Below are 72,089 nucleotides of genomic sequence, written 5' to 3' on the forward strand. Positions count from 1 at the left end.
CCAAGTCTCAGGCTTAAATCAAACAGTGTCCGCCCAGTCCAAGAAGCTCTGTCATTTTACAATCAGATCTCCAAGTAGGCCCGCTCTGCAGTTAGAGACGTCAGCCTATGTCCTTCCTCAACTGGCAGGGAATCTGCCTTCCTACCCAATTCCGCAAGACTTTCTTCGAAATCTTCCCGATTTACCATTGGCGGATCCGAAGTTTTATGAGAGCGCACAGATAGATGTTCTGATAGGAGCCGACATTCTGCCTTCGGTTCTCCTAAATGGGGCAAAAACCAACATCTGTGGCTCCCTCCTTGGACAAGAAACAATTTTCGGGTGGGTGCTCACTGGGCCAGTATCCGCTTCCACCAAGAGTCAGATTGCCACCTTCTCTACGCAAATTTCCCAAGCGTACGACAATAGCTTAGATAAAATCCTCACCAAATTCTGGGAGGTGGAGGATCTACAAATAAAGTTGGTAAAAGAATCCGATTCCGTCTGCGAAGATAATTTTCTCCGAACGACCACGAGAGATGCGAACGGCAGATACGTCGTAACCCTACCTTGTCGCGACCCGGAACATCCAGGGTCAGGGTTAGGGTACTCCAGGTCGTTTGCGTTAACTCAATTTTTGAGAAACGAGCAACGCTTAAAAAGAGACATTCCGCTAAAGATACGATACGACTCAGTGATTCAAGAATATCTGGATCTGAACCATATGAGAGAGGTCTTTCCTACCCACGATTTCGCCAGCTACTACCTTCCACATCATGCCGTACTTAAGCCTGAGAGCACTACTACAAAGCTGCGCGTAGTATTCAACGCATCCAGTCCTTCTGCGAATGGGGCCAGTTTAAATGATATCCTTCATGCTGGCCCAGTCTTACAGTCCGACCTTACCATTCAAATCCTAAAGTGGCGGTACTTTCAATACGTGTTTAGTGCCGATATTGAAAAGATGTATCGGCAGATCTGGGTAGATCCGAAGCACACGCCTTTCCAGCGGATATTGTTCCGTAATCCTGATGGGGACATCCGAGAGTTCGAGTTGAAAACGGTCACCTTTGGAGTCAATTGCGCTCCGTACCTGGCCATTCGCGTGCTTCAACAACTGGCAACTGACGTACAACACAGCCATCCTAAAGCGAGTGATGTCATTCGTTATTTTATGTATGTAGATGATATCCTAGCTGGCGCCGACTCTAAAGAAGACGCTCGGCTCTCGATTCAAGAGCTACAAAGTGCCCTCAACTCCGCTGGGTTTCCATTGAGAAAATGGACGTCCAATCATAAGGATATTTTGGCTCACATTCCGAGTGACCATCTCCTGCGCTCCGATTTTCTGGAGATCGATGCCGAAAGCACGGCAAAAACGCTCGGTGTCCGTTGGAAAGCCACATCTGATGAATATTTCTTTGTTCCGCCCGAATTATCCGATGAATCGTCCCTTACAAAACGCCAGGTTCTGTCACAAATTGCCAAATTGTTTGACCCTGCAGGGTGGCTCGCGCCCTTCGTAGTGCGTGCGAAAATCTTCATGCAGGAGATTTGGCTGCAGGACCTGGGGTGGGACGACGAACTTCCAAGTGATCTGTGTCTGAGATGGCAGAGCTTTCTACAAAGCTATTCTGCCTTAAATCGAATCCGCATTCCAAGGTGGGTCTCCTTCCGACCAGAATTCAGAGTCGAGCATCACGGTTTTTGTGACGCGTCTCAAACGGCATACGGTGCTGCGATCTATGTACGAGTGGAAGTGGGGCATACGACTATGGTGCACCTTCTCACTGCAAAGACGCGAGTTGCGCCGGTAAAAACGGTATCGCTTCCCAGATTAGAGCTTTGCGGGGCCTTGTTACTGGCTGAAATGGCAGCAAGTGTTCTTCCGAGTATGCCAATACTCAAATCCGAACTCTTCTGCTGGACAGACTCCACCATTGTGCTCGCATGGTTAAACAAGCCAGCTTGCCAGTGGACTACTTTTGTTGCCAATAGGGTGACCAAGATTACCCAGTCTACAAAGGCCGAGAAGTGGTCGCATGTTCAATCCGAACACAATCCCGCAGACCTGGCCAGTAGAGGGGTAGCACTTCAGGAATTGGTCGACAATCCTCTTTGGTGGCATGGTCCCGCATGGTTGCAAAAGCCACGCAGCCAATGGCCAAGTCAGGGCGACAATTCCCCAGCGACCGAGCTAGAGAAACGTCCCCTTAAGTCCCACGTCGCAACTATTCCGTCTGAAGATTTCCTTGACCGTTTTTCCAAGTTCGACAAAGCACTGCGGGGTCTCGCTTATGTCAATCGTTTCATCCAGCGATGCAAAAAACAAGCAACACCCTCTGATAAGCACCTGCTAGCGGCGGAAATTTCCGCCGCGGAACGACTACTTATTCTGAATACTCAGCGCAGAGACTTCTCCCATGATTATCACTGCTTAAGTGAAAAGCGCTCTGTGCCTTCTTCAAGTTCTATCCTGAGCATGAACCCGTTCATAGATCAACATGGTCTGATAAGAGCGTTCGGTCGCGTGACGGCCTCCGACAGCCTTCAATATGATGAACGGCATCCAGTTATCCTTCCATATAGCTGCCCACTTTCTCGCCTACTTGTCCAGTTCACTCATCGCATAACCCTCCATGGCGGCAACCAGTTAATGGTACGCCTCATTCGGTCAAGATACTGGATACCAAAACTAAAGAACTTAGTAAAGGCAATAGTAAACTCCTGCAAGGTATGCGTGATCTACAAGAAAAGGCTACAAACACAGTTGATGGGCACCTTGCCGAAAAACCGTGCGTCGTTCTCCCGACCATTTACGTACACGGGAATGGACTTCGCCGGCCCATTCGAAATAAAAAATTATACCGGAAGAGCGTGTCTCATAACAAAAGGATATGTGTTAGTGTTCGTTTGTTTTTCCACCAAGGCCATCCACTTAGAGCCTACCTCTGATCTCACGACCGCGAAGTTTCTCGCCGCTTTCGCTCGCTTCGTTTCCCGGAGAGGGTGTCCTCGACAAGTCCAGTCTGACAACGGAAAAACCTTCGTTGGCGCTGCCGCCTTGCTTTCTCGCGACTTCCTTCAGGCTGTAAAAGAGTCTGTGACAGATGCCTATCGTCATCAGCAGCTCACCTGGCAATTTATACCTCCGGGAGCCCCTCACATGGGAGGCCTATGGGAAGCTGGTGTTTAAAGCTTTAAAACACTGTTCTATAAGTCCACAGCCACTCGAAAATATACTTTCGAAGAGCTTTCGACGCTTCTGGCAAAAATTGAAGCTTGCCTAAATTCCAGGCCACTCTCCCCTATGTCCGAAGACCCTACCGATCTCTTGGCCCTGACACCAGGTCATTTTCTTGTTGGAGGACCTCTCCTGTCTACCGTGGAACCAGAAGTCAAAGGGGACACCAGGTCTATGATCAACCGCTGGCAGCATCTAAAGGCTCTCCATCAGCAGTTTCGTACGCGATGGAAGGAAGAATACCTTAAAGAACTTCACAAGCGCAATAAGTGGCAGGCCCCCGCGAAGAATCTTCACGTCGGCGACATGGTTATCATAAAGGACGAGAATTTGCCTTCCAACGAGTGGCGGCTCGGCAGAATTGACTCTGTCTTCCCAGGAGCCGATGGCAATGTCCGTGTAGTGGACATCCGCACGGCACGCGGGGTTGTCAAACGTCCAATCACCAAAGTCGTACTTCTGCCTGTGGAGCCTTCAAAACTTCCACAATAAATTGGCCCACATTTTTTTAGTCCTAAGTTGTATCCATAATTCCTAATACGATTTCCCTTTATTCACCTTCATTCATCCATGATCTAGATCAGAAAAATGGCTCCCCGAACACGCACCGAAGAACCCCTGGACGGCAGACGTACTCGAGGTATTAAATCCTACCGTTGCCGAGTCTGCAAGGGAGTCCATCCTCTACGGTAGTGTAGCAGATTTCTGAAGCTGAGCGCTGAGAAGCGGCTTCGTGCAGTCTTGCTAAACAAGTATTGCTCGAACTGTCTTGCCCACGACCACTCGAAAGCTGACTGTCGCAGTGGAAAATGCAAGAAGTGCCAACGGAACCACCACACGCTGCTGCATATGCATGAGCGGTCTAATTCTGGGCAGCGTTCGCGCCGGCAAAATCCGCCAAATCGCCCGACGCCTACGTCAAGGCAGCGCTCAGCCTCCCCTACACCAGCTCCGTCGCTTTCATCGCTGCTACAACGTCACAGCGTCAACGTCCTTCCGACTGCTTCGGTGATGGTGAAAACCGGAAGCAAGACTTTCGAGACCGCAGCTTTAATCGACCCTTGCACACCAGTGAGCTGCATCGACGCTTCTCGGGCCGCCGCATTTCGGTTGCCAACGACCAGTGTTGGTGACGACAAGGTGTGCAACGCGACGATACAGTCCAAATGCGGGACGACCAAGATGGAGGTGGTGTTCAAAGTCGAGCCCAAGGTGGGCATTCGCACACCGACTCGGACACTCAACGACGCCGTCCGTACCAAATTTAAGGGCATACAGCTCGCGGATGAGCGGTTCTATCTTCCCGCCACAATTTCTGTCATTCTTGAGGCGGACGTGTACCCCAAGGTGATCCAGTCGGGGTTCCTGATGGTCGACGAAGGACTGCCGGTCGCCCAGAAGACGGTTTTTGGGTGGATCATTTCCGGCGCCTGCCACCAACCTTAGAAGCCAGCTTCTTTTGCAACGCTAGCGATTGCAAGGGGGGCGGAATGTTCAGGCCACGAAGGAGCACCCGGTATTCCCGGCTTTCCGCTCTCCCCATCTGCTCTCCGCTCTCACCCAGCTTCCCTTTTCCCCACCACGAAGTCTCCATGAAGTCTTCACTGCGCTCTCAATAGCATTAGAATAAGTTAGAATAGTTAGTTCGATTTTCATAGTGAATAAAAGTGGTTGCGCCCACACCCCTACCAAACACCGAAACACCAACGACTCGTCATTCAACTACAGGACACCTTCCAGGACCCTCCAGAGGACTCGGCCATCCCCCTCTACGTTCAATATATAATGTATGTATGTGGGATATATAAGTTTAGTGGTGCATAAATAATTCAATAAATTAACATATAAACTTAGATTAAGGTGGACGAACGACTTTTATTTAAATTATTGGGACGAAATTTTAAATAATATTAAGAGGGAATGTTTTATTTAATTTTCTTAAAAACTATTTTAAGTCTTTCATCAATGCTGCGTTCATATTTTAACTTTTTGTAGAGCAATAATGTTTTATAGTCGACAAGAAAAATTTCAACAAAAAAAATCCCGTGCCAGTGTGGTGCGGCTACTTCAAAAGGTTTTTGGTATGTATATGATTAAAGGAATAATTCTTCCTGTCGTGGTCTGGCCCGGAGCCGGTGGCTCGTGGTCCAGATATCGCACAATTTATCTTTATTTCTTTTATTTATTTATTTACTTCGCCAACGGTGACCTTAACCGGAAAATTTTAAGTTTACTTTCCCTTTTTTTTCTTTTTATATTAAATTTTTTCTTTGGAACGGACTTACTTCTTCGTTGACGGTGCCTTCTTTTCCCGGTCCCGGTTGCCTGTCCTGTTTTGTCGTCCAAACTCGTCCCGTTTCCTTTTCTGAAGATGTACATTATATTATCTTGATACTACACTTTAGATTGATGGCCACTACCCCATCATCTAACTCACTTTTAATATTATATATATTAATTTTCACTACAAATTTCCCGAACCATTTGCTGCTGTAAAAATTTTTGGGAACTCGTGGTGGCCTGACCCCTTTCAGCCCTATTTATACCCTCTGCCCAGCACCAGCATCACCCGATTTTTTCCCTGATCCCTTTCTCGGTTTTTCGCCAACGGCAGAAACCTCTTTCATTTGCATCACGTAGCCGCTCGGCTCTCATTCAGCTATCGGTGTGGGTGCAGTTCCTCATGGTTTGGTGTGGGTGGAGATACTTCTGTCCCAGGGGAGGTGGTGGAATCTAAGAGCGGATTAAGGTTCTCTTTCCTGACCGTCCACCAGAGTGCCTCTTACTTCCCCTCCCTTTCTTGGCCCTGCCAACCTTTGAAAAACTGGTCACACTGCCATCTCCAAGGGCGATATTCCCCTGTCGATAGCTTTCAATTGCAACACCACACAAAAATTCGCGAGAATGTTGGCCGAAGCGAATTATTTGTAAACATTGAAAGATTGACTTGCCGTGAAATTGTGTCTATAGTGTTTTTAATAATCAAAACAACAACTTTGCTATCCTGCCTTGCCCCCGATTTGCCTTTTGTGCCCAACGTAGGCCTACACCCACTAGACTCTTGTTTTGCTACCCAGGTATATATAATTAAATGTTTGCAACTCCGATTAAATAAAAAAATATAATTTTATTTTATTCAACTGATGGTTTACAGAGTTTAAACTTATTAGTGAAGAACACCGACCTATTACTTTGAGGTCTCAAACTGAACTTAACTTGCTGATCTGATTCTGTTGATGATCAAGCCTCGGTCTCGAGCTTTTCGGGATTTGAGTGAGTTGTGAAATTGTTCTGAGGAACTTAAAGTTTCTTTTGAGTGAAACTTTAATTACTCTTGGATTCAAGTGTCTTGACTCTTGGATACAAGTGCGCTCTTAGATTTTACGACTTTGAAATGTCTTTGGATTGAAATAGGAGTTTATGTGTCTGCGAGCCGAACTTTGATTATCTTTGAACGTGTGAACGTGACAATTGGGGTGAGTTGTTTAGTCTACAGTTTTGGGTGATAACATATTTGGGGATTTTCCGTTGGCCTTCGATTTTGGGATCTTGTTACAAGGGTGAATAATTCTAGGGTAGTATAGGGTATATCGTAGATACGTAAAGTAATGGGTAATCCAGGGTAATATGGGACTGTGTATGTGTTGCTTAAATATGTGCAGAGTCTCATAGGAATATGGGCATGTCACTCCCCCAACCTTTGAATTTGGCCTGTCCTCAGGGCGATAACGTAGGGTATAACATAATATTTTCTGCTACAATATTTTCCTCAGTAGTTTTTACATTCTTATTTGCTATGATTGGTTGTTCTTCACGTTTAGAATATTTTACAATAAGTTTCTTAGGAATATTTTTAAATTTGTAAATTAAATATAATGTCAAACTTATTATAGTGATTACAAATATGTTTATTATCTGAAATGTATTGTAATATTTTATATGTGATTCGACTATTTCTTTAGTTTGGATATATGACAATGGTTCGATTTTTGTGATATTGTTGTTAACATAAATTGATTGTGTATAATCTGCTATATTTTGCTGGATATTATGAACTCATCTAACTGTATAGTACAATTTTTTATTTTAACAATATTATTACCAACGATCGAAACTTCTGTGCTTATACAATTTTGATTTATAGTTGATTTTTGTATATTCCATGTTAACAAAATATTTGGTTCAATGTAATTCATTTGGAAATTTTTATGGGTCTTTACATATTTGCATTTTGCTGGTTCTTGTTTTAGAATTCCAATTATGCATTTGTCGAAAATAATTTGACCTGTGTTTTCATTGAATACTTTATCTTCGTATATGTAATATTTATCAAATGTGTTTTCTGTTAGGATATTGTCAAATTCATCTGGATATGGAATTATTTCATATACAGGAGTTTTCGTTATTTCATTAGGAATTTGGGAAATTATCAGGATTTTGTTCGTGTCTGTTTTGAGCCAAGTTGATGTTTTTACTTTTAACAACTTTTCTGAATTAACCTGTTTTAAATAATCGTGTTTAAATAATTTTGGGTTAATTATACCTAACCTAGTTAGTTGCATTCCTAATTCTATGTCCTCTATGTATTCTGTGAATTGCTGGAGATTAAAAATCAGAACTGCAGCTTGTTCTTGTTTATTTTTAGATTCTTCAAATTTGCTTATTAGGTCAAGTCCGTTATTAACAACGTCAATAATCATATTCAAATCATGATTTTGGATGGAATTATCTGCTAGATTATTAATTTTCATTTCGAGTTCTTCCTTATCTTCTTCATCTAGTGTGCCAAACAAATATTTATAAACTGAACCTACCACGTTTAAAAGCCCGCGTTTACTTCTTCTGACTATTCTTAACCCATTCATTTCTCTTTTTAATTTTTCAACTAAATATTGGATTTGGACAATGTGTTGGAATTCTTTGGCTTCGTCCAGTAGGTTGTCGAATGTTATTTCGGTCTTTGTTAAATTTATACTTAAATGGTGGTATTCAAAATTCGTTGGGATTTCCATTGATCCAGTTTTAAATATCAGATATCCGTTTTTTGCGTTTATTGGACTTATTTCGATACTTTGTGCCTTGGTTGTACTTATAAGCGAGATTGATATCAGGGATAATATAGGGATGACTTGGTTATGTTTCATCTTCCTCGGCTTGTCTGGAATTATCATATTTACTCTTGTTAATCTTCTTTTGTTTTTTGAATTTTGACTTATAATGTGTGATTTTCCTGCCTATATTTGTTTCTTCAAAGTGTTTGTTGTCAACCTGTCTTATTAAACCTGTTTTCTTGAAAGGATTGGTAATCTTAGTTTTAACTAATGGTGCTTGTCTATATTTCGTATTAACTTCAAAATCGTGTCTATTTTCATTTAGCCTGTCTATTTTATTGATTTTATTTTGTTGAGTGTTAATATCTGGAGTACCTGCGTATAGGAAAATATCTGCGGGAGTTCTATTAGTCGTGTTGTGTACTTCGAATTTTGTACACCGGTCCTCTATATTGTTTTCGTTACTAATAATTCTCAATTTTTCATTTACTGTCTTATGAAATCTTTCTACATCAGATACACCATTTTTGCTAGTTGTTACTGATATATCTACTCCTTCAGATTTTAACCAGTTTTGCAAGGCTATACACATAAATGCTGAATCTTTGTCTGCTTTGATTTCTTGTGGTTTTCCCATGTCGTTAAATACCTTCATTATGGCTATTTTTGCTTCTAGCCAATCTCTACTTTTCACTTCAATTAAAGTAGCGAATTTCGAATAAATGTCGATACAAGATAAAAATTGTTGGTTACCGACCATATAGAAATCAATGACATATCGTTCTCTTGCGTTAAGTATTTCTGGAGTTATTTCAAATGATAGTTTTGTATTTCTGTGTTCTGTTTTTGCAATGTTGCAGATTTCACATTCATTAATTATATTTTGTATTAACTTTTGGCTATCTGGATAGTAATGTTCTTCTTTAAACCCGTTGATAGTTTTTTCGATTCCCGGGTGTAGAAGTTCTTTATGCATTTTTAATATCATATTTTTGAATTCGGCATAAGTCAAAATATCTTTTAATATAAGCGTGCATTTTACCAGTTTCGTCAAATTGTTGGGACTTATTATTTGTACGTATGCCCTTTGGAATGTTAAGAAATCATCATCATTATGGAAATAAATTGCGCTTTTCTTAGTGCATACATATTCTTTAATGATGTTTTTAGCAAAGTCATCTGTCATTTCTTTGTAAGTTATTTTGATTTTTAATTTGTGAAAATAAGGCTTTACCTCAGTTTCATCGTTATCTCCTTTCTCTAATTCTATTTGTCTAGAGAAATAATTGAATGGTCGTTCGGTGATGGATATATAATTAAGATTATCTTCAGAAGCGCTATGTATGGTTGCATCTACACTATTGGCAACTTCGCCAAGCATTAGTTCTTCTATTTTGGTACGCGATAATGCATCTGCTACATAATTTTCTTTTCCGGGAAGATACTTAATCTTATAATCAAATTCGTTTAATTTAATTTTCCATCTTTGAAGTTTCATATTTGGTTCTTTAATATTATTAAGCCAGACAGGGGGTTTATGATCACTAAGTATTTCAAAAGATCTCCCAAATAGGTATGATCTGAAATATTTTGTCGCCCAAACTATAGCTAGAAGTTCTTTTTCTATAGTGGCATAGTTTATTTCATGCTCATTCAATGTCCTACTAGCATAACAAACGGGTTTATGATTTTGAGACAAGACTGCACCGATGGCAATATTACTAGCGTCAGTAGTTAAGGAAAAAGTTTTACTAAAATCAGGGTAGATTAAAATCGGATCTGATGTAATAAGTACTTTTAACCTTTCAAATGCTGCTATGTAATCTTTGTTTTCTGTGTCTATTGTTGTTCCTTTTTTCAATTTAATGGTCATGGGTTTAACTATGTTAGCGAAGTTTGGAATGAACTTACGATAGAATCCACATAATATTAAAAATGATTTTATTTGTTTTGGAGTCTTTGGTAGTGGGAAATTTGTGATAGCATTGGTTTTATTTGGATTGGGTTTGATACCATTAGTGGTTACAACATGACCTAGGAATTCTGTTTCTCTTTTCATGAATTCACATTTATCCAATTGTAACTTTAAGTTTGCATCCCTTAGTTTTTTAAAAACTTTCTTTAGAGATAAGATGTGTTCTTCCAATGAAGTGAAAAAATTATTATATCGTCTAAATAAACTAAACAATCTTTGTAGATTAAATCTTCCAAAAGGTTGTTCATACATCTTTGAAAAGTTGCGGGGGCATTCTTAAGGCCGAATGGCATTCGAGTGTACTCGTAATGACCATGTTTCGTAGAAAATGCGGTTTTTGCGATTGACTTGTTGTCCATTTGGATTTGATGAAATCCTTTAGCTAAATCTATGGTTGTGAAATACTGGCATTTTCCTAATTTGTCAAGGATCTCGTCCATTCTAGGAATTGGAAATTTATCATTGATAGTGATTTCGTTTAAATTCCTATAATCTACAACCAACCTAAATTTTTTCTTGCCAGACGCGTCTGTCTTTTTTGGAACGACCCAAATAGGTGAACAGTAAGGAGATTTCGACTTACGAATTATTCCCTGCTCTATCATTTCTTCGATTTGCCTATTTACTTCCTCATCAACGCTCTGGGGGTATTTATATGGCTTACGATAAACTGGATCTTCATGCTGAGTTTGGATTGTAAGTTTAATAGTACTTGTGAAAGTCAAATTTTCACCTTCTCTGTACTGAATGTCACCATATTCAAATAGAACTTTCTTTAAACTTTCAATCTCCTCGCTATTCAGATGTTCTAGCCTAAATTCATTGTTTTCGCGTAAATCATTATGGATCGCGAAGTTTACCGATTGATCTTCTGTAGAAGGTAGATTAAGGCACTCCTGTGCGGTCTTATCTTCTTCCATGTCCTCATCGTTGTATCGGAAATTATATGTTTTTGGGCCTAATTTAATTGTTTTGTTTTCATAATCAATTTTTGGTTTAGCAGCTTCTAGGTAATTTCGACCTAACAGGATATCATACTTATCAGAGAATTTATGTAAATAAAATTTTTGTTCTGATGGACATGTTACGCTTGGTTTTACTATGATACTTTTATGTATTTTTACCGGACCTCTAATAGTATACACTTTTAAATCTTCTTTTGTCTCTTTTAATTTAGCAAAATTTTTATTCATTATGTTGATTGATGATCCTGTGTCTATCATTCCCTTATAAAATTTATTCTGAAAGGCAATTTTTACATATGGATTGTGTCTTCGGTCTCCGAGGCAGTTTGATGAAAATTTACATCCATCCTATTTTGGCCACTTTGACTTTCCCTCTGTCTTTTTACTGGGGCACCACTAAATCTATTTGTATTAGCCTGATCATTTGAATTTTGATGGTTATTCGGATTTTGTAATCTGGCTTGATTCAAACTGTTTCTAAATGTTTGGTAATTGCCGTGCAAATGTGGGGAATGGGACGTTGTTGATATTGATTTTGGTTATTCTGGGAAGTTGTTGCATTAGAATTAGAATTTGAATTTGAATTGTAGTACGAACTTAAATTTCTTTGATTATCGTAATATCTTTGATTATTACTCTGATATTTTCCTTTATTCCTATGATTTTTATTGTTGTTTCTATTTTGTGTATATTCTTCTTCTGGATTTGCATCATAAAATCCTAACTCCATAGATGCTTGTTTTAATTTTGGAATACTGGTTATATCTTTTCTTGCTAGTGACATATACATGCGATCGGGAAGTTTTCGATCAATGGTAATATGAACTGTTCTATCCAACATTCTTGTGTAATTGATTTTATCTGATGGATCAGATTCTAATTCTAATTTATCGAACACATTCCTATACTGTTTTTCTAATTCGCTTATAAACTTACTAAGACTCCCTTTGAATTGTGTTTCCGCCAGCTTCTTGATGATTGTTTCGTAGGGCCTATGATCTTTGAAGGCGGTGATTAAAGCTGTCTTCGTTGTTAGCCAGTTATTGGCTCCAGATTGTGCGACGGTTTCTGCTGCTGTGTCGACTATCACTCTTCTTATTGCTCCGAAAATGACATGTGCCTGTCTTGGTTCTTGGGTTGGGTACAGTTGTAACAAATATTTGACTTCGTTGATGAATCCTGAGAGTTTTCCTGGTGTTCCATCGAAGTACTGTAGCTCCTTGATCTGACCCAATAACTGGTTCAGATGGATCTCTGATAATTGTTGGACTGCCATCTTTTCTTGGGTTTGTGTTTTGGGCTTCTTAAAATGTTTATATCTGACCGAATTGGATTTTTGGATGTTTTATGACTACTCGTAGGTTTTATGTCACGTAATTTTATTTTCAGAATGTTTTTATTTCTGACCGAATTGGATTTTTTGGATGTCTTATGACCACTCGTAGGTTTTACGTCACGTAGATTCTTTTGCGGATCTTTTTTTAAGTGCACTTTATTCAATTCGCTGATCAAGATAACTAGTTGTGTAGTATATCTTTTTGTTGATCAGTACCGTATTTAAAAGGACTTTATTTTTAGATCCTACCGACTGCGCCAATTAAATGTTTGCAACTCCGATTAAATAAAAAAATATAATTTTATTTTATTCAACTGATGGTTTACAGAGTTTAAACTTATTAGTGAAGAACACCGACCTATTACTTTGAGGTCTCAAACTGAACTTAACTTGCTGATCTGATTCTGTTGATGATCAAGCCTCGGTCTCGAGCTTTTCGGGATTTGAGTGAGTTGTGAAATTGTTCTGAGGAACTTAAAGTTTCTTTTGAGTGAAACTTTAATTACTCTTGGATTCAAGTGTCTTGACTCTTGGATACAAGTGCGCTCTTAGATTTTACGACTTTGAAATGTCTTTGGATTGAAATAGGAGTTTATGTGTCTGCGAGCCGAACTTTGATTATCTTTGAACGTGTGAACGTGACAATTGGGGTGAGTTGTTTAGTCTACAGTTTTGGGGGATTTTCCGTTGGCCTTCGATTTTGGGATCTTGTTACAAGGGTGAATAATTCTAGGGTAGTATAGGGTATATCGTAGATACGAAAAGTAATGGGTATATTCAGGGTGTTATGGGACTGTGTATGTGTTGCTTAAATATGTGCAGAGTCTCATAGGAATATGGGCATGTCACTATATGTAAGTATGCGTGTGTACGTGTACAGCTACATCCACTATTTATATTTACATTTTTAGGTCTTTTGCTTGGAAAATCCCAACAGGCTTCCCCCCCAGATCCTCCAATTCGTAGGCATTGTTCCCTATAGGGCGTACGACTCGGCATTTCACATATTTTCGAGCAAACTTGGCATTGTACATTTTTCCAAAATTGCTCTGAGTGAAATTGCGTCTGTAGATTTCTTGGCCAGGCTTGGCCTGGAAAACTCGAGCCCGTTTGTTATAGCGCTGACTGCTGCGTTCATATGCCTGATGAAGATTCTTCCGAATGTGATCGGGGATAAGTTGGCGCTTATCTACTGGATCCAGCGTCGTTATTTGATGTTCTGTCAAAGACTGCAGTTTTCTTGCCAGTTTGTAGCAGTTTCCATTTAGGAATATCTGTTGTCCAAATACTGCAAATAACGGTGTAACACCCGTGGCCTCATGCACGGAATCACGGATCGACACTTCAATTTCCGGTAAGTATAGGTCCCAGTCTCGATGATCATTTCCTAAATACGTTCTATTTGCAGCTAGAATGGTCCGATTTACCCTCTCGGCTGCGTTGCTCTGTGGTGAATATACAGCGGTACGCATGTGGTGAATGCCTAATGCCGTGATCATGTCTTGGAATATTTTTGACACGAACTGTTTCCCATTTTCGGAGTGAATTACCTCAGGTACGCCAAATTTGTTCGCTTTTAAAAAGGTAATTTTCGAAAAATGATCTACAACAACAAATATATATGCTTGTCCCTTTTTGGACCTGGGATACTTTCCCAGAAAATCTATATAGATCTTCTGAAACGGCCGTTCCGTGACTACTTCTTGACCAATTCCAACTTGACAACGATAATTTGGTGGTTTTGATTCCTTGCATTTGGTGCAATTCCGGACATACTCCCGCACTTGTGTCGTCATAGCCGACCAGTAGAAATGACGTTTCAGACGATGAAGTGTCTTCTTCATCCCCCCGTGTGCAGCTTTGTGATCCTCGTGCGCGTTCACTATTAGTGTAGATGTTATTCCTGCCGGGATCCACAGCTTCCAAATTGAGCCTTCTACTTGGTCGTCAAGTTGTTCGAATGTCGTTCTTTTGAAGACCTCCATCCTCCATCTACGCGTAAATCAGGCAATTTTGCTATATTTCGACTAATTTCTTCTCTCAATTCTTGGTATTCCGCGGACTCGAATTCTGTCGTCTGAAATACAATGGCATCAGATAAATCGAAACTCAGCTCCGCTATGCAGCGTGACAGGGTGTCAGCAACCACGTTTTCAGTTCCCTTGCGATGCTCAATTTTAAAGTTGAAACTCTGAAGCCTTAAAGACCACCTTGCCAAACGTCCGTTTTGATCCTTGAGGGACATTAGCCATTTTAGGCTTGCGTGGTCCGTGATCACAGTAAACGGCATCAGCTCCACGTAAGGCCTAAACTTTTCAACTGCTTATACCGCTCCCAGACATTCTTTTTCAGTGACGGAATACAAAATCTGATGTTTATTCAGCTTGGAAGAGAAGAAAGCTACGGGACGTTCTGAATTTTCGTCGTCCAACTGGGACAATACTGCTCCCACTCCATAGTTAGAGGCGTCGCATTGGATAAAGAATGGACGTTTAAAATCAGCATGGACTAATACTGGGGCTGTAGTTAGCGCCATCTTTAAGTGCTTTATGGCCTCGACAGCCTCCGGAGTCAAGGAAAACTTTCCCCTTGGATGTTTCTTGAGGGCGTCAGTTAGCGGTGCTGCAATTGATGCAAAGTTTTTTATGAATCGTCTGTACCACCCTGCTGTACCTAGGAAGCTTCGTAACTCCTTTACGTTCTTCGGATCAGGAATCTTCTATATGGCCAAGACTCTTTCTGGATCCATTTGCAGCTTTCCACCCCCAATGATAAACCCAAGGTGTTTTAAAGATTTGAAACAAAATTTAGACTTCTTTAACCCTATCGTCAAATTTGCTCGTTTCAGGCATTGTGCTACCAAACGAAGATATTGCAGATGCGTCTGGAAGTCAGGAGCTATCACCAGAAGATCGTCCAGATAGACAAATACGTTTGATCGTCCATCAGTCGACATAATCTTTGGGCAGCATTGCAGAGGCCGAAAGGCATCATCACGAATTGGTAAAGTGGACGTCCGGCTACTGTGAAAGCGGTATACTTCCGACTTTCCGGTTCCAATTTTATTTGCCAGAACGCAAATTTAAGATCGACGCTAGATATATAATATGTCTGGTCGATCCTAGACAATATGCCTTCGATACTCGGGAGAGGGTAGGCGTCCTTTACGGTGAGCTGGTTAAGTTTCCGCGCGTCCAAGCAGAATCTGCTTTTTATCTGGCTTTCGCACGACCGTTGTTCGATTGCTCCACGGACTGTCACTAACCTCTATAACCCCTAGTTCTAGCATTTTGTCTACTTCATTCCAGACCACTTCCTGCATCGCTGGTGATAGCGGGTAACAACGATCCTTAAACGGTACTGCGCCCTCCACCAGCTGGATCTGGTGCTGTTCTGCTCCAGTCGTTCCTAGCCCGGCTTCTTCGTAAGTCAAAAATTCCTTCTTCACGCTTTCCAACTCCTCAGCTTCATTCTTTCCCAGGTCCCAAGCTTCTACCTCCGTTTCTTGTCTTCTATCTTCCGCATAGTGGCTGATCTGGGACATCTTGACTTCAGCTACTTGAGCGTGACTGGATTCGCTGTTTTCGTCGCCTAGAACTGCTGGAGCCAACTCAAAAGATCTCCAGAAATCGATCCCCAAGTACATCGATTGTTCCAGGTACGGGCATATGTAGAAGAGAATGTCCTTTACAATCCCCTTATATCCGACAGGAAGCTTTATTTTTCCGATTATGGATCTGTCTTCGCCGGCAGCTGTTTTAACGACAGACACATATCTGTCCATCTCTACCCCGAGTTTGGCCATCAGCTCCCTACTGTCTTTGCCCAGTAGACTTACGGAGGCTCCTGTATCCAGCAGTCCCGCAATCTTCCGGCCGTGTATGGTCACCTCAGCGAAAACCCTTGGATCCGTTCTCGTTCCACGTTGGATTGCTTCAGCCACCTCCTGGCGCGTTTGTCGCCTCTTCTTAAAGCGGGAACGAGTCTTTAGAAGCCTGCGGCTGACTCCCCGCATACCCTCAAGCTCTCTGGCGTCAAAAATCCTGTTTCGTACTTCAATATATCTTTTCATTCTTTCCTCTGCTGGTAGAAATCTCAATTTATTAATCCCTATTCTATTTTGTTTATTAATAATATATTGATAATTTTCTTCTTTCTTATCATCTACTTCCACGCAGGTTTCTGACCCAAGCGTTGCTCGCCTGCTTTCGTCATGCTTGGTCGGCCGTTTTCCGAACAATTCGGACATGTCGGAGTAAAGTGTTCCGGTTTCCCGCAGCGGTAGCAAAAGATTCTGCGTTCCTTGGCCACACAAACGCGGAACCCGTGATCAATTTGTCCGCAGTTCCAACAACATATCCTCTGCTTGGTCAACAGGTGAGCCTCCTCTATAATCACCTCTTCTTCCTTGTCCTGCGATTCCGGTTCCGGTACGATTTCTTCGACTCTCTTTCCAGAGGACGAAAACTTCTGCGACGGGCGGTATGCTGGCCTGGGCTCTCGTCTGACAAAAGTGTCTTCCACTTCCAAGCATTCCTCGCGAAGCTGCTCCACGCTTCGTACCCTAACTGCGTAAACATACCGAGCGATATCCTCAGCGAGTCCTTTCTTAATCACCCGGATCATTTCGGACTCCGACATGGGTTGGGTAAGTCTGGTAGAAAATCGCCGCATGGCTCCGAAATAATCCTCGACTGATTCCCCAGGTCTTTGTCGCCGTTCATGGAGAGGGCGTAGCCGCTCAAACTCACCACCGACACCTCGAAATCTGGCCACAATTTCGTCCTTTAGATCTTCCCAAACCACGGGCGGTCGCTCACGAACAAATTGCCAATACCACTCGGCCGCTTTGCCCCTGACCAGGTGATGAAAACTGTCGAGGACCTCATCCCAGGAACACCGACTTTGCCTTCGAAGAAACTCGACCCGGAAAACAAAATCTTCCACCATCATTTTGTTTGGGTCTCCATCGAAGTATATCTCCCACTTTTCAACTCGTCCCCACCTCGTAAATCTACCCTCGGATTCCCTTTCCGCTTGCTGACGCAAGGCTCGCCCATCCTCGAACCTAGGAGATCTCTGGATGGGTTCGTTCTGCGCGTAATACTGTTTTGTATCTAGGGATTGCGGACGTTGTGCATGCGGCGAAGCTTTGAGGTACGCCTGTGGAATATTTCGGCTTAGTTCCAGTGCTCTTCCTGTCCTTCTCGTCCTGCCTGCTGCTATGCCTGCTATCACTTCCGTCCTTCGCTACTTCCTGCACCTGTAGCAACTCTACTTGCTGCTTCAATGGTCCCATTGGCTCGGTAACGGCAATCATCATTTCCATAAACCCGCGCCGGATCTCCTCTTGCAAAGATCGGCTTATGGACTCCATCATTCCTCCTCGTTGCGTCTCCTGAGCCTGGGCTAAGGCCACATTGACAGCCGATGTGATTTCTGATGGCAGGACCTTCGATGCTACTGGCAAATTCCAGCTGTCATCGTCTCCTTCTTGATGCTCCTTCCGAGGATTCCCTGGCGGAGGAGTCCTGTCTACCATTTTCCCCTTTGACCTTAAAAAATACTTGCTCATCAACTTTTCCTAATCTATCTCTACTTAGATGCTTTACTAATATTTATCTTTTAATTTTTTTTTTTATAGTTTTAAACCGGCTGCGCATCCACAACACACAATGACAACTCAAACAAAATTCACAACTACAACAAGGAGGAAAAAACTCAACATTCACCGGAGCCAACTTCACCCCGGATTTCAGTGTCTTCAATTTCCAGCACAAGTTTCTCGGTGAGCGCTGTTGACCATCCCATCTTCAACAGAAGACTAGATGTCAAGGGCGCTCGCCATTCTATTATCTATACTTCCCCTTACTTACATCACTAAATGATTGCTCTAGGTGTGAAGAGCCGCCATAAGTGCAACGCGTGGCCGACTTCTCTGGTCCCCACGGGCCACTCACAGTCGATATTCCACATCCTGATCTCATCACGGGTAAGTAAGGGAAGTTTTCCCTATTTGGACTATATCTGATTCCGGTTATTATTCTGCTTTATTTTCCAGGCACTCGAATAGCACACCAGGCATCGGGATAGTCGCTAACTAGCCGAAGAAATATATCCTGCTAGTGCCGAACCACCCTTACCGAGCACCCTCTTCCGTTCGTCAGATACGTACCAATCTCTTTCAACAAAAAAAATTTTACATTTACTTTGGGGCATCTTTGCTTCCAGATCCCCCCGGCACCGCGCTACTATGAACCGACCATCAGGTCCTTCATAGGCCATCAGTCACCGAGGTACCCGAATCACCAAGTCCCTTCCGAGATCCTACCTCTCGGCTGATTATTTATAACTCCCACCGGTGTGCAATTCGCATCCTTTTCAACCCTTTGGATGATAGGATCAGCGAATCCACTCCTGCCTTTAACTTGGGCGCCATCTATTGTTACGGACCTTCGATGGGGCAAGGCCGGCTAGCCAGTCCATCTCGTGGTGGGGTTCTTCCCAGCCCTCAGTCCGCACAATAGCCCAGCTGATCGGCCATCTCAGTCCGACGACATCAATAAGATCAAACGTAATCAAAAATAAAATGCAAACAAAAATAGGATAAATAATGATAAACATTGGACGTTACTGGAAACTTTACTTGCACTGGACAATTTGGAGTTTAGGTGATGTACTCCGACACCCCCACCCTACCTGAGATCCGGCATGCATCCTTCGCCAAATCTCCCTTCCGATGGCTATCATCAGCCTACTCCAGGGTCAGTCTCATTTCCCCCTCCCCATAGACGAACACTTAGCACAACATCCTCACGTTACAATTTTATTATTAACCATAAACGTTCATCTTCAATTTATGCTTTATATCTTCAGTTAACTTATCTCATATATTTGCATCCCCTTGCTACAGCTGCGATGTCAAATTCATACGGCAACACTTCCTTTGAAATTGATTTAAATTTTCATTACACCATTGTTGACCCATATACGAATATATAAATATTGATCAATTCATAATTATACATTTAAATTACCCTACCTATTTGGAGCTCCAACCAGGGGTTTAATATTGAGATCATTTTTATCTCGGGGTTTCTAAACTTATTAACATGAGACTTTTCCTTTTTCTACATTCGCATATAGTTGTGTAGGTTATTTACTTTAATTGTTAATTTACATCCCAACTGCTGCGAGACATACATATGTAATTTCATGCAAATGTATATTCTTTTCCTTGTTTCACGAAATTCTGATTATATCAAATTCTTTTTACTTACAAATACTACTTATATTATTTAGAAATGTTCTATATAGACATATGTTAATAAACAATATATGATGTATGTATGTGGGATATATAAGTTTAGTGGTGCATAAATAATTCAATAAATTAACATATAAACTTAGATTAAGGTGGACGAACGACTTTTATTTAAATTATTGGGACGAAATTTTAAATAATATTAAGAGGGAATGTTTTATTTAATTTACTTTAAAACTATTTTAAGTCTTTCATCAATGCTGCGTTCATATTTTAACTTTTTGTAGAGCAATAATGTTTTATAGTCGACAAGAAAAATTTCAACAAAAAAAATCTCGTGCCAGTGTGGTGCGGCTACTTCAAAAGGGTTTAGGTATGTATATGATTAAAAGAATAATTCTTCCTGTCGTGGTCTGGCCCGGAGCCGGTGGCGCGTGGTCCAGATATCGTACAATTTATATTTATTTCTTTTATTTATTTATTTACTTCGCCAACGGTGACCTTAACCGGAAAATTTTAGATTTACTTTCCCTTTTTTTTTCTTTTTATATTAAATTTTTTCTTTGGAACGGACTTACTTCTTCGTTGACGGTGCCTTCTTTTCCCGGTCCCGGTTGTCGTCCAAACTCGTCCCGTTTCCTTTTCTGAAGATGTACATTATATTATCTTGATACTACACTTTAGATTGATGGCCACTACCCCATCATCTAACTCACTTTTAATATTATATATATTAATTTTCACTACAAATTTCCCGAACCACTTGCTGCTGTAAAAATTTTTGGGAACTCGTGGTGGCCTGACCCCTTTCAGCCCTATTTATACCCTCTGCCCAGCACCAGCATCACCCGATTTTTTCCTCTTCCCGATTTACCTCTTCCATTTGCATCACGTAGCCGCTCGGCTCTCATTCAGCTATCGGTGTGGGTGCAGTTCCTCATGGTTTGGTGTGGGTGGAGATACTTCTGGGCCAGGGGAGGTGGTGGAATCTAAGAGCGGATTAAGGTTTTCTTTCCTGACCATCCACCAGAGCGCCTCTTACTCTCCACACTTCCCCTCCCTTTCTTGGCCCTGCCAACCTTTATCGCCAAGGGCGATATTCCCCTGTCGATAGCTTTCAATTGCAACAAAGTAGGCAACCTTACCTATAAGAATAAAAGAGAGAGAATACCGGAGGAGAGCAAGAGTAAAACTAATGAGTAAACGCTGGGGCGCCAATGAGACTCAAGAGCGCAGCCGTTCAAACCGACAGCAGCACCACAAGTGAGAGCTTCGGCAGCAGCGGAGCAGGAGAGCGAGGAGTAGCTTACGGGAGAGCCACCAGCGTCAAAGATTAGAAGCAAGGAGTGCAAGACGAACAGGCCATGCAGGGCTTCGAGAAACATGAGTAGAGAACTAGGAGTCACATGTGCCTGAACCCGCGGTTAAGGACTGATTATGTTCACTCGTTGCATACTCGAAACTCCGTTTCTCGATTTTCTGTTGAGTATTTAACTAATCAGGCTTTAAAGTAGCTAATTTTAAAGATAAATAAATTGTTTTCTGGAAAACAATATGTTCAATATATTTATATTTTAAAGATAATTAAATTGTTTTCTGGAAAAAAAAATGTTCCATGTATTTTAAAGACAATTGTGCAAAAAATCAATCTGTTATTTAAAAAAAAAATAATATCACATCAAAGGTATTAACCTAAAGTCCTTGATTTAGAAAATCAATAAGGAGATCAACCACCACTAGTCTTTTAGAGTTCAGCTCATTTGTGATAAATGGCCTTAAATTAATCTTCCTGAAGAAGTCATGTACACTAACTTTTGTAAAATATTTGACTCTGTAAACCACTTACTTAATTAAGTTTATCGGGTCATTCCAAAATATGAGACAAATACGCTATGTGACTGCCCTAGCCACTTGCCCGAAAAACCACGTAGTTCCCTAGCAAAATAATAACTTAAACGACTTTTACGTAAGCCCGAAAACTTTCATTTATTAGTCGGCTTACTTTTTAGAAAATTTCCGAACATCAATTTTGTGTAAACGACCTAGCCGGACTGAAACATACACCAGCCAGGAAACCGACTCCATAGCCCGTTTTTTGTTGCTATGTAAATGGTTTATTTTTATTTATAAGCGACAAAGATTTATTCACTTAAAAGAATTTAAGTTCTTTTCACATGTTCTATATGCGACGCCGATTCCAAATCCAGCCCCAATCCATGCAGGCCACGCTCCTCTTTTTAAAAATAGTAGAGATACGGCAGATCCAATGACGAGGCCCCCACCTGAAAAATAACAAAATAAGGGCATTAGGTTTTTGTAAACGTACAAAATACGTAAAAATGTAAGTGGAGTTCTGACATAAATTTTCTGTAAAATAATGTCTGTATTTAAAAATTTAATAAATAATCCGATAAAACAAACTGTCAAGAAAGGTGCCAATTGAAGCTTAAGAATGTTTGAGTAATTTTTGTTTCTACACTTTTAATGTTAAATTAAATAAATCTTTGCTATTGTATTATTCAGCAACAAAAATCAATCAATACTTCTGAAATACATTGTATAAATTACGTCTTGAAACATTTCTAATGATTTGTTTTTATTATTTTAAACCAAATATTTTATTTTATCGTAAAACATATTTTACAGCGGCACAAAAATTTGCCTAAGGGGATTTCGACTTTGACCGCCATAGATAGAAGTGTTTTCAATATGCCCAATTTTTAATTTCATTTAATTTCTAGAACCTAAAAAAAATAAACAAGGTCGCAGGATGAATTTTAAAATACCAATCTCTCTACAAGTATGAAACGATATTTAGGGCATGTCGAAATAGTAAAATATAGGTTTATCAAATATCTCTCTTCCGCTTTTTTGCACTTTATTCAATGCTTTATGAAAAGTGTTACAGTGATCGGATTTACATCAAATATGCCCCGTTTTGTTCGATAACCTTTTTCCATGTAGACGGCAACTTCATAATACACATTCGCAGAAGCAACTCTCCTTATTTGCGAAGAACTCGGACAGCCACTTTTCACAAGACTCTTTTGAGTTCATCTTTACACCACCAAGGGCGTTCGCCATGGAAAGAAAGAGTAGTAATCTATACGGTGGTCGCATCCATAAAAGCTCCAGTAGCTTCTGACGTGTGAGGTCTGGCGTTGGCCAATTCCTGTTGGCCAATTCTGGACGCTTCTGGCCTGCTTCAAGCGGTCCAGCTGTTCGCATTAGATGGTAGAACAAAGAGTCTGGCCATTTGGGAGCAGCTCATGGTGGATGACTCTTTTCCAATCCCACCAGACACACAGAAAATTGTTCCCGGCCGTCAATCCCGGCCACTGTGTGGGACGATTCACCGGCCTTCGAGCACGACCGTTTTTTTTTAATGTCAGTCACCATCCGTTTCGAGAATGGCTCCATTTCGTTCCGTTTCAGCAGCTTATCGCAGGCGACCAGAAGGATTTTTTGCGTCAAATCATACGGCACCCAAACATCAAGCTTTTTGGTGTATCCAGCCTTCTGCAGATAATTTAAAATGGTTAAGTGAGTAACTCTCACGAGATGCCGCATGCCTGTCTAACTCGATGTATTCGTCGCCACAGATCTTCCGCCGGTTGGCTGATCCATGGTGTCGTTTTACCCGGCTCTGAATCATCGAACCCTTTCTCCATTTTGTACAAAGCCGCAAAACTTAACAGACAAAAATGCAGAAGGGAGATATTAAGGCCTTTAATATCTCTTAATATTAATATTGAATAATATTTATTAAATTTTTATATATATTTGAATGACTGCGGGGGATAGGTTCTGTAAATAACATCTCCTTGTCCTGGGCAACTCGGGTAAGCCAAGACTTGTACCGTGCTGCGTGCAGAGCTAAATGTTATTTTCCTTACAGCAGCGCCGACCTCACCGCAGCAGTATGTGAGCGCAAAAACGGGCCGCGCCTCAGCATTCCTGCTATATGAAAAACAAAATCTACCATCGGAGAACATCAGAGCTTTTATCCAGCAAGTGCAATGGCAGGTCGCCGAAGTAGTTCGCAATTTTTTTCGTTCGAACGCAGCTATACATACTTAACTACTTATATCCTCTCCCTCAACAATCATCTCAATTGTGCTGGAATAAGGTCTCTCTCAAATCGTGCCAAAAGTTAGTCTGGTTGAGTCCCAAGAAAACAAGTGGAACTTTTGTTATTGATTTTTTTTATAAACATTTAAAAATTAGGTTTGTTTAAAATTGTTAAACCCGTTACTCGAAGAATAAGAGCCTAGTTACACTTGGGTTGCTTCATTGCGTCATTGCGTCTGTGGCCAGACGCATTTTTTTTTACATAGGTTTTGTATAGGCAGATAGATATGGGGTAAAATGCGTCAAGGTACATCAGTCTACAAAATTTGGATTTTTACTGATGTTTACTAGATATTTACTCGATATTTGAGCTTTGGTATATTATCTTTCACCACTAACGACCAAAAACAAAAACATAAATGGCCGATAAATAAGGCGGGAGAAATTTCCTTGTCAAATCAAAACAAAGAACATCTATTTAGAAACAACTAAGCACGTCTAACGTGTAACAGCCGCTGTTCGGAGAGAGAACAAAAGAACTGTTAGCGGGGGGCGGCTTCTAAACTCTGATTGTTTTGTGGGGGAATATTTATCTAATAGTTGGGGAATTTGACTATAGCTTTCTTTCATGTTATAACAAAAATTGTTGAGTGCTCAATTCGTCATTGATTTGAGAGCAACAATATGTTTTCGATTTAGTGAGCGCCAGCACTGCCGCCGAAAATAAGGAACGCTATAGTCGAGTTTCAGGTCTATTGGATACTTGTTACTCAACTAACAATTTTTAAAATAAATATTCCTTAAGACATTCCGTTTCCTTTTCTGAAGATGTACATTATATTATCTTGATACTACACTTTAGATTGATGGCCACTACCCCATCATCTAACTCACTTTTAATATTATATATATTAATTTTCACTACAAATTTCCCGAACCACTTGCTGCTGTAAAAATTTTTGGGAACTCGTGGTGGCCTGACCCCTTTCAGCCCTATTTATACCCTCTGCCCAGCACCAGCATCACCTGATTTTTTCCTCTTCCCGATTTACCTCTTCCATTTGCATCACGTAGCCGCTCGGCTCTCATTCAGCTATCGGTGTGGGTGCAGTTCCTCATGGTTTGGTGTGGGTGGAGATACTTCTGGGCCAGGGGAGGTGGTGGAATCTATGAGCGGATTAAGGTTTTCTTTCCTGACCATCCACCAGAGCGCCTCTTACTCTCCACACTTCCCCTCCCTTTCTTGGCCCTGCCAACCTTTATCGCCAAGGGCGATATTCCCCTGTCGATAGCTTTCAATTGCAACAAAGTAGGCAACCTTACCTATAAGAATAAAAGAGAGAGAATACCGGAGGAGAGCAAGAGTAAAACTAATGAGTAAACGCTGGGGCGCCAATGAGACTCAAGAGCGCAGCCGTTCAAACCGACAGCAGCACCACGAGTAAGAGCTTCGGCAGCAGCGGAGCAGGAGAGCGAGGAGTAGCTTACGGGAGAGCCACCAGCGTCAAAGATTAGAAGCAAGGAGTGCAAGACGAACAGGCCATGCAGGGCTTCGAGAAACATGAGTAGAGAACTAGGAGTCACATGTGCCTGAACCCGCGGTTAAGGACTGATTATGTTCACTCGTTGCATACTCGAAACTCCGTTTCTCGATTTTCTGTTGAGTATTTAACTAATCAGGCTTTAAAGTAGCTAATTTTAAAGATAAATAAATTGTTTTCTGGAAAACAATATGTTCAATATATTTATATTTTAAAGATAATTAAATTGTTTTCTGGAAAAAAAAATGTTCCATGTATTTTAAAGACAATTGTGCAAAAAATCAATCTGTTATTTAAAAAAAAAATAATATCACATCAAAGGTATTAACCTAAAGTCCTTGATTTAGAAAATCAATAAGGAGATCAACCACCACTAGTCTTTTAGAGTTCAGCTCATTTGTGATAAATGGCCTTAAATTAATCTTCCTGAAGAAGTCATGTACACTAACTTTTGTAAAATATTTGACTCTGTAAACCACTTACTTAATTAAGTTTATCGGGTCATTCCAAAATATGAGACAAATACGCTATGTGACTGCCCTAGCCACTTGCCCGAAAAACCACGTAGTTCCCTAGCAAAATAATAACTTAAACGACTTTTACGTAAGCCCGAAAACTTTCATTTATTAGTCGGCTTACTTTTTAGAAAATTTCCGAACATCAATTTTGTGTAAACGACCTAGCCGGACTGAAACATACACCAGCCAGGAAACCGACTCCATAGCCCGTTTTTTGTTGCTATGTAAATGGTTTATTTTTATTTATAAGCGACAAAGATTTATTCACTTAAAAGAATTTAAGTTCTTTTCACATGTTCTATATGCGACGCCGATTCCAAATCCAGCCCCAATCCATGCAGGCCACGCTCCTCTTTTTAAAAATAGTAGAGATACGGCAGATCCAATGACGAGGCCCCCACCTGAAAAATAACAAAATAAGGGCATTAGGTTTTTGTAAACGTACAAAATACGTAAAAATGTAAGTGGAGTTCTGACATAAATTTTCTGTAAAATAATGTCTGTATTTAAAAATTTAATAAATAATCCGATAAAACAAACTGTCAAGAAAGGTGCCAATTGAAGCTTAAGAATGTTTGAGTAATTTTTGTTTCTACACTTTTAATGTTAAATTAAATAAATCTTTGCTATTGTATTATTCAGCAACAAAAATCAATCAATACTTCTGAAATACATTGTATAAATTACGTCTTGAAACATTTCTAATGATTTGTTTTTATTATTTTAAACCAAATATTTTATTTTATCGTAAAACATATTTTACAGCGGCACAAAAATTTGCCTAAGGGGATTTCGACTTTGACCGCCATAGATAGAAGTGTTTTCAATATGCCCAATTTTTAATTTCATTTAATTTCTAGAACCTAAAAAAAATAAACAAGGTCGCAGGATGAATTTTAAAATACCGATCTCTCTACAAGTATGAAACGATATTTAGGGCATGTCGAAATAGTAAAATATAGGTTTATCAAATATCTCTCTTCCGCTTTTTTGCTCTTTATTCAATGCTTTATGAAAAGTGTTAAAGTGATCGGATTTACATCAAATATGCCCCGTTTTGTTCGATAACCTTTTTCCATGTAGACGGCAACTTCATAATACACATTCGCAGAAGCAACTCTCCTTATTTGCGAAGAACTCGGACAGCCACTTTTCACAAGACTCTTTTGAGTTCATCTCTACACCACCAAGGGCGTTCGCCATGGAAAGAAAGAGTAGTAATCACTTGGCGCTGTCCGGGCTATACGGTGGTCGCATCCATAAAAGCTCCAGTAGCTTCTGACGTGTGAGGTCTGGCGTTGGCCAATTCCTGTTGGCCAATTCTGGACGCTTCTGGCCTGCTTCAAGCGGTCCAGCTGTTCGCATTAGATGGTAGAACAAAGAGTCTGGCCATTTGGGAGCAGCTCATGGTGGATGACTCTTTTCCAATCCCACCAGACACACAGAAAATTGTTCCCGGCCGTCAATCCCGGCCACTGTGTGGGACGATTCACCGGCCTTCGAGCACGACCGTTTTTTTTTAATGTCAGTCACCATCCGTTTCGAGAATGGCTCCAGTTCGTTCCGTTTCAGCAGCTTATCGCAGGCGACCAGAAGGATTTTTTGCGTCAAATCATACGGCACCCAAACATCAAGCTTTTTGGTGTATCCAGCCTTCTGCAGATAATTTAAAATGGTTAAGTGAGTAACTCTCACGAGATGCCGCATGCCTGTCTAACTCGATGTATTCGTCGCCACAGATCTTCCGCCGGTTGGCTGATCCATGGTGTCGTTTTACCCGGCTCTGAATCATCGAACCCTTTCTCCATTTTGTACAAAGCCGCAAAACTTAACAGACAAAAATGCAGAAGGGAGATATTAAGGCCTTTAATATCTCTTAATATTAATATTGAATAATATTTATTAAATTTTTATATATATTTGAATGACTGCGGGGGATAGGTTCTGTAAATAACATCTCCTTGTCCTGGGCAACTCGGGTAAGCCAAGACTTGTACCGTGCTGCGTGCAGAGCTAAATGTTATTTTCCTTACAGCAGCGCCGACCTCACCGCAGCAGTATGTGAGCGCAAAAACGGGCCGCGCCTCAGCATTCCTGCTATATGAAAAACAAAATCTACCATCGGAGAACATCAGAGCTTTTATCCAGCAAGTGCAATGGCAGGTCGCCGAAGTAGTTCGCAATTTTTTTCGTTCGAACGCAGCTATACATACTTAACTACTTATATCCTCTCCCTCAACAATCATCTCAATTGTGCTGGAATAAGGTCTCTCTCAAATCGTGCCAAAAGTTAGTCTGGTTGAGTCCCAAGAAAACAAGTGGAACTTTTGTTATTGATTTTTTTTATAAACATTTAAAAATTAGGTTTGTTTAAAATTGTTAAACCCGTTACTCGAAGAATAAGAGCCTAGTTACACTTGGGTTGCTTCATTGCGTCATTGCGTCTGTGGCCAGACGCATTTTTTTTACATAGGTTTTGTATAGGCAGATAGATATGGGGTAAAATGCGTCAAGGTACATCAGTCTACAAAATTTGGATTTTTACTGATGTTTACTAGATATTTACTCGATATTTGAGCTTTGGTATATTATCTTTCACCACTAACGACCAAAAACAAAAACATAAATGGCCGATAAATAAGGCGGAAGAAATTTCCTTGTCAAATCAAAACAAAGAACATCTATTTAGAAACAACTAAGCACGTCTAACGTGTAACAGCCGCTGTTCGGAGAGAGAACAAAAGAACTGTTAGCGGGGGGCGGCTTCTAAACTCTGATTGTTTTGTGGGGGAGTATTTATCTAATAGTTGGGGAATTTGACTATAGCTTTCTTTCATGTTATAACAAAAATTGTTGAGTGCTCAATTCGTCATTGATTTGAGAGCAACAATATGTTTTCGATTTAGTGAGCGCCAGCACTGCCGCCGAAAATAAGGAACGCTATAGTCGAGTTTCAGGTCTATTGGATACTTGTTACTCAACTAACAAATTTTAAAATAAATATTCCTTAAGAAAACAATAGGTTTTTTGGTGGCGCACTCTGCCGAACTACATTTTCAACACTACTAGCTAAGAGCCACACCCTTGCTAACAGAAGCCCTATAAAGTGCGACCATGTCATAGTATGCCGTTTTTCGGATATGCAGTAACATTTTAAAACAACATAATTGCCAATAACTTCTTAAATAATATAGACAGAATAAATATATGGCCCAAAAAGAGGTATGCAATATCTCAAAACTGGGGATAATTTTTAAGGTTAAAGTTTTTTTTCGTTTAATGAAGAAATAAATCTTTCTAATTACCCCTCACCGAAATAGATCAAAATAAACAAGAAAGGAAGCAAACTTCGGCAATACGAAGTTTATATACTGTTGCAGCTATTGCAAAAATAAAATATTCTTTAAAGCATCTCAATATTGATTTAAGTATGTTTAAAAAAATTTAAGGTAAGATGATATTTAGCTCAATTTATGGATTGTTCTAATGGCAGCTATATGTCGTTTTCCAATTTCAATACAAACCAAAACATAAATCTTAATTTAAAAAAAAATAAAAAAATATAGAAGTAACATTTTTTTTCAATTGCTTTTATTGGAGATATATGATTTAACTGACTGATTTTAATTAAATTTAAGCCATAATTTAAAAATAATAAACCATTATTAAATATCGAAGACATTAAAATAATATTAAACAGCAAAAGTTATAATTTTTTTATTTTTTCCCCAGAGGTGCTAAATTATATAGTCGTCCCATCCGACTAGTTCCGACTTATACTCTACCTGCAACAGAAAGAAAACTTTTGGGAAAGTTTCATGCAGATAGCCTTAAAACTGTGAGACTAGTTTGCGTCCGTTACTACGCAAATGGTGATGGTGATCAAGAATATATATACTTTATAGGGTCGGATATGTCTTCTTGCAAACTTCTGACTGAAATTATAAAACTCTCTGCAAGGTTATAAAAACGGAGTTCGTCCATAAGAGAAGCGGAGTGCACACATACCATATTACCACAGTTATTTGCACGAGGAAACTTGTCAATGTGTGTACCGACAGCGGTTTTAAGATAGGGCAGCTATTCGAGGATGATCGGTGTGAAGGCCACGATCTCCCACTGAATGAAACACTTTATATCAACTAATAATTATATCCTTAATTGGCTATCCGCTCTGGCCGGTGACTCTGGAACTAATAATAAGGCGTTGCCAACCGATTGGAAAAGTACCAGCCAAACCTACGGTGGAGATAGGGAGAGAACATTACCGTTCCCCTTAGCGCTGCTCTCTGCTGGTACAGATTTCCACACCCCTTCCTTTTTCTTTAGACGGAGTCTCAGGTCCTCGTTTGGTATATGCTGCTTACTAGACATCGAATCCTCCTTTCTTATAGAATTTCGAGAGATCCTGACCTCCACCGGATTTGTCGACATAGGCGATTTAGTATCTACTATCTTTTTTAAATGACCTACGTTTCAGGTGTACGTCTTACCACCCCGAGTATCTGGACAACATTTCCTTCTCGCTTAGTAACCTCATAGGTGGTCGTATCAAATGTAGGCGTCAATTTGTGTGGGAATACTACGTTCTTTAGAAGTACTTTGTCCCCAATTCGATGATTCAAGTTGCCCGCGCTCCTGCATTTGTCTGCATACTGTTTCCCTTTTTCTTTTTCCAGCAGATCCCTGTCTTTTTCCTCTGAGTCTGCCATCTCGCCAACATGATCCTGGATGCTTGGGATTTTATCCCTAATCACCCTGTTAGCTCCGTCGGTGGAGCGCCTGTGGTACATCAATAAGAATCTCTGGATTTCTTTCTTGTAGCTGTCGTTATTCGCGTGAGCTATCTTCAAACGTTTCACAAGAGATCGGTTCATGTTCTCTACTTCGCCGTTTGCCTGGGGCCAGTAGGGAGGTGTAGACATTAACCTAACTCCGTTTGTGTGACAAAAACTTTTGAACTTAGCGCTTACAAATTGCCTACCATTATCAGTCGTTATCGTCTCTAAAAATCCTAGCCGTGAAAATATCTCCTCCATCTCATCAATAATTGTTTTTGATGATATAGATCTGATTTATTTGAATTCTATATACCTTGAGTAATAATCTATGAGAACTAATATATTTTCACCGTTAGGTAATGGTCCCAAAAGATCAGTTGCTAGACACTTCTAGGGTCCATTCGGAAACCGGTGTCGTTGCATCGGAGCAGGCCTTGATGGCATTGACACTATAAGACAATCTCGGCACGTCTTAACGCATTGTTCAGCATCTTTGTCCAAACATGGCCACCAAACCTTTGAACGCAATCTTCGTTTCATGGCACTTATTCCTGAATGCCCTTCGTGAGCAAGGTTAAGGATTACTACTCGTAGTTTTCGTGGAATTACTAACCGGGTGCCTCGAAGTTGGATATCACCGACTATAGACAGTTCCAGCCGAAACGGGTAATACGGACTTGACAAATTCGCCTTCCATGAGTCTTGATTAATACACGTTATTGCATCCAACATCTCCTCATCTAGGACACTCATCTCGCTGACTTCAGATATGGAGATAAATTTAGGTATGGATGTTGACAGTACGCGAAAAATATGCTTCTCTTTAGCCCAGTCATAAGGTTCTGCATCAGTATGTTGGCACAGTCTTGACAACGAATCAGCAATATTTTCTTTTCCCGTTTATAAATAACATGAAAACGGTAAGATTGTAACCTCAGCAACCACTTTTAAATTCTAGCCGGCGGTCGTGATGTTGGTTTAAAGATCGTCTCTAACGGCTTGTGATCGGTTATTAAGTCAAATTTCAAACCAGCCAAATAAAAATACAATTTTTCTACACCCCACACGAACGCCAGGCTTTCCTTTTCGGTTTGCGAATATCTCTTTTCTACCGGTGAAAGGCTGTTACTGGCAAATGATATTATTCGTGGGCTGTTAGATTTGTCAAACTGTACTAATACAGAACCAAGAGCCACCGGACTAGCATCCGCAATTAAACACGTTTTGTCTTTAGGGTTAAAGTATGAGAGTTTTGGTACTGCCGCAATTTTTTCTTTTAATACTTTAAATGCTTCATCCTGCTCTTTACCCCAAAAATTGGTTCATGACTCTTTAGTAATTTCCTTACTGACTCAGTACTGTCTGCCAAGTCAACCACAAATTTAGCCACGTATGTAGCTAGACCAAGGAAACTGCGTATTTCTCCTTTACTTTTGGGAGCTCTGAATAATCACCTTAACTTTTTCTGGGTCAACTTCGATCCGTTGATCGGACAAAAATTGGCCTAAAAATTTTAATTTCTGGGTTTTTATGTGTACATTTCTTTTCGTTCAGCAAAACATTATTATTTTTCAAAATAGTCCTTACCATTTTTAGGGCTGCGTCATGATCTTCCATATTGCTCCCAAAGACTATTATGTCGTCAATGTAAGTTTAGGGCATTTTGACAAGGAGATACGAGTTTTCCCATCAACCTTTGGAATATTTCAGTCGCCAAGTTCACCCCAAACATTAAACGTTTGTATCGAAATAAGCCACGGTGCGTAATAAATGTTGTAATTCCTCTGCTGGATTCGGCCAAATCCAATTGATAACGCTTCCAACGCTGTCGATACACGCCTAATGGGTTGTTGGATGGGAGTAATGGAGTAATCGAAAGTTTGAATGTCTGAAACATCACGCCATTTGGGAAACGGTTCAACATTTTCAACTCTATGTACGCATAGTCCCAGTCTTAAGACGTTGAGTTTTATAGCTGTGTCACGTCCGAAATAAGATTGTTTACTATTTTCAATAACGTAAAAAGTAACAATCAGTTCAGAATCGTTCCGTACCGAAATCGGTGCTTCGAAAATTTGTAATACCTTGAGTAGACGGTCTGAGGAATAAGCTCTAAATTGGTTTACTGATTCTGTGCGAGCGTTAAACATGACTGTTTTTCACTCGCGCAATTTTTGCCAATCCCAATGATCGATTAGGTTATACTTTGAGCCCGAGTCAATAACCATGGCGACCGTGTGACCACTTATTTTACACAAAATCTCTTCCTCGCCGGATTGCTCATTTGCTACTGTAAACAGATTGTCGTCGTATGGTATTAGGGCGCCGGGAATGATAAACACAACCGCCTGAAGCTGGGGTCCACCCAAGTGAAGTAGTTTATTCCTCTTTTTATACACATTTGTGATCTCCTCCGTGTCCACATATATAGTAAATGCGCGCAGCCACATTTCCCACTCCGTACGCCATAGCGCCTTGTCCATCGCCTGGCGTAGAAAAGGCTTCAGCTACGTCATAATTTTTCCTGAATTTAAAACATAAATCCCAAAATAGTCCCTCAACATCGGGCTTTTCTGTATTCTCTTTCTTTTGCTCTTATTCCATTAGGAACAGATTACTTAAGGCTTTTCCTTCCTTTTCTTGATCTCATTCCATTTGGAATAGACTCTTTTATTTTTTTTTAGCTTAGGCTCATTCAATTTGGAAAAGACTCTTTATTTTTATACCCTTGCAGAGGGTATTATAATTTCAGTCAGAAGTTTGCAACGCAGTGAAGGAGACGTTTCCGACCCTATAAAGTATATATATTCTTGATCAGCATCACTAGTAGAGTCGATCTAGCCATGTCCGTCTGTCCGTCCGTCTGTCTGTCCGTCCGTTTATATGCAAACTAGTCTCTCAGTTTTAAAGCTATCTGCATGAAACTTTCCCAAAAGTTGTCTTTCTATAGCAGGTAGTATATAAGTCGGAACGAGCCGGATCGGACGACTATAACATATAGCTCCCATAAGAACAATCGGAAAAATAAATGAAAAAAAATTTTAACTTTGCTGTTTTTTAATTTTTTTTTTAGTTCTTCGACATTTAGTAATGGTTTAATATTTCAGAATTATGGTTGAAATTTTATCAAAATCGGACGACTATAGTATATAGCTCCCATAGGAACAATCGGAAAAATAAATGAAAAAAAATTATAACTTTGCCGTTTTTTAATTTTTTGTTTAGTTCTTCGACATTTAGTAATGGTTTAATATTTCAGAATATCGGTTTAAATTTCATCAAAATCGGACGACTATATCATATAGCTCCCATAGGAACAATCGGAAAAAAATAAAAAAAAACTTATAACTTTGCTGTTTTTCAATTTTTATACCCTTGCAGAGGGAATTATAATTTCAGTCAGAAGTTTGCAACGCAGTGAAGGAGACGTTTCCGACCCTATAAAGTATATATATTCTTGATCAGCATCACTAGTAGAGTCGATCTAGCCATGTCCGTTTGTCCGTCCGTCTGTCCGTCTGTCCGTCCGTTTATATGCAAACTAGTCTCTCAGTTTTAAAGCTATCTGCATGAAACTTTCCCAAAAGTTGTCTTTCTATTGCAGGTAGTATATAAGTCGGAACGAGCCGGATCGGACGACTATAGCATATAGCTTCCATAGGAACAATCGGAAAAATAAATGAAAAAAAATTATAACTTTGCTGTTTTTTAATTTTTTTTTAGTTCTTCGACATTTAGTAATGGTTTAATATTTCAGAATTATGGTTGAAATTTTATCAAAATCGGACGACTATAGTATATAGCTCCCATAGGAACAATCGGAAAAATAAATGAAAAAAAATTATAACTTTGCTGTTTTTTAATTTTTTGTTTAGTTCTTCGACATTTAGTAATGGTTTAATATTTCAGAATATCGGTTTAAATTTCATCAAAATCGGACGACTATATCATATAGCTCTCATAGGAACAATCGGAAAAAAATAAAAAAAACTTATAACTTTGCTTTTTTTCAATTTTTATACCCTTGCAGAGGGTATTATAATTTCAGTCAGAAGTTTGCAACGCAGTGAAGGAGACGTTTCCGACCCTATAAAGTATATATATTCTTGATCAGCATCACTAGTAGAGTCGATCTAGCCATGTCCGTCTGTCCGTCTGTCCGTCCGTTTATATGCAAACTAGTCTCTCAGTTTTAAAGCTATCTGCATGAAACTTTCCCAAAAGTTGTCTTTCTATTGCAGGTAGTATATAAGTCGGAACGAGCCGGATCGGACGACTATAGCATATAGCTCCCATAGGAACAATCGGAAAAATAAATGAAAAAAAATTATAACTTTGCTGTTTTTTAATTTTTTGTTTAGTTCTTCGACATATAGTAATGGTAAAATATTTCCGATTTACGGTTTAAATTTCATCAAAATCGGACGACTATAGCATATAGCTCCCATAGGAACAATCGGAAAAATAAATGAAAAAAAATTATAACTTTGCTGTTTTTTAATTTTTTGTTTAGTTCTTCGAGATATAGTAATGGTTTAATATTTCAGAATTACGGTTTTAATTTCATCAAAATCGGACGACTATAGCATATAGCTCCCATAGGAACAATCGGAAAAATAAATGAAAAAAAATTATAACTTTTCTGTTTTTTAATTTTTTGTTTAGTTCTTCGACATATAGCAATGTTTAATTATTTCAGAATTATGGTATAAATTTTATCAAAATCGGACGTCTATAGCATATAGCTCCCATAGAAATAATAAAAATATATAAAATAACTATCTAATAATTGAGCTGCAAATCATCATTGTTTCAATGTTTTTTTTTAGCACATACTCAAGTAAATCATAATTTAAATGTTTTCAAAAGTATTTAATTAATGCTGCAAGGGTATATGAACTTCGGCTTGCCGAAGTTTGCTTTCCTTCTTGTTTTATTTGGATCTCATTCCATTTGGTATAGACTCTCTCTTTTTTTCATTTCTTTAATCCTTCCATTTGCCAAAGGTTTTTCTACTGCTGTGTGCCTGTGTCTTCTTCTTTTTTTTCTACTTACATTTCCTTTGCACACATAAAGTTTGCTGGTTTAATCGATTCGATTATCTTTTTCTTGCAAAAAGTTTAGCACAAACTTAATCTCCGGTTTTATCCTCGTCTCCAGTGTAAAGACCACGATCGCCCACTGAATGAAACACTTTACATCAACTAATAATTATATCCTTTATTGGCCATCCACTCTGGTCGGTGACCCTGGAACTATAATAAGGCGTTGCCAACCAATTGGCAAAGTACCAGCCAAACCTACTGTGGAGATAGGGAGAGAACATTACTCTTCTCCTTAACGCCGCTCTCTGCTGGTACAGATCTCCACAGTCGGGATGCTACTCGCTCTTTGCTTGTAGTGTTGTCAGTCCAGTTAAGCAGATAACTCCACCTAAAACCCGATCGTTCTCTGGTGTAATATTTATTTTGAAATGGTTTAGATTACAGTCGGAAAAATCGACTATAGCGTTCTCTCTTGTTTTAAAGATAAATAGCCCAAATAGCAATTTTTAAGCTGGGGGTGTGAAACCAAAATAAAAACGCATTTCTTATTTATTAAGGCCTCACTATAAATTATTAATAATAATTCATATTCATATATAAACCTTGGTTAAAATACAAATGTAACTTTAAATGATTACATTTTTGAATTTTTTTATTACGCACTTAGAGTTTCAGGGCGTGGATTACAACTATCTCCCAAAAAATATTGTTGATGTTTGTGAATTGCAAGAAGTATTACATATTGTAGAAAGTGTATCATATGATATTACAATTAATATTAGAAATGTTTTTTTAATAAATAACGTAAAAATCACATAAGCCACCGCTTGTTTCAACCATGTAAACGGTTTAGGTATTCAATGTCATTACCCTTCTATTTAACAACAATCTTGATTAATTTTAAAATTAATTAAACCAGTTTGTTTGGTTGTTTTTGTTATATGGTACCATACTCCTTTATTAAATCCCTTTTTGTGTTATGTTATATTATACTTTATCAGGAAGGCTGTCCTGGCAAAATCATCACATTGGGGCAACGTTAGATCTGTGGTCAGCTAAGACCAATCTCTCTTTTCAATAGTCATGTCATAGGGATTTATCAGTTAAGCAAACCATCAGAAAAAAAGGCTGTCCTGGCAAAATCATCACATTGGGGCAGCTTTAGATCAGTTGTCGGCTAAGACCAATCTCTCTTTTCAATGGTCTTGTCATAGGGATTTATCAGTAAAGCAAACCATCAGCAATAAAGCACCTTAAATCATCAGCAAATATCTGAGACTGAGAGGCTGGGAGGTCGGCTCTGCCGGCATTATGCCGACGCCGCGGATGGCATACTAATGATATACAAATGATTTTGCAATTAGTATTTATAATTCGGAACGAGCCGGATTAGACAACTATATAATATAGCATTAATGAAGTTTGCAATGCAGTGAAGGAGACTTTTCCGACCCTTATAAGTATATATATTCTTGATCAGCATCCATGTCCGTCTGTTCGTCTGTCCGTCCGTTTCTACGCAAACTAGTCTCTCATAGGAACAAAAGGAAAAATAAATGAAAAAAAATTATAACTGCTGTTTTTTAATTTTTGTTTTAGTTATAGTAATGGTTAAATATTTCAGAATTACGGTTTAAATTTCATCAAAAATCAAACTATAACTTAAAGCTTCCATAAGAACAATAGAAATATAAAAAATTTTTATTTTGAAATATATAACTTTTTAATTTGTAATTTTTTTTTCTAATTCTTTTGACTTATTAATAATTTAACAGTTCAGAATTACTAAAAAATTATTAAAACCGGAAAACGATATCATATATCTGTCATTGGAACTATCAAATAATTGAGCTGCAAATCATCATAGCTTCAATGTTTTTGAGTTAATCATAATTTTAATGTTTTCAAGAATATTAAATTTTTGCAATAGCTACAAGGGTATATGGACTTCGGATTTCCGAAGTTTGCTTCCGTCTGGTTTTATTTTATTTTCAAAAACTTCAAAATATATTAATTGTTAATAATTTCAGAATTACGATTTAAATTTCATCAAAATGAAACGACTATATCATTAGCTCCCATAAAAATAATCAAAATGTAAAAAACAAAAAAATAAAAAAAAATGTAGCTCCTCTAATTTTTAATTTTTTTTAAATACTTTTTGACATAGTTATAATTTGAAAGTTTAGATTTACGCGATTAATTTTATTCAAACCGGAAAACAATATAATATAGCTGAAAATTATCAAAGCGTCTATGTTTTCAAACATCTTGCGAAATAAATAACAAAGGAGGAAGATGAGGTAAATTATAATCTTTTCGAATTAAAGGGATATTCAACTGGGATATGAGCATTATGAACAATAGGTCTGCAACACAAACATAATAAGCCGAAGTTTAAAATTTCTACACTACCGATTTTTTGTACACTTTTTTTAACACTATTTTTTGCATTTGTTGAAAAAAAAATAACTTTGATTTCTTTAAAATAAAGGTAGAAGCACTCTCAATTTTTTTAAGGTGTATTATTTTATCATTATCTTTACAATAAAAAATATTAACAAAAAAACCTTTTTAAATTTTATTGTTATTAATTATTACCACAAAAAGTGGACGTTGGCCTTCTGAATTTCTTTACTGCATTTTTTGGCGATGAATCATCAGTTAAAAGTTTGTAAACAGTAGTGCAGGGCGGAAATCTCAAAATTTGGCAAAAGCCTAATGCCAATCCCAAAACAGGAAATATCAGGGCCACCGTAAAGCATATTGATCTATAAGTTGACTTTGTTACTTGGTTAAAACAAGCTTTCGAGCTTTATATTCCTTTTTCGTTGTTAACAATAAAACGATACCTTTTAAATCTTAAAATTGTTTCAGCACAAAATTTATTCTAAGTTTACTTCATATTTTTTGTAACTTTCGTAATTTTACCAACATTTTTGTACGTATCATGGAAACAGTCATGTTCCTAAAGAGCAAAAAAATGTTACCCTTTTTTATTACCCTCAAAAATATTTAAAGAAAAGCGAAAAAAGTGCTTAAAATGCACGTACGTTTCTCATTTATATTGTTATTTTTCTGAATGTAACGGTAATCGGCAAATTTTTTTTGTACTTTACTTGGAAGTTCTTCGAAGTTGGTTTTCTTGGGCTTTTTTTGTTTTTTTTTCTGATAGTTTCAATGCTTGAATTTTTAGACAAAATGGGACGGGGTCAAGATTTGTCACTAGATTTGCGAAAATCCATGTTAAATTCAATTCGAAATCACCTTCCACAATTAATAGAGTGATCAAAAAATACCTAAACACAGGTGATGTGGCTGCAATTCACGGGAAAGCTGGAAATCCTAAGATTCTGACACCTGGAGAGGAATGGAAAGTTGTGTCTATAGTCCAGAAAAATCCAAGAACATCTGCAACAATTCGGAAAAATGTAGAGGAAACAACACAAAACTACCTGCACAAGGCCGGCAGGTGGCGTTGCCCGTTAAAAACTATTTATTTCTGCTATCAACAAAGAAAAACGATTGGAGAACTCAAAACTGCATGTTAACAAACGGGATACGTTTTTTTATTTAGTGATTCATCATAATCAAACATACTCGCACATGATGGCCCCTCTAAAGTTTGGAGAAAAGCAAATGAAGCCATCAGGGAGAAGAATTTGGGTGGAGTTGGCTAGATTTTCTTCATCAACGATAAAATGAATAAGACCATGTACAAGAATATTTTGAGCGAAAATTTGATTCCCAGCGTTTGAAATCTTGGGCTAGATCCGATGACTTTCTTGTTTCAACAATACAACGATCCGAAGCATCTTCGTGTTTAGTACAAGAGTGGCTGATATATCAGTGCAAGCAGCTTAAAAACCTCCCCAATCACCATATTTAAATACCATAGAACATGTATAGGATATCCTGAAGAAAAAGGATTAGGAAGCACATCATTTTTTCGTAGGAATCCTTGAAAGCGTCGTTGCAAAATGATTGGGATCAAAATAGCGCTAATGAAACGAGCAACCTAATAAAATGCATGGTTCGACGTTTAGAAGATGTGATTGATGCAAAGGGAGGACCCACTAAATATTAAAAAAAATTTCAAAGATTTTTAAGCAATTCTTAAAAGTGTTCAAATAATTTTTGTGCGAAAAAAAAAACTACTTTTCAGTTTAACATAGCTTTTCTTCACTTAAAACTAAGATATTTTTAATCAAAACTAGTTTTATTCATATATATCGATAAAGTTACAACAAAACCAATTTAAGTTCATTCTTTTGTCACTTTTCTAGTAATTATAAAAAGTAAAATTACAGAAAAACACCTGATTTTTTTTGATAAAAATTATTGGCACACTAAACCAAAAATGATAAAAATAAAAAGGAAAAAATAAAATAATCGTTTTAAAACAAAAATAATATTTTGTGGCTAAGCCCTTATGCTTAATGACTGCCTCCGAGCGCCTGGGCATTGAATAAACTAAGTTTTGTCTAGTTTCTTAACCAATAATGTTCCACTCTTCCACCAATGCCACCTACAGCTGGGCCTTTGTGGATATAGCTCGTTTTTTTACACGTCGATCCAATTCTTCCCACAAATGTTTGATAGGGTTTAGATCTGAAGATTGGAGCGGATGCGGCAAAGTATGTTTTACATGATGTGCGAGCCACATACGCACATCTTAAGCCGTATGTTTTGGGTCATTGACGTATTGAAAAGTGAATGTGGCTGGTAAGTTCAACCTTTCGGCTTTTTTTTTTTAAATTCTGTTAAGCAGGCTCCATTAAAACGCTGGGCAATGCTTCGAATGGTAAAACGGCTTCTAACCAAATCTTCCCCAATATCAGCATATGATTAGCCTTGATCATGCAAATATAAAATTATTTTCCGTTTCAGTGGATTCCTTTTGTTTGCCGCTAATTTTGTTAAAATCTTATAAATTTTGCTTGGTTTTTAGCTTTAAAATATATATGTAGCCACGCAATTCGGAAAATAAAGACGGGGCTTTTCAAGAAAAATGTAGCCAGATCAATGAAATTTCGACAAAATAGTTTTACCTACATAAGTGTGCCAATAATTTTGTTCACAGAAAATCAGGTGTTTTTTATAATTACTAAAAATAATACAAGTAGGTTTTTTTGTCAATTTATCGATATATGTATGTATATATATAAAAAAATTGATATCTTAGTTTTTAGTAGAAAAAAGCTATATGCGTTTAAGTCAAACATGCCGACAGTGCCAATAACTAAGTTCGTCACTGTATGTCAAAGCAAAAACTTGCTTATCTTTTTTGTTAATGTTAATCTTCACAATAAAATATTACATTTTTGTTTAAGTTCCGTTTTGGTTGTATTATTAATGAATTTAGTCAGAATTCTCGGGTGTCCGAAAAAATGTTGTGTTCACTGTATACAAAAAATAAATGAAATTGAAAAGGTTTTATAGGAATATAGAATATGTAAGCCACTGTAAATTCAAAGCAACTTTTTTTATCTGAAAGAAATTTAAGTGGAGGAAAAGAATATCGGTTATGTAATTGCCTTTACTCACATCCTTTAATTAACGCGTCTGAAACACAACGGTCCAAACGTCTACCCATTTTATCTTCTATAAAAACATGAGAGGACATTTTTTTTTTGACTTTTGTGTTAAAGTGTGTAACAGAAATTATATTGATATAAAAACGTAATTTGAACAGACGTGTTCCAGTGGTTGTCCGTTTATACCAATAAGTCATGTGCGTGAAGATAGCGTCAGTAATTCAGTGTCAAAAGTGGAACTCTGAAAAAATGAACATTGGGAAGTTAAGTTCGGGCAATTAAACAGATCCAAGTTGCCTATCTGGAAAACTCCGAAAAGTCCCATAGCCCGATCGTTTCCAAATTTTAGGATCAATGTAGTTTAGGGTCCTGTTTACGAATAAATAGGTCAAAGTTTGCGACAAGACCGATTTCTTTGAATATAACGTTAAAAGCCGTTATTTTCTTTGTATTTTGTCAACAAATTCTATATAAACTTTTTCAAAAAAAGCATTTAAATAAAAGCACTAACCACTACATATTTTGTAAGGTTAGTGATAATACTTAAGATTACAAGCGCTAGGGATGGTGACAAATGGTGAAACAAGGCTTATGTTGGAACGATAAAATCGAATCTAAGGCTGTACCACCGACAATACTAAAGTCCCGATCGTTTTCAAATTTTCAGAATCTGTGAATTTTGGGGTCCTGATTAAAAATAAATAGGCCACAAGACATATATTTTAAGATTTAACGGTAAAACCGTTATTTTTTGTTCTACGTCCATTTGTTTTGCAAAGTATTACCTTAATCAAAAAACACATCCAAATAAAAGTCAGAATGTCTAATTAAAATACACATTTTATGCTTTGTGACTTTTTCGGTAAGTTAATATCTAACGAGATATCGACCAAAACAGATTGTTTTTTTACAGTAATTTCCGAAATAATCGTCCATTCAGGCAAAATCCCCTAGATAGGGATAAGTAAACTTGCATAACGTTTAACGATTCATTATCATCATCGCAACAAGTAATAAGTAATATAATATTTATTATATTTTTGTAAAGGTAAATGGAACAAATATAAAAATACACATTTTTTTAATGATAATAATTTATTTTAATGATAATAATGTTAGATTTTAATTGTACCAATATCTTGGATTATAACGAGTTGTTTAAAGACAATTAAAATTACACTGCGAATCATTAAAAAATAAATCAACCAAAGATCAGTAAGATTTAAAACAAGTGCCCTAAATGCCCGCTCTCCTTAAAAGCAATCGTCGGTAGGGTATGCAGGCACCAACCGCTCGCAAAACATCGACACAAGCTGATTTAGTTTGAAGTTTTCTCAACCACTGAAGAGCAGTCGGTGTTTTCAGTGGCACGACTGCGATATGCCCTGTTCTATAAATTCGACTACAAACATATATGTAAAACATTTCACTGCTACCACTGATTTGAATTTGTAAACAATAATAAAATGTGTGCTGAAATATTAAAAAAATAAATTATAAAATATAATATTCATATTTTTATCATAACCCAATAGTAAATACGCCCATATTCTTAGGGTACCAAGTTTGAAAAGGGGCAAAAGTCAAAATATTCTTGATGCGCCGAAATGAAATAAACGCACACATGCTCCCGTGTATGAGAATGCATGATCACGCATACATACAAAGACGAATTCAAGCGCAGGGCAGCCTTCTTCAAAAAGCACCTCTCAGCGACTGAACGACAGAACTGGTGCAATGAGTGCGCGAGCATAAAAATAAGAATAAGAATGAGATAGCAAAAAACCCGAACGCACACGAAGTGCAGGGACCTGCTGCTGTGAGAACGGGGGACCTCCCGCTATCCGTTTTTATGTGTCCAAATGACTTGTATGAAATGACCAGTCAATATGTTGTATGGTTAGTGGTAATACTATGTGCGGAATGGTGGTATATCGAACACGGAACAGTTTAAAAATATAATATGCAATCATGTTATGAAAAGAAAAAAGAGTCGTTTAAACTAATTTTCGAGCCAATATTACTTTTAACATGTATGGAAAAAATGCATTTAAAAAATTGGTTCACAACTTATTTGAAATGTCTCGTCTTAAAGGGTATTTCCACAGAGACGCATCCACTCTCCACCATCCGTTGAAGAGATGGTGCATAAGGTTTTACCGTTCCAAAAACTTCCCAGTTAGTCCGCTGTTAAAAAGTTGACGGTCGTCAAAGCCCGTCAAAGGACTAATTTATGCGATAGTTAGCCGATGTTGCTGCGGTGCAACCTTCTTTCCAGTCCATCCCTGAAAAACCGTTGGGATTTTTGAAAAAATTAGTGAAACTCCAGTTGATTGACCTGTTAAGATCAGCTGAAATCGAAAGGTGGAAGGTTGATGTGCTATGTTGAAATCGGTGTTTCACATTTCTTGAAAATTCCAACCGTTTCCAACGGATGGACTGTGTGGAAAGAGGGCATTAATAAATTGGTACGCATATACGGGCTATACCACAAGATAAAGCAATATGTCAAGATTCATGACGAAAAACATTAATAAATAATATGTATTTGACAAAATCGCTTAACAGTGACTAACAGACGGGCCCGTTTCATAGAAAAAAAGTTAGCAAACCTTAAATTGCGAATTGCAGTTTATACCGGGTATATCAACATAATGGGGGTCTGATTTAAGTAAATGTGAGACAAGTTTCAAGAAAAAAATATCCAGTTTTTGAGAAAAGCAGGGCGCCAATTTTTTTTCTTGCGTTTTTGTACTGGCGGTTAGGTAGTCACTGTTACCCACCTTCGTCGTTAACTTTTTTTGAAAAGTACAACATATTGCTATTTATTTTAAGCAATTTGTCGAACATTTTATGAAAAAACCCAACGTTGCCGAGAAAATTGAGTTTTTGTATTGACCGCTGTAGGCAGCCAATGCTACCCACTGTCGTCGTCAACTATTTTAGAATTGTGCAACATATTGAGGTATCAACATTGAAGTTCTGATTTTTCTAAGCAATTAAGCGAACATTTATTAAGCATGAGTCTTTGCCGTTTCGAGCCCGTGTTGTACATCTGAACGAAGAGGCTCGTGTGGGATGCATTAATGGCTTGCAGTGCAGCTTTGAGAATTGCATCGGGACCAGGGGCTTTGGTTTTCTTCATGGTGGCTAGGACGCTCAGAATTTCCGCTTCGATGGTTAGCACAGTTCCTCTTGTGTCCACGCGAGGTGGTACACAGGACGCGAGGACCAGCGGAGCCATGGCACCGAGCAGTATGGTTCCTCCCAGCGTCGATTTATCGCTGCCGCTTGACCAGGCTTTAAAGTCGTTTGCAATTAGGAAAGGGGATTTTCCACGCGCGTCCTGGGCGATTTTGTGCACTATGTTTCTGAAGACGTTTACATGCTCGCCCGGGGAATTGTAGCAGCTCTATATGGTTACACCCGGATTTTTGCCCTGGCGTAGCCAGCCCTGGACGCCTTTTGCGTCATGTATTTTGGGTGCTGCCCACAACTCCATATGGCTGCGCCAGCATCAGTGCTCTGTTGCCAGACACCTTCTGGTTTTGCCTTGTACGGCTCGCTAATGATTGCTGTGTCCACGCGCTGGCCCATCACCGTCTGCGAGAGCAGGTCTTGTGCCGCTCTGCAGTCGCTCAGGTTAAGCTGAAGGAACTTAATTATTCTGAAACTTGTTCATGGCCTTCCGGTACTCTGGGCACATCCTGCTCAGAGTCAAGTGCTCGACCTATCTCCCTGATTTGCCTTCTCTAGAGCAAAAAATGCATTTTGTGCACTTAGTGTGCTTGTGGCCTTCTTCTAGGCACCTGTAGCACGCTTCCTGCGTGGATTTGGCGACTCCATCCTAGACTCGGCATCTGGTGGAGGTGTGCCCATAGTCCATGCATTTTTAGCATCGCCTTGGCTTGATCTTCTCCCTTATGCAGCAGACGACCAATCCAATCCTGATCATGCGTGAATTAACGAATCGTCTCGTCCAGCATTTTTCCCCAGTTCCTCAGCTAGGGCTGAAGCGCTCATTTGGACCCGTTGCTTCTTCTCGGTTCCAGGTTGTTTCCCATCGGGCTCGTGGTGTCTCGGCATTTTTTTGGGGTATTTATCTCCTCTTCGTTACCACCAAAACCGAATATAGGCCCGTCCATTTTTGGGGATGCTGTTCGTGGGTGTGACTCGGTCGTCGGCGCCATTCCAGGGGCGACCATTGCACCTTCTGCTTCATCATTTTGAACTTTTTAATAAGTTCCTCATAGGCCCTGGCTACAGTCAGTACTTGGATCCCGTCATACCAGCATGCAGGCTCTTTCTTGGGATTTTCACCGGTATTGGACAGATTGGAGGTAATCCGCTCCGGCTCGGTCGATTAGTACGGCGCCGACGCGCGGAGGGGTTGGTAATTAGCCAATACCTTGGTCTTGTGCTACTTCCTCCCCATAGACAAGGTAGGAAGATGTTAAGGGGAAGAGACGGCTATTTATTGGAAACTTGAATTTATTTAACAGCACAATTTTATTGCCACTGTTGGGCAAGGTGCTGTTAATATGTCTTATCTCTCTTTTAGCCTGCGATGCCTTCCAGCAATGCGATCAGTCGCACTGTTTACCAGCAGAGTACTGTTACGCGCGGCGCTGTAAGTTCGCTGTTAACCACAGCGCAGACCAACACTGTTTGACAGCTGGCGTTTGTTTACCGGGTAAAAAGAAAAAGAAAGAGAAAAGCGACTTGTGGAAACTGTGAGCTAGGAGGCATTTGTAGAGAAATGCGGCGGTCAGTGGGCGCGAAAGGCGCTTACCCCCTGTCCAAGCTAGTTCAAATTTTTCCGAATGCATGTTTATAGTACTGTTACGCGCGGCGCTGTAAGCTCGCTGTTAACCACAGCGCAGACCAACACTGTTTGACAGCTGGCGTTTGTTTACCAGGTAAAAAGAAAAAGAAAGAGAAAAGCGACTTGTGGAAACTGTGAGCTAGGAGGCATTTGTAGAGAAATGCGGCGGTCAGTGGGCGCGGAAGACGCTTACCCCCTGTCCAAGCTAGTTCAATTTTTCCGAATGCATGTTTATATTTACTGATGCGCAAAGAATCCCCGTTGCCCAATTTCCTCCCTCCACTAAATATTTTTAGATGATTGTAGGCTGTTTTCAAAATGTGTTTTTCATTGGAAGAATTAACCTCAATGGGTGCGACCTTAATTGTTCTGCATGGTCTTTGGTTGTACATATCAAAATTTTTTTTATTATTATCAATACACTTGTATTTTCTTCTAAAGCTAAATTCACGCCACATAAGTTCCTTTTAACTTCTGTTAAAAAGTTCAACAAAAGAAGATTTAGATTTGAATATTTGGAATAATAATTAATCTTAAATCGTTTCATTAGCGCAATAAATTGTTTATTAAAAAATTTAGTTTTATCATCCGTTTGTTCCATTCAGCCCACGGAGAGTTAGAGAACATGTCTAGTACAGTCAAATGGTAGCGATTACTGTTATTTTTCGTTGAAAACTTTCCGATTTACACCAGAGATCACTTATACCCTTTGTCACTACTCTTCGATGTTTAAAATTACGCCGACACGGTGCATTAGTTTTTTTAACAGTACCTAATTTTTCACTCATAGTTTTTGTAATAGAACTTGTCTACTATTGGAGTTGTAATATCATCTAAATCTCTTGTCTGTGAATTTAAAAATTATTTCGGTTGAATAACATATTTAAAAACATTATTTTCAATTTTAATAATTTTTGTAATTAAATTGACTAGATACATTTTATACTAATGAAAATGTGAAATATATATATATTTTATATATTTTATATTTGGACTGTTAAAAAAAATGTTGTTGTTGTTTCTGTTGTTGTTGTCAGCCCACGTTAAATAAAAGACTTATAAAATGCACTCTGCAGCGTGTACCCCTTGAAATCGAGTCATCCAAGGTAATCACCCCACTCTAAATATTTTGAGGTGTTTTTGGGAGTAAGTCTATCATAAAAACCCTCCTAAGATGTGGTATATTTATTTAAGGAATATTTGATGCTCTTTTGGCTAGCTCACTTAATAGTTTATTTGTTTATTCATTCCTCCACCAAGAAAGTTATATGGTTTTAAAGGGTTCTTAAAGTGTTTTAAATATCAATCCTCTTCCACGGAAAAATATTCCATAATTCGGTTATGTCTTTTATTTTCTTCAAGCTGTTGTTTCGCAATGTTTGCGTTTGTTATTAATTCCTGAGGCTAAACTACATATAGCACTTAATGCATTTAATACGGGTACCAGTGCTTAGAAACGTAACATTTTGGATACATAATTTTTCGCGGAACTTTAAAATTTTTCTTAGATCCGATTTACTTATGTAAATGCAATTTTAAAGGCATTCAATACATACAGAGGTTTTTGTTTTTTAATACACGACTAGCTAACACATTTATTTTAATCTTCCTTTCTCTTTCTTCTTTCTCTTAACCCTCCTCTTCTTAGATTTTTTCTTAATATGCTTTCGAACACCCATTCCAAATTTTTTCTTTGCTCTCATAATATGGATTAAGTCGATCAAACTTTGCAAGCCAACTGATTTATTAGCTCTACAAGCTCTGTACCGAGTCCACAATAGTTATATCCAGGAATATGAAACTCAATCGGAAGAGCATAAATTAACTTGTTAATCAGACCACTTCCACGTTTACGATGAAAACAATGACTGATGTGATTATAAAAACGTTTCCTCATTATATATGAGCCATTCTGGTTGGTCCGTCCAACTGGGGAAAACAAATTTTATTATTAGTCTAATTAAGATTCCAAATGGTTTGAGATTTAAAAATATATACGTGTTTTCAAAGAGTCTATACCAACCCAAATATGCTTACTTGGAAAAACTTGTAAGACCAATCAAGGGTTTGGGGGTTACATACATTCTCTCAAAACGAAACTGTTTCAGCACCGTCCTAAGCTGAAAATAACTCAATTATGATTTTCGATGATGTGGCTTGTAAGAAACAGAATAATATTCGTTATTATTTAATTATGAGACGTCACAAAAATATTAATTCTTTTTATTTATTTTAAAAGACGTATACCAAAACATCTCATCCGGGACAAAGCAATATAATTATTATGTTTAAGCAGGATGATTTAAATATGCGTCTCATAAATCGGGATCATATTAATACTGACAAATGTTATGAGTCATTTACGCAAATTTTTCAAAAATGTTTGGTGGATAAATATGCATTTTTATTTATTAGTAAGGATGATGTTTACAAGGGACGATATAAACAAGAAAGAAAGCAAACTTCGGCAAGCCGAAGTTCATATACCCTTGCAGCTATTGCAAGAATTAAATACTTTTGAAAACATTAAAATTATGATTTACTTATATATATGTTGAAAATCATTGAAGCTATGATGATTTGCAGCTCAATTATTAGATAGTTGTTTTATATATTTTTATTATTTCAATGGGAGCTATGTGATATAGTCGTGGGATTTTGATGAAATTTAAACCGTAATTCTGAAATAATTACCCAAAACTATATGTCGAAGAACTAAGAAAAAAATTAAAAGACAGTTAAGTTATAATTTTTTTTAAATTTTTTTCCGATTGTTCCTATGGGAGCTATATGATATAGTCGTCCGATTTTGATAAAATTTAAAACGTAATACTGTAATAATTAACCAATACTATATGTCGAAGAACTAAGAAAAAAAATAAAAAACAGCTAAGTTATAATTTTTTAATTTTTTCCGATTCCTATGGGAGCTATATGATATAGTCGTCCGATTTTGATGAAATTTAAAACGTAATTCTGAAATAATTAACCACTACTATATGTCGAAGAACTAAAAAAAAAAGAAATGAAAAACAGCAAAGTAATAATTTTTTTAAACTGTTTTTCCGATTGTTCCTATGGGAGCTATATGCTGTAGTCGTCCGATCCGGCTCGTTCCGACTTATATACTACCTACAATAGAAGGATAATTTTTGGAAAGTTTCATGCAGATAGCTTTAAAACTGAGAGACAAGTTTGCGTAGAAACGGATGGAAAGAGGTGCAGACGGACGGACAGACGGACATGGCTAGATCGACTCTGCTAGTGATGCTGATCAAGAATATATATAGGGTCAAAAATGTCTCCTTCACTGCGTTGCAAACTTCTGACTCTACAAATGAGCATTTTGTTAGGTTTACCAATCTTAAGGCTGTTATAAATCTTTAAGGATGTAGTTTTAAAACTCTGGGACAGCAGAGAGCCTTATGCTCAATCCCAGTAGTTGTTGTCCGATTTAGAAAATGCTCTATAGTTCACCCTTCAAATATAAGAACTTCACACAATTTAAAAAAAAAAAACAAACACAAAACACAATTTTTAAGTTTTTAAAATTAAATAATTAGATTTAAATAAAATTAAAATCAAAAATAAAACAAACTAAACAAACAAAACAAAAATTTTTGAAAAAAAATTCCAAAGTTTAGAAACATGTGAATAGCAACCGAATTAGTAAAACGGTAGAAAATTTGAATTCAAAAGAAAATATATTTGTTTACAAAATGGGTTTAACTGATACAATGACAAAAATATTCTAATATCAAACTGTATATAAAAAGGGCCGAAAAACTTTCAAATAGGAAGGGAAGATTGTAAAAAAAAACAATAAGAAAATAATAGCTTAACGCAATAAAAAAGACAGTAAAATCAGTATAAAATAATTTAACTGTTGAGGTTAATAGCTTGTTAGATTCTTGAAAATTCCATCTTCAAGATAAAGTGATAAAACTGTTTTCGGTTTTCAGGGGCGAATTTCTAAAGAATTAATTTATGTTGTCGGAACTTTTTTTTTGCATCTATATCAGGAATCCTATCCTTAAACCATGTAAAGGAAAGTTAAACATTCTTTAACTTTCTTCATGTTAGGATAGGATTCCTATAGATGCAAAATTCTAAGCTGTCGATGACCGCAATTGGTTAGGAAGGTTAGCGGGTGAAAAACGTTTACACTCTTAAACAAAATTGTACCATACAAAAAATTAGGGAATCCACATGCAACAAACAGTATCAGCAACATGTTATTTCATTTTTTTTAATTGGTCAACCCGATAGCGTCAAATGTACTAATGAAGAATTTTTTTTTTTCCGAACTTTATATTGGTTGACCCAAACCAGAACGCACCGTTTTTTTTTTGTTTGAAGACCCCAATACACCGGATTGTATCTCGCCGAATTTTGGTTTTTTTCTTGTTATTTTATTTTTTAAATGTTCTAAAATGTCAAAAAAAAACCAAAAAAAATTTGTACATTACAAGTGTTTTTCATTTTTTTGTATCTTGAAAAAATGCCCAATAATCATTTTTCTAGAGCAGAATTCCCCTTAAGGCTTGGTATTCAGGCTACCAATATTGCACCCAAAACAAAAAACTTCACTTAAAAAACACGGAACAAATATGTTGAGTCTATTATTTTATTTGATTTTTTTTGTTTTGGGAGCATTTTGGTAGCCTGAATACTATCGATGGTATCCCATTGTTTTTCTAAAACCATCGATAGTCCCACTATCGATTGTTCTCCAGCTCTACGTCCATCACTTGCTTGTTTTGGGAGCAATTTTGGTAGCCTGAATACCATCGATGGTATTCCATTGTTTTTCTAAAACCATCGATAGTCCGACTATCGATTGTTCTTCAACTCTACGTGCATCACTTGCTTGTTTTGGGAGCAATTTTGGTAGCCTGAATACCATCGATGGTATTCCATTGTTTTTCTAAAACCATCGATAGTCCGACTATCGATTGTTCTTCAGCTCTACGTGCATCACTTGCTTGTCTAGTTTATCTATGTTGGTTGCCAAAAAACTTTTGCAAATGACTGTGCATTTACTCTTCGTTTTGCATTTTCAGCTATTTTCTACGTATCCGAGGATAACGATTAAAATGTTTGCGAAACTCATTTTTTTATTCCATCATCATCAATGAACACTTCGGTCGCGCGTAGACGTGTTTTCATAACGCTCCGGAAAACAATTAGTCACTCAGTCGAAAACGTTCGAAAAATTTTTTAAACACGAGATTTTGCGATTCGCCATGCTCATTCGCATATCGTAAACTAAAGTTTTAATTTTTACGCACTATCAATAAACAAATTAGTAAGAACGTGGATCAGCGCACTCAACGCCAAAAACAACAAGACGAAGCCCATACAAAAACTCAGAGAGAGCAAGACAAACGTCGTCTCTCCTTGGCCCAAACCAATGCTTATTTCTCATTCACGAGTAATACTCTAGAACCGAAAGTGCAAGAAAGTGCAAGTTTACTGACCGCCGAAAACCAGAGAGCTAGTTCTTGCTCTCCCGCCCTACTTTTAACCGCTCAAACGCCATGGAGAGAGCAATGCAAAACTCCAACCGAGCTTCTGCCACCTAGTGCAACAACAACAGCAACTACTAAGTCAACCCTTAAGGTCTCTGTCGCCAACAATGCAATAACGACTCCAACCTCTTCTTCTGCAGCGGGTAAAGCAACAACACAACCAAGTTCAAAAATAGGGTCAAACGGCAAAAACAAAGCTACGGTACTTGAGATGACAATTCCGCAAGCGGGTTCGGCCATGCAGGCAGTCATGGATCGCTATATTAATATTTTCAAGCGCAAGCTAACACCCCCAAAAAAATATGACGGCAATATGCCCAAAATAAACCGTACCAACAAAGGCCCTGAAAATCTCGGGCCATTTAATGAAAATAGATCTATTCTGGCAGAGCCAGAAACAGAGTCTGAAGAATTAGCCCCAAAGAAACTTAAGCCCCTATCTTTATTCGGGAGAAGATCTCCAACGTCCTAGTTAACAAAATAGTTGAGCTTGTCGGAAAAGATAACTTTCATGTTATTCCGCTTATGAAAAGGAATATAAGCGAAACCAAACTTCAAACCAAAACAGAAGATGATTTCCGAGCAGTGTCGAAGTACTTAAACGATGTCAAAAAGAATTACTACACGTACCAGCGGAAAAGTTGCAAAGGCTTACAAGTTGTGCTCAAGGGAATAGAACCCGATGGGACCTCCTCCGAAATTAGAGGCTTTAAAACAGTTTTTGCGCAAAATATGTTATAAACATAATGAACAAAAACAAGTAGCCGCAACCACTATTCAAGGTCGAGCTGGAGCCAGACAGCAGAACTTTGAAAAAAAACGCATTTAACCGGATCTACAAGTTGCAGTATCTTCGCACAAACGGAACGGTGCACTGGCACAAATTGCCAAGAATACGGACACACCAGGGCTTACTGCACCCTCAGGTCAGTTTGTCTAGCTTGTGGAAACTGCCACGGCTCCGAACTCTGCCCTGCCAACAAGGAAGACTCTCTCACTAAAAAGTATGTAAACTGCCAAGGAAACCACACAGCAAACTACAGAGGCTGTCCTGTCTACAAGGAGATGAAAAGTCTGATGCAACGAGCGACAACGGCACGCCAGAACATTTACATGAAATCACAAACGACACCGGAAGTTTTCCTCGCAAAAGCAGCCAGGTCATCATTTTACCCTTTAATTACCACCAATGTCATTTCCTACGCCAGTGCTCTAAGATCAGGCACAGCTCACATAGAGCCGAAAATTGATAACATACAGCAAAATATCTTGTTACAAATGCTTGCAGCTCAGCAGTCCAAATAAATTATGCCTAGCCTCCGAATAACTCTGTGGAACGCCAACGGTGTTTCACGGCATATACCTGAAATAACTCAATTTCTGAACGAAAACCACATCGACGTTATGTTGCTGGAAGAAACGCATCTCACCAGTAAGTATAACTTTCAACTACGGGGATACACGTTCTACGGCACCGATCCAGATGGTAAAGCACATGGCGGAACCGGCATCTTAATAAGACACCGCAACAAACACCAATTTCACCAACGGTTTGCAAAACATTTTCTGCAAGCTACATCAATAAAATTGCAGTTGGGCAACTGCAACCTTGCCATTGCCGCTATCTACTGCCCACCCCGCTTTACAGTCACCGAAACCAATTCATGGACTTCTACAATTCACTTGGAGAGCGATTCATAGCAGCAGGTGATTACAACGCCAGTCACACACACTGGGGATCCCGCCATGTGACCCCCAAAGGAAGGCAACTGCACTCATCAAAACATGCAACAAACTGCTACTACGTTTCACCAAGCACTCTTACATAATGGCCTTCAGATCGTAGAAAACTACGAGATTTAATTGATTTTGCTGTGACAAAAAATATTTCTCGCAATCTAATATCTGCAAAATCGCTTTTGGATCTATCATCGGAAATGCAAAAGTCATCAGCGAGCAATTAAAAACAAAAAAGGCCCCAGGCGGTGATCTAATAACTCCTAAGATGCCAATTGAACTCCCAAACTGTGCAGTTGAGGTAATTTGTAAACTCTTTAATGGGATTACACGACCGGGCTACTTCCCAAAAAAATGGAAAAAGTCGGTAATCATAATGATCCCAAAGCCAGGAAAAGATCACACAATACCAGCTTCATACAGACCGATAAGTTTACTCTCGTGTCTGTCAAAACTGCACGAAAAATGGCTTTTGACGCGCATAATCCCATATCTGAAAGAGCACAATGTATTCCGCTACATCAATTTGGCTTTCGAGAAAGCCATTGAACAATAGAGAAAGTCAACAGATTAACAATAGAAATACGAACTGCATTCGAGTCTCGGGAATACTGCAGTGCGGTATTCCTTGACGTTGCGCAGGCTTTCGACCGAGTCTGGCTCGATGGTCTTATGCATAAAATCAGAACGTTACTGCCGAAAAACACTCTCAGGATACTTGAATCGTACCTTTACAACAGAGCCTTCGCCGTGAGATGCAACACTACAATATCCGACGATTACACGATAGAGGCTGGAGTTCCTCAAGGTAGCGCCCTTGGTCCAACTCTATTTCTCTTTTACACCGCAGATATTCCCACGAACGAGCGGCTAACTGATTCTACATTCGTAGACGATACCGCTCGGTCCAAATGCCCAATTCAGGAGAGGTGGTTATCAGACTGTCGTATAAAAATAAATGCGCAAAAGTGTAAACACATAACGTTTACTCTTAACAGACAAACGTGTCCCCCGCTAACTCTGAACCACTTCCACAAGCTGACGATGTAACGTACCTTGGCGTCCACCTAGACAGGAGTCTTACATGGCGGAGACATATCGAAGCTAAGAAAATTCATCTAAATCTAAAATCCAATAGCCTCCAATGGCTCATAAACGCACGCTCCCCCCTCTGCCTGGACTTCAAGGTCCTGCTCTAGAATTCAACGCTTAAGTCAGTCTGGACTTACGGCTCTTAATTGTGGGTAAACGCGAGCAGCAGTAACATCGACATTATCCAGCTAGCACAATCAAAAATCCTGAGAACTATATCTGGGACACCTTGGTATGATCGGAACGACAACATCCACAGAGATCTCGGCATTCTACCCGTAAAAGATGAAATATCAAAACAAAAAGCGGGTGTGGACCACGCTAACTTCTCATCCAAACCAGCTCACCAGGGGTGACCCGATTGCAACCGGACCCTATTGCAACGAAAGACCTTCCATCTCAGCAATAGTTATAAGAGCCCTTACATCTCGCGTCAGTCATCTTGACTGTCAGACATAGTTTTTAATTTAAGATTTTATATACTTATTGTTAGTCTCAATTCAGAGAAGATTTAATAAATAAAACGCATGTGTAAAAAAAAAAAATAATAATAATTTGTATTTATTTATACGCAGTCTCAACCCTCATCATAGCCGAGATGCATCTGTGGCAGATATGTGTAGATTTTAATTTTTTTATTTGTGCATATGCTTGTTAATTGTGTTTTTTTATTATGTTTCAGAGTTTCGTCCCTCGCCGCAGTCAAGTCAGAGGGAATCGGACAGGAGTCAACACGCTATTTTGGCAGGTAAGTGTGGTCATTAAATTAATTAAAAAAATTTTATTCCATATCGATGAAGGCGTTCTCGTCTCTTTTGCTGTTCCAGAAACTTCTACGTACTTCTCTACGTTACTCTCGTTGCCTCCTCTCTTTCGGAGTTGTTCACTCACAAGTACATTGCGAAATGTAAGTTTCTACGAAAAACTTGGGTTTGTAGCATTCTGGGTACCAAATTTGTTGTTAATCAAACGAGTGATAGATTTGGTTTATCGATTTGCTCGATTTGATTTATTGAGGTAATACGCGCGACACACGTCCTTCCACCATCCGTTGAAGGGATGGTCCATAAGGTTTTGCCGATTCAAAAACTTCCAAGTTGGTTCGCCGTTAAAATTAGACGGACTAATTTATGCGATAGTAAGCCGATGTTTTTGCGGTTCAGACCTGTTCTAACGCAGTCCATCCCTAATAAGCCGTTGAGATTTTTAAAAAAAGTGAAACTCCGATTTTCACGGAGCACATCAACCTTCTACTACCCGATTTTAGTTGATCAATCGTAAATTCCCGTTTGTTGACTTCTGCTGAATTCCGTGGTTGATAGGACATAATTTTTTTGTTCTGGCTGAACTTAAAATGCGCCTTTTGACTGCGAAGACTATGTGTCTGAATACGATTTATTATCTATTTCAAGTAGCTTAAATTAAAATACAAATTCTTTTTCTTGAGAGAAACTACGTACCAATACACTGCTCTTCTTCAGCTTCTTATTTAATAGTATCGATATCAAAGTAATATCGATCGAAACTTAAAAGATTATACATATCTTATATCGTTCAAACTTAATAACAAAAACAAACATATTTAATAACTTTCCGGCCCCAGTGTATCAAAGCACCTGTTGAGATTCACCAATAACGTCAAGTACGGCTAATTTAGATGCTGGCCTTCTAAGTACTCCAGTGCTAGTTTTTACTGTGGCTGATCGAACTTGTCCATCTTTTGCGGTTTGAATCACAACAATTCTTCCTTTTTTCAACAAGCCGTGGAGGCTTTCTCGTCTCATATAAAAACCACATTTCCGATTTGTAAGGGTTCAGCTCGTTTAAACCAATTTGTTCGTCGGGTAAGAGTTGATAAATACTCCAGAATCCATCATTTCCAGAAGGTATGCATCAACTTCTGCAGGATATGCCATTCATGCATCCATGCATCCACCCACCTCTTTTCTCGACGTCTTTTAATAGTTACTAAAAATGGACCAAGATAATCGAGCCCTGTATATGAGAAGGGTCTGGCGTAGGCGGCGACTCTGTCCATAGGCAACTGTCCCATCAATGGTGGCTTGGGTATTGCTGATAAATTTTTGCATAACTGACAATTGGACTTGATGGGCTTAGCTTAACGTCGAATAGATGGTATCCAAAATTGTTGTCTTATTGAACAGATCAGGGTATCTACATTTTGGTGCTTACACTGTTCATGTAATGCTGGGCTATTAGTAAAGTCAGTTTGTGGGTTTTGGGTAATATGATCGGTCGTTTCATCGTTGGCACACCGCAACTAGCATAGTCAATACGACCCGCCAGACGAAGAACATTGGCAGCATCCAACTCAGGCGTTAGTTTGAAGATTGCACTGGAAATAGATATCGTTTGACCGTTTTTTAACCGAATTACGTCCTGGTGGAAACAAGCGAATTGAACCGTTTTACATAATTGTTTCTCAGAGCTGCAAATTTCCTCAGCCGTCAGTACTTCAGACCTTTTGTAGTCTTTATTTTTAAACAGCTCAATGGCACGGCGAACCCTACAAATAACTCTTAAAAGTCTTTTGTATTTACTAAACTTAGCATTTCGAGTAACGGGTCCTGAGTAGTAACAAATATAAATTAAGGACGTTGTTGGTTGTCTTGGTCGTGATCTTATATATCTTCAGGTTGTATTGGCCACTCTGAGCTGTCTAAATACAAAAAAGACGGTCATTCAATCCAGACATTTGGTTTTGCTTTAGAGGCAGCATCTGCTGTTCCGGAAACCTATTTCCACTGATCCCTTGTGCTATCCAAAATTTCAGAAATTCTATGAGCTACATATTGCTTATAGCGATGACTATCCGAATTTATCCATCTTAGATGGCTTTGGAATCCGACCACAAATAAACCTTTTTAGTGCCGACATCATGATTGTTTGTGATGGCGTTTTTAAGTCGTACTCCTAGGACTGCAGCTTGAAGCTCAAGCCGTGGAATTGATAACATTTTAATTGCCCTACAATATTCCTTTCCCATCACAAAAATAATAGAACTGCTTCTTGGTATTTAATTCTCCAGTAAAACTACTTCGCTTGCGTCTACGAAAATATGAAGTTGTAGGTCGGGATTTGTAAAATAATCGTGATAGCATCTGTGAATTCTTAGGTCCTTTACATTCTGCAGTTGGTCGTACCATGCAATTCAATTATTTTGAAGATTCTCGGAAGTTATCTCATCCCACATGGGACTCTTGTATAATAAGTTTTGCCTTTATAACAAAGGGTGCTATAAATCCAAATGGATCAAAACTGAACATTATAATTGAAAAGATTTGTCTCTTTGTTGGATGTGAATTTGCTTTTGCTACGTTATTTGGTACCTTTTTAAACTTAAGGATGAAACTTGTAATCCCAATGAAGCCCAAGTATTTTTTCCGTATCCGGCTCAAATTTACTTAGTATTGTTGGTGATATTTCAATATCCGGAGAGTTGTTTATCCTTTTTAACATGACCGCGATGCTCAAAATTTCCATTTTCATGAATTTTAATAATTTTGTTAATTACGTCTACATAATAGTCGAGAAATGATGTTCTTTTATAGCTTTAACCGCTCTTGGATTATCATCCTTAAAGGATTTGGCGTTGATATTTTTGACGTATTGTGCTGAGCACGGTGAACTGGCTGAACCGAAAATCATGACTTTCATAACAAAAACATCTGGTTTAATTAAGGTATCACAGTTTCTGCACAAAAATCTCTAATAGTTCTGATCCTCCTTCCCGATGAATTCATGGTATAACATTTCTTTTATGTCGGCACAACCTCCTATTTTACGTTGACGAAACTTTAACAGTATAGATGGCAAAGGCATCGGTTGATATGCATCTGGTCCTTTTGTAAGACATGAGTTTAAAGACACTCAATGTCTAAGTTTGTTTTTGTTTAAATTGCAGACTGCAAAATGTGGCAGATACCAAGTTTTGCCTGAATCCGTTCCGATTTCCTCTTTATTTAATTTGCGAGCATATCTTTTTGGTTCATACTCTATTATTTTTTCTTTTTTTAGAAGCGATTCATCCTTAATCATTTTAAGTTCAATACTTTTTAGTCGGCAAAATGCCATATCATAACTATTTGGCATGTCAATATTATCAGATTTCCAAAAAAGCCCAGTTTCAAAGCCATTTTATATTTTTTTGTTGTTTCCTTAAATATATTTACAGATCTTTGATCAACGTCCGATATAAGCGGTGGTGTTAATTTAACTCCAAACTGGTCAATGTTTATAAAGTTATGAATTGTATTTTGAATTTGATTTTCTGTATTTATACTTTCACCAACATGGCATACTACTCCTTTCTGTCCGTTTTCGTTTGACCCAAACAATATCCATCCTAGTTTTGTTTTTAAGGCCATAAGCCTTAATATGTGGCATTCATATAAGCATTTTAGGCATAGCGTTATTACAATTTTAAATCGGCAGATCATTTAATCTTGAAAAATATTTGCTGAATTGCGGCAGGTTTAACTCTTGGCATGGCAGCATATTTATTAACTGTTCTTACATTTTTCAATTGGTTAGCGCCGTATTGGGATATCATACTCCAAGTTTATTTGTTGAGACATTTCTGTGGTCGATTTGTTACCTATCCATTTTAATGTCATATGGATTTTCGATCCTTTTAGACCCAGCAGGTCGGCTGTCTCCTCTTCGATAAGAGATATAGTCGAACCCTCTTCGATAAACGCAATCATTTTGCTTTGTGACTTTGCACCTGTTACAGTTATGGGCAAAAATTTAAACAAGTTTGTCTTTGGCGGTTCTTCTTTCATAATTGTGGTTGTAACTATATTGTCTTTCATTCTGGTGGACTATTTTCAATGTTTGCGGAGTGTCTTAGAATCGTGAAGAAGTCGATTATGGTACCTCTGACATGAATCTATTTTACATTCTCGGCGAAATGAGCAATTTTGCATGGAATGTCCTTGGCAAAGACATACGAAACACAGTCGTTGTATCTTCACGATATCCCATCCTTCGGGCAAGCTCTTCTTCTAAAGACATCACATTGAAATAGTTTGTGTCCACTGTTGCAAATAAAACATTTATGGTGACGCTCCTGTTTGTTGTCAACAGTAAACATGTGTTATATTGATTTCTTTTTTCCAGTAGACCGTCGGATGTCGTCGATGCCGTTGTGTTGCTTAAAGCTATAGAGATATAGCTGGAAATGTTTTGAAGCCATTCCGAAAATTGTTAAACTGACGGGTAAATAATACCTTTTTTCATGATGTTTTAAAACCACTCTTCTTTTTTGTTTATCTGTAACTTTGCGAATAACTCGTCTATTAAAGTGGGGTTGTGAGGAAGTGGTTCAGCGTTACAAATTTGGAGAAATGCTGTTAAATTGACTGTCATGACGCTGAAATTAATAATATCAAATATTTTGTTGTATTTAACTGGCGGAAAGGCTCTGACTTTGTCAAGCTGACTACGAATGAGCACTTCGGGGCGTCCGTAATAGTTACATAATATTTGCATTATTGTTTCGACGTTATTTGGATATATATAAGAAGTGATGCAACTGAACTGATGCTGATGAAGTTTCTCTGTAGGCTACTTGAAACATAGGCCGTTGCTCGGCGGTTCCATCAAGCATAGGCAGATCCTGAAGCTGGCGTCGGTAAGGCTGATAATAATGTGGCGATGTTGCGAACGACTGTGCCTGCGATGTAGTTGGAGGCACTGGAGACCACAAATACGATGTTACTGTGGAATACGCGGCTAATTGCATGGAAGGTGGTATATACGGTCGAGTAGCCTGGGAACTATTAACTGGCAAATGCTGCTGGCTTGGCAAGAAAATCTCTGGAAAGGTATATGTAGGAGTGAAGTTTGGCATTAACCTATCTATACATGACATTGGTTGTGTAACCTGAATTTGTTCCTGCTCCCCGTGCTTAAGCTGGATAGTTAAGCGGCTTAGTAATGACTGAAATTCGCTGTTTTGATTTAGCGATTCTTCGAACTTAGGTCGATAATGGTTTGATATGTTTCTTCACCCGATGACCACATCTGGTTCTGCTGGTGGCTTTCCTGTGCTGCAACGCTGGCTCTCCCTTGGCATTCCGGAGTGAAGTAGGTTGCTCCTCGTTTAACAGTTGTAGGCAAAAACTGTACTCGTTCTAAGAATGGCGTCGTCTGTATGTCTTAGCAAATATGGTGTCAGCTTTTATATGTATACATGAATGCTTCTGTATGTATGTATTCTGTGCGGCAGGCTTGCACTTCTTTTAATTTGGCAATGTGTAACTTATTGCGCGGCACGCTTGCACTCCTTTTAATTTGGCAATGTGTAAATTATTGTGCGGAAGGCTTGCACTACTTATAATTTGGCAATGTGAAAATTATTGTGCGGCAGGCTTGCCCTATGATTGATAATAAAAAATGTTGACTGCTGCTGAACTTAAACAGCGCCTTTTGACTGCGAAGACTCTGTGTTTGAATGCGTTCTATTATATGTTATAAGTAGCTTTAATTGAAATACAAAATCTCTTTTCTTGAGAGAATCTACGTACCAATCGTGTTGACCAAAAGTGCAAAAGTGACCATACACTGCTCTTCTAGAGCTTCTTATCCAATAGTATCGATATTAAAATAAAAAGCCGGTGGCTTTAATATTTTTTAAAAACCACTGTTAATTATAAGTTGATCAATAAATAAATACTCACTTCAACTTGTCTAAGCACTAATAATTAATTACAGAAAATTTTTATTTTTTCATACGACCGTTCGTCCACGACTTTTTCCAGCAACTGAACTAAAACCCTGACCTAAACCAAAGTCGTTCGCCATTTTTACTCCCGCTCTCTTAAAATCGGTCAGTGAACGCATTCAAGGCTATTCCGCCCAGTTAACGAACCGGGCTAAATTTAAATAGCTAGATCCTCTCCCACTATCAACAGTTGGTGTCATAAACCGAATCTTATCGATAGCGCAACCTGCTGACGTATCGGTTTATTTTGGAATTTTCCAGACGATTTCAACTGAAAATCCAACATTACCCTGGATTCCGAGAGATGCTAACACAGAGTTTTAGACGAGCACAGGAATACTTGGGAGCATTTGGACTTGGACTAACAGGATTCAGCCGGCCTCGATACCAAGATGCAGTTCAAACGGTATCCAACGCGGGGTCCACGCTTTACGGGAAGTAGATACATTCCAATTCTGAGCTCGTGTACTTTGTTGTTCCTCTTTCCAGATCACAACCTAATGTTCTTGGCATGGAGCACTCCGATCGGTCGTCCTTGAAGATCCTCGAGCTCGTACGCATTGTTGCCGACTGTTTTGACCAGCCGAGCTTTCAGGAACTTCCGAGCAAACTTGGCATTAAAAGCTTTTTACAATCGCTGGGGGCAAAGTTGTGGCGATACACTTCCTGACCCGACTTCGCAAGGAAAGTACGAGCCCTTTTGTCGTACCGCAGGCGACTCCGATCGTATGCATGCTCGATGTTCTTCTGCACCTTGTCATGGATCACTTTGAGTTTATTAGCCGTTCTCATCCCCGCCATCTTGTGATCACACAGCGACCTCAACTTCCTTGCCAACTTGTAGCTGGCTCCGTTCAGGAACATGTGTCGTCCGAATACGGTGAAGAACGGAGCTTCCCCGGTTGCCGAATGAATCGCGTTGCGGATGGCCACCTCGATGGTCTTGGTGAAATAGCTTCGGATCCCCCGAACTTGTAGAAAACCTCGTGAATGAGGAACTCCACTACATTTGAGGCCAATGCCTCTTGCATGGCTTTCAGAAAAGTGTACTTGGAGAAGTGATCCACAACAATGAAGATATAGGCCTGTCCCTTCTTCGACCTCGGATATATCCCCAGGAAATCGATATACAACTTCTGAAATGGCTGCTCAGTCTGGTCTCTCTCACCGATACCAACTTGCATCCGGAAATTCGGGGATTTCGTCTCCTTACAGACTGTAACGAACTGATTATCTTGGTTCATCCGCTCGCTACGAATGTCGTGCTGCTGGCTCAGAAGATGTAAGTGTTCGGTATACCAAATTTATATAAACGTGACCGCCCTATTGGTCAGTGAAAACGCACAGAAAGATTGGGAATATACAATGACCTTTTATTCGTCGACTTGACCCTCGGTCGGGGTTTTGTATTGACAATGTGAAAATATGCTCCGCCGTCGGCTCCTTTCCACGTTGAACGTCTCGCTGGTTTGTGATTGCTTTTTGCCTTTGGCTCGGCGGGATTACAGGGCTTAGAGATGCGTCACCGTTCCCAGACTAGGGTGAACAGGCACTGTGCTCTCAAGGCGTACGCCTGTCCCTTACTCCGTCCCGGCCGGTCGCACCGGACGTCGGCTCAGTTTCTACCTGACGGTTCAGGCGTACGCAGGAAGCCGCCAACGCAGTCCCTGGGTCAAACGCCAGGCTCTAATCGAACGCTTCCACCCTACCCTCTCTGCCGCAGACTTCAGAATTCGACGTATTTATATTCTTCGTCCTGGGTGTCCTCGTTGTCCTATCTCTGCCTCCGGATGTCTCGATTGGCTCCGCTCCTTGTTGGCGAAGCGCTCACGATTCGGTAAGCTGCCATTCTGGGACTCTAGCGGTGAACTGCTGTGCTGTGTAACGCATACGCCTATCAAAACACTAGTTGAACAAACGCGCGTCCTTCCAGGCTAGTCGCACCAGGACCTTGTACAATTCCTGCAGGACGATCAGGCGTACGCCGGAGTTCGTCAATGCAGTCCTTGTAGGCAGGCAGCTAGTTTAAGACCACTTTCCTTCTGAGCCCACGGTTCTTCGTCGAAGGACTCTAATTGTTCAACTCTGTCGGGTGGGATGCCAAGCTCAAAGCGCCTGGACTTAGCCGTGTGATGCCGTAAGGACCTCAGCTACCTGTGTCTCAATTCGGAGACTTTAGCTCTGAGTCCCGAACGTCTCGACGTAGCGATCTTGTTTCCTTGAAGAGTCATCACGGCACGGCTTTACTTGGTTCTTCACGTTGTTTGACTGGTTACTGGTTCACTTGATGACTGTTACTTGTTGACTTGGTAGAAATCGACTGATCCAGCTTCCTGCGCTCGGCCGGCTTATATAGGCCTCTATTTACCGCTAGTTATCGGCGTCTCCTTGCCTCTTGGTCCAAAGTCCACGGTTTTACCGTTCGACCTTTCGCCCTCTGCGCACGGCACCAATATCAGGGTCCGAAGTCCGGTGCCGTCCCGTTACTTCCTTCTGCACACGGCCCTTCGCTGCTCTCCTTTATTGCTGCCCCTTTTGGACTCTCCCTGTCCTTGTCTGACGCTAAGGGCACCACTCTCTCTCGCCGCACTACCGTTACTACGGGTGAATTCGCCGCGTAACTGTTAACCGGTAGGTCACTGCTTGCATGCACTTACTCAGCTTGGTTTTTAGCTTGTGGGAAGTTATTCAACTCCTCACATTCTCCCCTTACTTCTCTCTCCCTTGGTATACTCCACATTCTCACATCCTTCCCTCGACGTGTCTTCTCCTCGTACTTGTCCTCGATTACTTGTAGCCTACTAGACGACTCGTTCTTCCAGATGGTTCCCACGACGCTCACAGCTCCTTCTTGAGTTCCACAGCGCCGATCCTCCTTCCAGATTTTGAATCTCCCGTCCCAGACGTTTCCCCCGTAGACTTTGAATTCCCGCCCAGACGTTTCCCCATAGACTTTTGAATTCCCGCCCCAGATGTTTTCCCATAGACTTTTGAATTCCCGTCCCAGACGTTTCCCCCGTTGACTTTCTCGGTTTCCGTGCTTTGTCCTCTCCGTTGGATGATCATCCTACGATGTGCCGATCAGTCTCCAGCTGCTATCGGTTCCGTGATCTAGCGTGGCGTTGCCACCCTATCTTTTCGATGTTCCACAGTGTGCCGATATATCGAGTATTTTCTGCCCACCGATCGTGCCAATCAGGCGCTTTTAATCGAAGTGCCCCATCCCTTGTTTATAGTGACTTCGCACAATGATATGGTAAGCGCAATTTCCTATCGATTTGTTGTTTACTTATTGTCCCTTCAAAGCTTGACCCAGGATTGCAGAGTTGACCTTTCCTGCCCTTGGGGCCGGGGTCAATCACTCTCATGCGTCGTTCTGCATTTAGTTGGCAAGTGGTTTGTTTCCCTGCGAACCCGGTTTTCATGTATATATCTCATTTCAGATTGCCGGCTCAGCTGTAGTGCATTTTATGTGTTTGTGTTTTTTGTTTTTTCATTGTGGCCGTTTATGTGTGTGCGCGTCATTTTCGTGTTTTCCGGCTTGGCATGCTACGGTAAAGCTCTCGAGCTGTACCGTTTCCCCTATTTCCTCGGGAAAACAAAGATCTGGTCATGGTCTTCCGCGATTCGTACAGAGTCTGCCGACGCTACGGATTGTTATTGGCCTGCGGTCTTTTCGGTTTCTTGTGTCGCGGCGTATCAACAGATGACTCTGGCTTCATGCCCGACGCAGAATATGATAGCCTGGGTCACTGTGCATCCTTGTGTCCTGCGTACTATAAAGACACTGGTATATGCCCGACGTTATAGCCCGCTTTTTTTTGTTGTTGTTGCATGCTCGTATTATCCTGCGTTCTATATAGACTCTGGCCGACGCTACAGTCGGCACCGCTTGTTGCTGCCTGCCCGTTTTGTCCTTGCTTGTCTGTACCGAGTTCTTGTGTTTGTTGTTTAAGCTCACTGATGTGGACGGTTCGTTCCTTTTGTGTTTCCTTATGGAAGATTCTACAAATGACTGGTGAGACGAAGTCTTTCACCGAAACCCTCGGCTGCCTTCGACAAATGGTGCTCCTTCGCCCAGACCGTGTCCCCTATTGTGGGATTCCACTGCCTCCTTCGTAAATTGTAATGCCTGGCTTGGTCCTGAGCAGCTTTCTCCATGTTCCGGCGCACAATTTCGAAAATCTCCTTGATCTTATTGGCCATATTTTCAGGCGTTTCCGTCTGCTTTCCTGTGCCGATGGTTTCCCTGTCGTACAGGGCGCTGGGCAGCCGAGGCTCTCGAGCCTGCGTGAGGAAACACGGGGAGTACCATGTTGATTCAAACGTACTTGAGTTTACCGCTAGCATAATCTCCGGTCACTTCTCGTCCCAATTCCTCTGGTTCTGTCCTGCAAACTGAGCTATCATGGTTTTAACGGTTCGGTTTGCTCTTTTTGTCTGATTTTCCTGCGGTGTATATGGCGCTGTGAATTGTTGCTTAATGCCCATATCGCTGAGGATTTTCTTGAATGCTCGGCTGAAAAACTGTACTCCATTGTCTGTTATTACCACCTTTGGGGCTCCGAACCTAGCGATGATTCTTTCTCGGAACGCCTTTTGAAGTATTTCTGCCGTTAGTGTTCGCAGTGGCAACAATTCTGTCCACTCTGAAAATCTATCTACCAGCACTAGCAGCATCTGGATATCATGCTTTGATCTTTCCAATGGACTGACAAAGTCTGCGCATACTGTTGCCCATGGTTCTTCGGGTATCTGCGTCAGCATCTTCCCAGCTGTCTGCATCTGGTTAGGTTTGTATTTAAGGCATGTATCGCATTTTCGTACGTGTGCTCGGGCGTCCCTATGCGGCTGGTGAGTCGTGATTTTCCTTCAGGACGGTTTCCCTCAACCCACGTGGGACACAAAGCTTCCATGCTGCCACGCCTTCGCTGCCTGATCTGTGCGGGATATGCCTATATAACGCGCCTCCCTCAATGAGGTAGTCCGGAAACTTTTGTGGCTGTGTGTTGATTTTCTCACACATATCTTTGACCCAGCTGCATGCTCCATGTGTGACCTCCGGAGTTTCCTTGGTTAGCCTAAAGGCTTCTGGCAGAGGCTGTCTCGACAGTGCATCAGCGACAACGTTAAGCTGCCCCTTTCTGTACGATATTTAAAATCATACTGCTGCAGCTCAAAGGTCCACCTTGCTATCCTTCCTGATGGACTTTCGATGCTGTTCAGCCATTGAAGCGCCATATGGTCAGTCACCACTTTGAAGTGGTATCCTTCCAAGAAGGGTTTGAGCTTCCGGATCGCCCACACGATTGCCAGGCATTCTTTTTCGCTGGTTGAATAGTTCTTTTCCGCGCCATTTAGGGTCCGGCTTGTATACAAAATGACCTTCTCACCGCTTTCTATTTCCTGTGTCAGAACTGCCCCTATACCATAATCGCTTGCGTCTGTCTGTAGAACCAATGGTTTATCGAAATCCGGGCATGTCAGCACAGGATCGGCCATTAGCCTGGCCTTTACCTCATCGAATGTCTGCTGGTGATCTGTAGTCCATGTCCATTTCGTGCTTTTTTGCAATAGATCATTTAATGGTTTCACTATTCGATCAAAATCGGGCACGAATCGTATGTACCAAGATGCAACGCCTAAGTATTGGCGCAGTTCCCGGATGGTTTTTTGGTGGTTCCAACTCGGCTATAGCTGCTACCTTTTCGGGATCGGTTCCGATTCCTTGATTTGTCAAGCGGTGTCCCAGGTAAAGTAGTTCGCTTCTGAAGAAATGACATTTTTTGGGATTTATCCTGAGGTTTGACTGTTTAAGGCGTCGGAAAACTTCTCCCAGGTTCCTTCTGTGTTCCTCCAGTATGCGTCCGATCACGATGATGTCGTCTTGGTACGCAAACGCGTGTGCTGACTTCTCCGGTCCTATAACCTGATCCAGTGCTCTCTGGAAAGTCGCCGAAGCGGAGTGCAAGCCAAATGGCATTACTTTCCATTGGAAAAGCGCCGTGAATGGCCTGCTATTTTCTTCTAGAGGAATTTTCCAGTAGCCATCTTTCAAATCTAGATTGCTTATGTATCTCGCCTCCCTCAACTGGTCCAATATGTAATTTATCCTTGGCATCGGATAAGCATCTTCGATAGATTTGGCATTGATCTGTCTAAAGTCGACACAAAGCCTCTATTGACCTGTCTTCTTTTTCACCATAACAATCGGTGAGCTGTACGGACTTCTCGAGTGTTCTATGCATCCCTTCTCTTGCAACTCGTCGACTTTCGCATTGATTTCCCCATGAACCTTTGGGTTTTTCGGGTAGTATCTCTGTTTGATTGGCTTGTCGTCTTTCATGGTGATTCGGTGCTCGGCTATGTTGGATGTTCCACTCATTGATCGAAATTCTGCGAGCTTCTGCTCTAGGAATTTTTCAACCTCGCATTCTTCAGAGGTGATTTGCACCACTGCCACCGACAATTTTACCTCGAGCCATCCGTTGTGCCTTCTCCTTTCTGGGATCACCACTGTATGTCCAGCACACTTAGCTTCGGCGCCGACTCCTGTAAGGAAATTCCATCCTAGCACCAACGAGTCTACCACTCCTGGTAGGATCAGCAGGCTCTTGGGCAATCGCTTATTGCCGAATTCGATCTCTACCTCGCGCTGTGTGTTTATCCCGCTGCTCCTGGCATCTGGAAACCTAACTTGCCTTCTCGTCCTTGTAATCTTTCCATAAGCAACCAGTACATCCGATAGCTCCTCGCTTATAAAGCTTGCTGTTGCTCCGGTGTCGATTGTGGCTTTGTGTGAGGTTCCGCCAATCGTTACTGCTGCGGATAACTGCTGCTTCGATTAATTTGCCTCTCTGCGGCTGGGATCGCTGGCCATTTCCCGATCTCTGGCAGCACTCTACACTACACTCTACCTTGCCGGAATTCCAGCAGAACAGTAGCCGCTGGTTTTGGCATCCTCTGGCCCAATGCCCGTGACCGCCTACATGCTTCGTGTGGGTTCACGATGTGTGTCTGTGACCTGTGGGCTCTTGGTGCTGCGCTGGGTGGTTTCTGATTGGTAGTAGGTGGCCTCCAAAAAGTGCTCTAGTGGTTGTAGTTTGGAGTCCATTGGCTCGGTCCGTCGATGGGCGCTTGATGTCCGCCTTCTTATTCGCTAATTGCATGGAAGGTGGTATATACGGTCGAGTAGCCTGGGAACTATTAACTGGCAAATGCTGCTGGCTTGGCAAGAACATCTCTGGAAAGGTATATGTTGGAGTGAAGTTTGGCATTAACTTACCTATACATGACATTGGTTGTGTAACCTGAATTTGTTCCTGCTCCCCGTGCTTAAGCTGGATAGTTAAGCGGCTTAGTGATGACTGAAATTCGCTGTTTTGATTTAGCGATTCTTCGAACTTAGGTCGATAATGGTTTGATATGTTTCTTCACCCGATGACCACATCTGGTTCTGCTGGTGGCTTTAATGTGCTGCAACGCTGGCTCTCCCTTAGCATTCCGGAGATAATTAGGTTGCTCCTCGCTTAACAGTTGTAGGCAAAAACTGTACTCGTTCTTAGAATGGCGTCGTCTGTATGTCTTAGCAAATATGGTGTCAGCTTTTATATGTATACATGAATGCTTCTGTATGTATTGCGGCAGGCTTGCACTTCTTTTTAATTTGGCAATGTGTAACTTATTGCGCGGCAGGCTTGCACTCCTTTTAATTTGGCAATGTGTAAATTATTGTGCGGAAGGCTAGCACTACTTATAATTTGGCAATGTGAAAATTATTGTGCGGCAGGCTTGCCCTATGATTGATAATAAAAAATATTGACTGCTGCTGAACTTAAACAGCGCCTTTTGACTGCGAAGACTCTGTGTTTGAATGCGTTCTATTATATGTTATAAGTAGCTTTAATTAAAAAACAAAATCTCTTTTCTTGAGAGAATCTACGTACCAATCGTGTTGACCAAAAGTGCAAAAGTGACCATACACTGCTCTTCTAGAGCTTCTTATCCAATAGTATCGATATCAAAATAATATAGATCGAAACTTAAAAGATTACATATATCGTGTATAATTGGCCGCTGCCTAATTGAGTCCTTTTTATAGCGACAATGTCAACAACATCGTACTTATTAGCTTGCTTAGGACGCAAGTTATAGGATTTTTTGTTTTCATCTTGTACCTTCGAGATTTGAGTTTTAGATTTAACTCTCAAATCACTTCGCTCGTCGTTAAACGCTGAAACCGCCGCCTTGCTTATCAAGTCTTGGAGCTTGATGTCTTCCTTTCTACGCATTTTGAAACCTACTAGAAGCTCGAACGGCGTTGTGGCGATGGATCTAGAAAACGTAGAGCTTATCGCCTGTTGTACTTTGTTGATGTGCTAGTACCACTTTGTAGGGTTCGTCGATGCTTAATTTCGAGAGATCTGAAATTTTGTGGTGTTCAATCTCTCGACTTGTCCGTTCACGCGTGGAAGTCCTGTGGTCGACTTGATAGGCCTAATGTTTTCCTCGTTGCAATATTTTAAGAAGTCCTGCGAAGTAAATGGATTCTCTATCCAAGTGATTATTGCAGGGTTTCCAAATACTGCACTCTGGTTACGCAGTTTTTGGATTACTTCGTTCGATGAAGTCGACTTAGTCGGCTACAACCAGCAGAACTTGGTAAAGGAATCAATTACTGCTGGGATATGCTTGTAATCCTCCGCCGGCTAGCCACGGAGTTCCCAGGGCGGAAAACATCAAAAACTGAGAAAAATGGAAGAAATTGGTGGCTTGGGTGTAATTGCCACGGCGCACCCACACTTCCTTGAGTGCCCCAAGGGTTATTTCGGAAACACAACCCGGCAGACCGGAGTCTATTCCTGGTGGATTAGGATCGGCTTATCTTCCCGCCCAAGGTAACACACACAAACACTTTGGCCGTTTGTTTACATTTAATTTTGTGCAAGATTAATTATAAAACACATTCAGATTTAATTCCTACTCATAATCTACTCTTTTTGTAAGGCCGATCTCAGACCGTCGCCCAGATGAGAAGTGGTCAAAACGACAACAACTAAAAGGAAAATTTCAGACGCTGAAAATTATAAGTATTTGGCAAAGTCGCCACGGATATAAAGTAGTAAATTTAGACGTAGTTGGACGCGCGGCTGGGCTGCGGAATAAAGCCTTTAATTTCAGATAAGCTTTCACAGTAAGTATTTGAAACAATTTTGGAGTGTACGATTACATCAATTAATAACTACGACTTATTTATTACAGAGTTTGGTTATGGTAGAGCCTGGTCAAAGCTGCAGCAAGAAGAAAAGACCGCTAGCGGCGAAAACCAGCGCGAGTCTGCACGGAGCTAAATGGTCCGGAGGATAGCACGCGTCTGCGCCAGAGGGGCCGGAGACAGTGCGTCGGTGGTCTAAAACCCTGACCTAAACCAAAGTCGTTCGCCATTTTCACTCCCGCTCTCTTAAAATCGGTCAGTGAACGCATTCAAGGCTATTTAGCCCAGTTAACGAGCGAACCGGGCTAAATTTAAATAGCTAGATCCTCTCCTACTATCAACAGTTGGTGTCATAAACCGAATCTTATCGATAGCGCAACCTGCTGACGTATCGGTTTATTTTGGTATTTTCCAGACGATTTCAACTGAAAATGCAACATTACCCTGGATTCCGAGAGACGCTAACACAGAGTTTTAGACGAGCACAGGAATACTTGGGAGCATTTGGATTTGGACTAACAGGATTCAGCCGGCCTCGATACCAAGATGCAGTTCCAACGGTGTCCAACGCGGGGCCCACGCTTTACGGGAAGTAGATACATTCCAATTCTGAGCTCGTGTACTTTGTTGTTCCTCTTTCCAGATCACAACCTAATGTCCTTGGCATGGAGCACTCCGATCGGTCGTCCTTGAAGATCCTCGAGCTCGTACGCATTGTTGCCGACTGTTTTGACCAGCCGAGCTTTCAGGAACTTCCGAGCAAACTTGGCATTAAAAGCTTTTTACAATCGCTGGGGGCAAAGTTGTGGCGATACACTTCCTGACCCGACTTCGCAAGGAAAGTACGAGCCCTTTTGTCGTACCGCAGGCGACTCCGATCGTATGCATGCTCGATGTTCTTCTGCACCTTGTCATGGATCACTTTGAGTTTATTAGCCGTTCTCATCCCCGCCATCTCGTGATCACACAGCGACTTCAACTTCCTTGCCAACTTGTAGCTGGCTCCGTTCAGGAACATGTGTCGTCCGAATACGGTGAAGAACGGAGCTTCTCCGGTTGCCGAATGAATCGCGTTGCGGATGGCCACCTCGATGGTCTTGGTGAAATAGCTTCGGATCCCCCGAACTTGTAGAAAACCTCGTGAATGAGGAACTCCACTACATTTGAGGCCAATGCCTCTTGCATGGCTTTCAGAAAAGTGTACTTGGAGAAGTGATCCACAACAATGAAGATATAACCCTGTCCCTTCTTCGACCTCGGATATATCCCCAGGAAATCGATATACAACTTCTGAAATGGCTGCTCAGTCTGGTCTCTCTCACCGATACCAACTTGCATCCGGAAATTCGGGGATTTCGTCTCCTTACAGACTGTAACGAACTGATTTTCTTGGTTCATCCGCTCGCTACGAATGTCGTGCGGCTGGCTCAGAAGATGTAAGTGTTCGGTATACCAAATTTATATAAACGTGACCGCCCTATTGGTCAGTGAAAACGCACAGAAAGATTGGGAATATACAATGACCTTTTATTCGTCGACTTGACCCTCGGCCGGGGTTTTGTATTGACAATGTGAAAATATGCTCCGCCTTCGGCTCCTTTCCACGTTGAACGTCTCGCTGGTTTGTGATTGCTT

General features: G+C 39.9%; 2 protein-coding genes and 1 long non-coding RNA gene across 3 annotated transcripts; 1 reads left to right on the forward strand and 2 right to left on the reverse strand.

The window, feature by feature from the left end:
• The first annotated feature begins 948 nt into the window (after positions 1–948).
• Positions 949–3,401, forward strand: LOC128263847 (uncharacterized). Its single transcript, XM_052999121.1, has 2 exons — positions 949–2,686; positions 3,375–3,401. Exons 1-2 carry the CDS (start codon positions 1,154–1,156, stop codon positions 3,399–3,401), a joined length of 1,560 nt encoding a protein of 519 aa, XP_052855081.1. The 5' UTR covers positions 949–1,153.
• Positions 3,402–21,905: 18,504 nt separating this feature from the next.
• Positions 21,906–22,174, reverse strand: LOC128263854 (uncharacterized). Its single transcript, XM_052999129.1, has one exon. It carries the CDS (start codon positions 22,119–22,121, stop codon positions 21,960–21,962), a length of 162 nt encoding a protein of 53 aa, XP_052855089.1. The 5' UTR covers positions 22,122–22,174; the 3' UTR covers positions 21,906–21,959.
• Positions 22,175–26,154: 3,980 nt separating this feature from the next.
• Positions 26,155–41,516, reverse strand: LOC128263855 (uncharacterized). Its single transcript, XR_008268540.1, has 2 exons — positions 41,318–41,516; positions 26,155–26,345 (listed from the first exon to the last, which is right to left on the reverse strand). It is a non-coding gene; the product is annotated as an uncharacterized LOC128263855 (long non-coding RNA).
• Between the last annotated feature and the right edge of the window lie 30,573 nt (positions 41,517–72,089).

Source organism: Drosophila gunungcola, unplaced genomic scaffold (assembly GCF_025200985.1).
Source record: "Drosophila gunungcola strain Sukarami unplaced genomic scaffold, Dgunungcola_SK_2 000022F, whole genome shotgun sequence".
Lineage (NCBI taxonomy): Eukaryota > Metazoa > Arthropoda > Insecta > Diptera > Drosophilidae > Drosophila > Drosophila gunungcola.

Coding starts and splice junctions, on each gene's coding strand:
- LOC128263847 (XM_052999121.1), top strand. CDS start 1,154: ATGTATGTAGATGATATCCTAGCTGGCGCCGACTCTAAAGAAGACGCT. Junction 2,687..3,374: donor TACCAAAACTAAAGAACTTA/GTAAAGGCAATA, acceptor CCGTGGAACCAG/AAGTCAAAGGGGACACCAGG.
- LOC128263854 (XM_052999129.1), bottom strand. CDS start 22,121: ATGCCCTTATTTTGTTATTTTTCAGGTGGGGGCCTCGTCATTGGATCT.